The sequence below is a fragment of the Ixodes scapularis genome, unplaced genomic scaffold (assembly GCF_016920785.2).
Source record: "Ixodes scapularis isolate PalLabHiFi unplaced genomic scaffold, ASM1692078v2 PGA_scaffold8__174_contigs__length_109621045, whole genome shotgun sequence".
NCBI classification, from domain to species: Eukaryota; Metazoa; Arthropoda; class Arachnida; order Ixodida; family Ixodidae; genus Ixodes; species Ixodes scapularis.
This window is the reverse complement of record NW_024609883.1, coordinates 8,051,693-8,123,781: the sequence shown is the minus strand read 5'-3', so window position 1 is coordinate 8,123,781 and position 72,089 is coordinate 8,051,693. Positions and strand designations below refer to the sequence as shown.

General features: G+C 44.0%; 1 pseudogene; it reads right to left on the bottom strand.

Moving 5' to 3' along the window:
* Positions 1-27,053: 27,053 nt before the first annotated feature.
* LOC120840327 lies at positions 27,054-58,815 on the bottom strand (annotated as a pseudogene).
* Between the last annotated feature and the right edge of the window lie 13,274 nt (positions 58,816-72,089).

Genomic DNA, 72,089 nt, shown 5'->3' with positions numbered 1-72,089 from the left:
CGCACGTCACCGACAAGATGGTCGGAAGATCTTCTACTTGGACGAGACGTGGGTGACAGCAGGGCACACTGTCTCAAAGGTGAGGGTAGACACGACAGTGGCCTCGTCTCACGATGCCTTCATGCGTGGTCTCTCGACTGGCCTCAAGCAGCCATCGGGGAAGGGCCAGCGTCTTATTGTCACCCACATCGGCAGCGATGAAGGCTTCGTCGACGGCTGCCTGGACGTGTTCCGTGGACAAAAAACCGGTGATTACCACGAGGAGATGGATGGCGCCCGCTTCGAGAAGTGGTTCGACGGTGTCCTCGACAAACTGCCGACAGGAAGCGTTATCGTCATGGACAACGCTTCTTACCATTCACGGCGGTTGGAAGCAGTGCCGACGACGAGTTCCCGGAAGGACGACATCCGACAGTGGCTGACGTCTAAGAAAATTTCATGGGACCCCAAGATGGTGAAGAAGCAGCTGCTCGACATTGTGGCCTTGGTGAAGCCACAGCACCTAAAGTATCGTGTGGACACTGCTGCCGAGACAGCTGGCTGCACTGTGGTCAGGCTCCCACCGTATCACTGAGAGTTCAACCCCATTGAACTGATATGGGCGCAGATCAAGAACGGCGTTGCTGCCCGAAACACGACGTTCAAGATTGTCGACGTGGGGAGACTCCTCAACGAAGAAGTTGACAAGGTCACCACTGACAACTGGATTAATGCTGTCAGGCACGTTATTGACATTGAAGCAACGTTCCGACGAGGCGGTGCCACAAGTGCCCACATCCAGCCCATCGTCATCCAGCTGGATGGAGAGGACACCCCATCCGAGAGTGACCTGTCTGGTGTCGAGCCCCTTGACGAAGCTTAAGGCCACCATTATGGAGAAAGCGTGGAACATCTCGGAACACAAAACGGTCCTTTTAAGGACCACTTATTTGCTTTAAGATCGGATTGTTGTTCTTGACCACCACTAACCTCCCGTGTCTCATGTTGTCATGCTTCTCTGCTCGTTGCCGAATAGCATTTCGATATGCAGCCACCAGACAATCTTTTTATTTTTGTTGCGATAATGTCTAAGCTGGTCTATACATTGCACTGTGCCATAAATCACCAGTATAGATTTCAACTTCACGAAAACAAAAGTTTGCAGCCCATCTACGGCAAAGACATCAGATGCCATATTGACCCTTCCCGCTGTCTAAAGATCTTTGCTACGCAGCAAATGGAATTTTGATTGCAAATAAGCTCTTTTTTGTCTAAGAAAAACGACACAACATATCACTGCCAGTGCTCTGCTTTAAAGCATAAATGGGACGTCTGTGGCCACTTACATGACTGAGGCTTCTGGGAATAACAAAGCCGTGTGTTAGCACAGTGGAGAGCGAAATCGCAGTACCAGTACTCTGTTTCTAAGTCTGAAGGGAACGCCTATGGTCATTCACATGACCGAGGCCCCTCTGAAAACAACAATAATGTGAGCCAGCACTGTGGGAAGCTAACTCTTAATGCCAATGACCTGTTTCGAAGCATAAACTGGACGCCAGTGGCCATCCACACGACCGAGGCCACTCTGAGAATAACAATAACGTGCATCAGCGCTGCGGGCAGCTAACTCTAACTGCCAGTGACCTGTTTCGAAGCATAAACTGGACGTCAGTGGCCATCCACACGACCGAGGCCACTCTGAGAATAACAATAACGTGCATCAGCGCTGCGGGCAGCTAACTCTAACTGCCAGTGACCTGTTTCGAAGCATAAACTGGACGGCAGTGGCCATCCACACGTCCGAGGCCACTCTGAGAATAACAATAACGTGCATCAGCGCTGCGGGCAGCTAACTCTAACTGCCAGTGACCTGTTTCGAAGCATAAACTGGACGTCAGTGGCCATCCACACGTCCGAGGCCACTCTGAGAATAACAATAACGTGCATCAGCGCTGCGGGCAGCTAACTCTAACTGCCAGTGACCTGTTTCGAAGCATAAACTGGACGTTAGTGGCCATCCACACGTCCGCGGCCACTCTGAGAATAACAATAACGTGCATCAGCGCTGCGGGCAGCTAACTCTAACTGCCAGTGACCTGTTTCGAAGCATAAACTGGACGTTAGTGGCCACCCACACGTCCGAGGCCACTCTGAGAATAACAATAACGAGCATCGACATATCTTGCTATGTTTCGTCGACAAGATCTTGGTTTGGTTAGGGGTGCGCTGCTTAGTTGGTGAGCAAGGGTACGGGTACATGCATGGGGGCACGACCACCCTTACACGCTGCTGCGAAGCGGCATGTACGGGTGGGCTGGGTGGGTCCACATCTTTCTAATGAACTGCTGGAGACTGTCGCCGCAAAGCGTCGTGAACTGGGTCGGTCGGATAGTTTAATATGTGCTTCAGTGATAAACGCACAACAAAATGTTCCTACAGCGTGAAATTTTTGTGTCGATGAAACTTCACAGCACAGTGTGGCAGTATCAATGAAACGAGTCGTAAAAAGTTGATGAAACGTGTCGATGAAACAACAGGGACCCTTCTTTCCAATGGTTCCATGGAGGCTCTGACAATGAGGACTGCAAGGTTGCCTCCAAGAAGCTCAATGATTTTACACGAGTCTGTCTTTGCCAAGGTAGACCAGAAAGACGATGGCAGATTCTGAAGAGCTCGTTCGTGGCTACGGCCTGGTATGATCCAGAGATAAACATACATCAGAAATGCAATTAGGCGGTTTGAGCTGCTGCTTGATTCAAACATTGTTGATTTTATTGTTATATAAAGACAAATCATTCTGCCACCTGCATTCGGACCAAGATCAAGAGTATTCGGTATGTTTTCAATTCTTGATTTAAACAAATATTTCGCATATAAGAAAGCCACAATTCATGAAGCAGGAAGCTGCCCTTGAAATCAATTTTTATTGACCATACTTTTCATCTTTTACAAATTATTAAACCAACGCTGCTATCCAGTATTGTGGACACATTTTCCTTCTTAAATAAATTGGAAAAATTGGTGCGTGTTTACCGGTAATACCTCAGGCCGCGACGCAAAGCGAGTGGAGGTACGGGCGTCACGTACCCGGGTTTCGAAGCATAAACATACGACTGAGAGCGCCTCGAGAGCAAGCAGAATGTTCGGAAGCATTTGAGAGAACCGAATCTGCTTCCCTCAAATTCTCTGGTATTTCTTCCAAAAGAAGACATCAGCCTCTTAACGTCCAAAACAATATCAATTGAATGTTTGTAACATGCGCATCACTGGCTTTATCATTTGTGTGCCACCTGTATGTAACAGCTCATTATTGCGAACGAGGGTGTACCCGCGGGTACTATCGCAATCATAGATTACCGTGCAGCCGATTGCGACGCGGAAACTTGAAAAGGACGCCACGTTTCAAAGATGAATGCATACTGCTTCGAAAGCGTCATTTCAGTAGACAGACTATTTATTAACGCCAGCAAAGGTACGGTCGAAATTGGGTAAAGACACTTACTGTGTTCGCGGTTCACTTATGCCCCTCCCGCACAGCCCACTACACTTATAAAGAAGAGTTTGGTGACCGCTGCATTTTAACGTCGCTCCACGGAAACCACTGCGAAGAAAAGCCGATGCTTTCACGATGTTGAGGCGCAACCCGAGGCACAGAAGCAGACGGCGTTCGACGTATGTACGATGCTAGGCCTTACTCCCGCATCGAAATTTTCGATGGCAATGCTATCGCTGGATTCTCACGCTGTCGCGCAGAACCTATTGCGAATAAAAGTGGACGCGGTTACGACTTAGCGACGTATGCTCGGGTAAGTGAAAAACCGCATTAAAAACAGAATAATTGCTGCAAGATACTCGAGTCGTAGAAAATCTGCCCGGCAGCCATGTTGAAAATATTCATTTGCCAGAACAGGATTGGTTCGGGCAGGTCGTGACGTCACGGAAACAACGGGACGTGATTGGTGGCGGAGGAATACAAGATTCCCTTTGAGGGGCTTTTGCCGCTACCTTCTTGACTTGTAACCGACTATAGTTGTGTAAATTTTGACAAACAAAAAGTAAAAATTAAACGCTTTCACCACGCAGACGTGTACGAGTACACCAGTATGAAGGCAAACCTTAGGTGAACATTTGATCTAGAGTAAACTGTAAGAGCGAGATTTGTCATTCCAAACAAGTGGAGAAGGTTATGTGCGCCCCAGCCACTTCAACGCCGTGCGATTGTCCGTCTAGCGAAGCTGAGATTATTGTGAAGAGTCAAAGGCGTTCCCTATTGCTGGAAAATATTAGCGTACCTGTTTGCTTCATCGGCTGAAGTAATAATTTGTGAGTGTGGGCGTCTTTTCATTGATCTCAAATACATATCGAAGTTTACTTAAAATCTGAAATTGTACATTTTGCCGCTTATCACAAATTCAACAAAAACAAAAACAAATTATATTTTTGGATTTTTTTAAAACTATGACTCATGGGAATACACAAAAATTATTAATTAAATAATTATTGGATTAACTTTGAGGCCGCCTCGGGGGCTCCGAGGTACAGCGCCGGCCTACGGATCCCCAGGTGGAGGGTTCAAATCCCGGCCGAGGTGCCCACAATCTGACGGAGGCTTATTGCGGAGAAGGCGGGGCGTAACCGTGAGCTTTCAGTTGCACGTCAAAAAATCCCCAGGTGGTCGAAGTTAATCATCGGTCCTCCGCTGGGGCATGCCAAATGCACGTCGTTGGTTGGTCACGTGAAATCTCCAAATTCAACTTGATTAAAATTGACGCCCAGCCCTTTTTATAGCATAGTCGCCAGTACATTCGTGCTTTGGATCACCCGGACCACTTGGCAGTTCTCCTGTAAACATGTTGTAAAAATACAAATAAATATTACGACAAGAAGTGTGCGTGAGATAATAATCTTTATTTCCAGACATATATGTGTCTAAGAGGCTGCGGCAAACGAACACACACACAAAAAAAATTCGGCACAGACACTTAAGACTGCTTACGTGTGGGAATGCGAAATCATTGTAATCCCTTTGGTGAGATATTTTCGACATGCATTAAAGATGATTCTGCTAATTCCGTGTATGACGCTCTTATTGTATACACTTATGACGTGGCGCCACCTTTTCGCCATCGGCTGCGCCGTCACGTGCCCAATGACGCACACACTAGGCACACCTTTACTCATCCAGAAACGTGGAGGAGGCGGAGGAGGAGGAGGGGGAGGGGACGTTAGTAAGTTAACACATCTGGAGCATGAAACAGGTGCCTTTTATTGCTACGTAGCAGAAAAACATAAACAAAGGTGCCACACCACTTCATTCTGGTCAGTTCATCAATACGTGGCACACTCGCGCTTCAAACTACAAAAAGACATGCCTACTAAAAAAAAAAAAAAATTTGTTGAGGGTTTTGCGGATCCCTATTTGGGAACCACTGAACCAGAGGATTGTTCAAGATGGCCTCCGTGGGACCGCCGCCTTAACCACGGGAGATCTTAAATAAACCCGAATGTTTGCATCGCAATTTTATTAAAACAAAAGTGAATTCTTTCGTTGGTCAAACCGTCGTAGTCTTTATGGAAAAGTTGCATGCCTGCAACGCTGTCGGTGAGATCACCGCAGAAACGATGCAGCATATTTTGACATATATCCCTGGAAGCGATTGCTTCTTTGATTTTCCGAACCAGGCCGGCTTTGAATTATTGACGCAAAATATAGCATCGCCAGTACGACTGCCGATTCCTGCCTTAAGTTTAACGTGTAATTAAATTAAGTTGATCTTCTCTATCGTCCAATCGAAATGTAGCAGGCATTCGAAAATTGTGGGCCTATAGAATACAAGGAGCTGATATATATAGCTTCACAAGGTATGACTGCAAACGCACTTAAAATGCATTTGAACTGAGTTTGAGCATTTAATTTTACACTGGTTTATACTCTTATAATTCATGCCACTGCCAATTCGCTTATGCGTACCGTGGGCTAAAAAAGAATATTTATCTACGGGCTGTTAAGAAACGGCAGATTGTGCTCCGCAACGCTTAACGGGTTGAGGCGATGTATTCTTGAACATGACGTTCGCGGCCATAATCAAGAATGCCTCGCAGATCAAGGGCTACTCAAAGATCAGGCTTCATTTTGTTGTTAATACTGGGTAAGGTAGGTTTTATTGCAATATTCTAAATGTTTTTTCCAAGTAGCATCACAAAAATTAAAAAAAACTCGTTGCAAATATGTACCTTTATGTATGATATTAAAGGAATTCTGAAATAAGTATAATATTTGACGGAGGTTAGTGACCATTAGAACCGGAATATTAGCTGTTTCATTACACTATTTTTCATTGCGTAGCTAGGAATATTATTTATATTGGTCTAAAATGACTGAATTGAATAACAATAATATTTCCTGGGGAAGGGAAACAAGGGCGGCAAAGTACAAACACAAATATTCAAAAAGAGCTAGGTGAATGGTGCTCTACCGAAAAAATTCGCATGATCCTGGTATCGAACCAGGGATCTCTCCATTCCCGGTGGAGCGCTCTACTGTCATCTAACTTCTGGTTAGCTCAGCTGGTCGAGCACTCAACTGGGGATGGAGAGGTCCCTGGTTCAATACCAGGACAAGGCGGATTTTTTCGGCTGCCCACCGGTCACATATTTGTGTTCGTCCCTTATCCCCTTTGATCCCCTTCTCCAGGGATTATTTTGTCACCTTTTTTCAGCTAGCCTGCGCCTTTGCATTAATTGCATTATCATTGTGGCCTTAAAATGTGGATCGTTCACCCTTGTAGGTGCTACACTGACGTCTAGCTCCCCGCTAGCTCAGTTGGTAGAACGCTGCACTGGAAATGGAGAGCTCGCTGGTTCCAGTGTGTCGAACCGAAAAAAATACGGGTTCTGTTACGGTTCAGGTAAATTTATTTTGTTCCAGTTTAGTTCCGGTTCGATTAATTCGATCCGCGAACCGGTTCACGAACCGGTTCGGGGCGCTGAACCGGTTCGCGAACCGGTTATGAGATTATAAATGACAAATTGCAACATCAAAATAAATTACAAATAAAACATCTGAAATCAGCACATACGAAACGGCATACATCGTAGTGTAAGGCTCAGGGATTTCTACCAGGAATGGTTTCTTTATGTGCACTCAAAGGTTACCTCACCGACGTTTACGCATTCGGGCTTCATCTAATTGGGTCCGACGCAGTAGCTGTAAAATCCGCGACCTCCTTACAAACCCACTTTCTAGTAGAACTCGCTAACTATCCCGCCACCTCGGCGTGTAAGCAATTGAAGGAACAGTGGGGAAAAAATACGCCTTTCTTTATTTGAACTAGCCTTCGGTTACTCAAATTAAACCCTTAAAGAAGTTTTCATTAAACAAGATACGGAATATGAAAAACACTTCACCGAACGCAACGCCAGAAGGACGTAATAGGATAAATATTAAAATAGAAGAGTTCGCTGTCTCACAAATATGTTAGCTTCTAAGTGCCTATACGAAACCGGATGCATTATTATCAAACTCCACAGCCTTTTCTTTTCTCATTCCGATGGAAGCAACCTTCAAGAACTCGCGCGTTCTAGAAACGTGTTATGAAATGAGCACACAGCAGCATTTAGGATTTACGAGATTGTAGGAAAATGAAATCCCGTGACGCGATTTTTTTTTTTTGCGTAGTTTTTTAATTTTTTTTCTTCCGTGCGAGCCGCGACCAGCGCAATACTGGTTCCTATGTCAAGATTCATGGATGCAGCGTTTATATTCCTAAGACTGAGTGGAGAAGAAAAATATGTAAGCAAGGTGTGTATCAGTTAACGGCACTTAAAAATTGAATGGCATTGATAGCACATTCATTGCCAACAGCGCGTGGCCGAACCGTTTTGACATGAGCCGGTAACCGTTATTTTTTTTCCGGTTCAGTTCCGGTTCGGGTTCATCGCGATAACAATATAACGGTTCGGCTTCAGGTTCAGTTCCGGAAAAAATACCGGTTCGGTTCCGGTTTTCGGTTCGGTTAGGTTCCGGTTCGACACCCTGGCTGGTTCAATACCAGGGCTAGGCGGATCTTTCGGTCGCGCACGAGACATCTAGCTGTGTTTGGAGACTTGTGTTTGTCATTTGTCTCCCTTCTCCTCCTTCTCCCAAGGCTTATTATCGTCATTCTTGTCCAGGTTTCTTCCACTTTTGCAATAATTGCATTATCATTGAATTGATTGTTTCTCAAACTCGAGACGGTGATGCGGCAATCAACAAAAAAAAAGTAAGTGCCTATGTTGTAATACAGTGGGTGGTAATTCAACAAGGGACGCTATGGAGCTGGGTATTTAGAAGGTTCGGAATATTTTAGATCAATATTATATAGGAAGCGTTAGCGAGGCCCGCATGTCGAGCTACGCTCGGAGACAGGTTTGGTCTTGAATTCTGAGCTTGAATTTATGTCGGATTATAACATGACTTTTCGTCTTTTAAGTTATGTAGCTTGTGTATAAATATAATTTGTCCGGAACGAGATATACATTGTTTTCAGTGCCCTAAAGGTAATCCTTGCGGCTCAGGGAGTTTCTGAAAATACCCCGCAGAGAGGGATGATAGAGATAGAAGGTGTTGGGGCGAATTTCACGCCGAATGCTGTGGAGTGGAGCCTTATTATTGACTCGTAATCAAAACTTGTCAAACATGGTGGGATAAATAAAGATAAAATGAACACATTTCTGAAACTCACGGATTTCTGAAACTTCTCTTTTCCGTTTCTCACACAGACTTGAGGATCACACGGATTTTTTTTTCTCTAGCAGGATTATACAGTGGCGAGGAACATTTTTAATTGGTATTGTCCGGAATTCACACTCTGGACAGAGAACGTCTTCACGGCCATTTTGAGTCTTCATCGGACCCCCCCCTGGCGAATTGCTCTCCGGCCAGGAGCCTTTGTCAGCTTCCTGACGAGTCATTCCGCCGCTGCAAAAGGTTGCCGACCCCTGATCTACAGCATTACGAGGAATCTCACAGTAGAAGCAAAACCACCTTTGTTAAAGACGGTATGATATTGACAAGGGTTTCACAAAATCATGCCGACGGCAACAGGTGGCTTTAGCTCATTGCTTGTCAGTCTGACGACTCCTACCCTTTTGAAACCTGAAGGGCACTGGCCTGAAGCACTGCGATTTGAAATCTTAGAATCTTGATATGAAAGAAACAATGTTGAGTTTGAACCTCACGCCGTTTTGTTGTAACTGAGCAGTCGTTAGCCAACGTAGCCCATTAGTAGCCCATAGATAACCAATAGCATTCCGTTGCATGCTCCACGTGCCTTAAACTGTGATGTGCTACCGAACATTATTATTAGTAATTGGCCTCTCAATATTATAAAACCATTTGCATCGCATTGAAAAAAAGATTTAATCCGATAACTGTGAAAAGAAATAGGCGGACCACGAAGTATGAGCTTCAGAAGGTAAGGAAGTGAAGCTCACCAAACACACCAAATATGGCGGATTGCTAACTCTAAGAGGTTTAGAATAATCGATAGAACGCCACACCCCAACTTATTTCGCCCAAGGAATCCACTAAACAAATTGTAACTTATCAAAATTCTTACCAACTTTTGCGTCAAGTACTTAAAACAATGCAGTGGAATAAGAATCATTGACGTGTTCTTAGCCTTCCATGCCTATACATACTTTCATTTTTTCTCGCTGTTTTTATTTTCCCGCACAACACGTCATTCCATTCACCGCTAGGCTGACAGTACGGTAGAAGCTACGTGCTCGCCGGACCAATCGAAAGCCTTCCTCTCATCACGTGACCCTGCTCTCGCCGCTGGTGTTTGTGTGAAAACGTGACACGTGGCGAAGGACAGATGTATGATATGAAACAATGCTATTCTGAAATGCAAAAAGGGTGAGACGAAGGCATTCAGGGCGCGGCTTTCGACCAGCGGGGAATACGGGATTGCGCAATTGAACGCAGGGTTTTCGAAACGCGGGGCTTATGACGCAGGGTTTTTGCGACAAGGATTCTGCACGCGGGGCAATCGTGCAACACCCCTATATTACATCATTTACCACTCCGGTCCGACCGTTGCTAGATTGAGCTATTTATAGCCAAATTGGGCACTTCTTGTTGAAATTAGCGTCCAAATTCGGTGGTTGGCTTTGCAGCTACTTTTAGGCTAATTTAGTTTGTTGCTAAAATTCGTCCCAAAACAACCTAAATAAACTTCTTCAGGCAAATATTCCCTAAATTCTTACTTTCTGGAGAAACTTGAAGGAATTATTCCTATCACCGAATGTTAATAACACTTGCTAGAACCAACACACGGATAACAGCCTAATAGGCAGTTTGCACCCGGAACCCACACTGTGAACCTTCGTAAAGGAACTAAAGACCGCAAAGATGTGTTTTCTCTGGTAGAGCGTTCTGGTGGCAGTCAATAAATGAATCATCCGTCGACCACAAACAGCCTTGTATTTTTCATTTTATTTTTATCGCCATTTTTTGCGTTGTCCTGTCGTGTTCTCCGTTCCAAAAGGTGTTCCGAATCTTCGGCGCGTACTACATGGTATGAACTGTTGGTACGATAATATTTATTATTTCTCATGCTTCAGAGAAATTCGTCCTCAAAGGATTGATGAAAACGCAAATAAATGTTGTAATGACACAAATACCTTGAGACTTCCAATAATGTTTATGCTTTCTGAGTACCATCCGTGTGTTGACACTGCCCATGTTCACATTTGAACATGCCAGTCGATGACTGATATAAAATAGCCACGGCAGTGCCACTTTGAAAATCGAACGGCAATTTAGATTATGAATACACAAAGCATACTTTTCCTACGAGAAGGTCATACAAGAAATAAAAGTGCAATAAGCATCTATCGCAACGGGTGTCAGGAAATGCAACCGAAAAGAAAAAAAAATATTGCGTTGTTTTTGGCTATTTTCTATGGAACTGGCAACATTTGGGCTATGCCCGGTAGCTCTGTGATGTGTGTCTCTCCTACTCGTCCGTCGTTTTTAGCGCTTTTAACCCCTAAACATGTTCAACCAACTAGCCCAAATCCAAACCCTTCTGCCCGGTAGTCATTTACGGTTTGATAGCTCCGCCGTCTGGGAACAGTGTCCACCCCGCGCAGGAGCGGGTTAGGTTGATGGATAGGATGGGATGAATACGATCGTCCCTACGACTACATCCAGGAGTTCATAGTTTTTGACATATTTACATATAACGAATCACAACTTGATGACAACTTTTCTCCTCTGACATATATGCATTGCCAATGGCAATCAGGCCGACGCCAAATCCATCTGAAATTATATTAATTCATACAAGCGTGTTTTCTTGGATCTAGCATCCATACAGACGCACAAATATTACTTAATTTCATTTTGAAAAAAAGACCCTTGCAGAATTTTTTTTTTTTTTTTTTAATTTCAGAGAATACTTTTATAACTACATGCATAAGTGTATTGCTTATTAAGCGAGTACATGAATTCTCCAGGCCCGCGAAAGCACGTGTGGGATTGTGGGCGGGACAATATTTCAATATATAGGATGTTATTGCTCTGACACAAAACAAAGCAACAAATCGACATGCTTTGGCCTACAAAAATGTTGTTACATGCTAACAAGAACCACAAGTTACAAACCCTGTAATTTTAAGACTTAAAACCACAAGACGCCAGCACACAAAACAACGCACCAACTTCAAAGGGAAAAAACAACGTCTTGAGGTTGTAAATTTGGTTAAGCCAGCAAAATTATTGCACGACTCTCTCAGCTATCTCTTTACAACCCTGAATGACTGCAAATCTAAAAGTCAATCTGGGAACATTGCATATTAATGTGGAACATGAAAACACCATACCCCTTTAGCGTAGTTTCTGAAAACCCTTGGCAGAAATATGTTCTATTTTCCTTTGGACCCTTTCCCTTATAGTGGCTGCTTAAACATGTATTTGTAATTATTGTGTACTAATAGGGTATAGATTTACAATCTGTCAACTGGAAAGATCCGTGGCGACCGCTTGTTTAGGTCAGTTTTCAATTCAGCAAATTTAGTTGCATACGCAATATTTCTTGTTATGTTTCGCAGAATAATATCTAATACTCTATTTTTTATAATCCGAGCAGGAACCATAAACCGTTATTAAGCATTGTTATACAGGCTCCCCAGTGACAGATGTGTCCATATCAGGCACTAATAAATTTTTGAATGTTCGCCAAAAAATAAACTCAGAAAAATAATCTCCCAGTTTGACGGAAAAAACAACCCGAAGACGCGGAAACCTAATTGATAGTCTAATCAAGCAATGTAAGGATTACAATAACACCTTTGTTGGGTTACTTAATCAAATACTACATCACATTGAGAAGATGATAATGTTGAATGCTGGGAAACCGAAGTTTATCATTACAGATACAAATGCCCATACACATTACCCTTAAATAAGAAAAAAACACGATCAGCTTTATACGTCTGTTACAATAATTAATAACAAAATCAAACTTAGATGTTTTGCGTGACAAACCAATGAAAAGCATCTGACATGACCCAGCGGAAGACTCAGGATTAGTGTGGACCACCTGCGGATCCTTTGCCGAGCAACCGGAAACTCGGTTAAAAGGAGCCTTCTTAGCAATAAGCCTCCGTCAGAATACGGGTACCGCGGCCAGAATTCCAACTCTACACGTGGAGATGCGCAGGCCGCCACTTTATACGGGAATCACCCAGACGCCGCGATACCCATCCGGCTATGAAGTTTGATCTAAGAGGTGGTGCCATGTTATTGCGAATGTTTGCAACTCTGAGGCGGCCCGCGGCAACAATCAGTGCACCCGGCCTCGAGCTCACATGCCCGAGCTCCTTTCCAAACTGTGACGAAGTGTTCGTGTCCAAACGCTCGGTTCCTAGGCCTTTCCAGTGTTGCCCCCTTTGCCCGCAAGCTGTATGGACTAGTAGGCGACGGAGGCGCCTCCTATTCATTGCCTCGGGGCAATTTTTAATAACGGCATTTGTTTCTGAGTTAAGAAAAGGCGACAAGCGAAACTCAAGCAGTCCGCCTTGCCCTTAGATAAACCCGGCTCTTACTAATAATCATAGAGTGCGCATCATACACCACCCTCTTTACTGAGAAGATCGGCTGCACAAACTTATAAAACGCACACCAAAGCAGACGAAATTAATCATTCATGGGTATATATTTATAGAAAGACTGAAATCACTTTCGTCCCACTGTTTGGTTCTGATTAAGAAGTTAGGGCTTTGGCATAAAAAGAAAAGTTGTGATTTTTAAGTTGTTCGTGTGTGAAATTTACGTGCAAACAACCTATTCGCTTTTTTTTATTGTCACGTTATTTTTTTAAATTTCTGAATTATTAAGCAGAGCATGCCCCGCTTTCGGAGAAGTGCGTGGTGTGCGCCATCAATAAGACGCAATGTACGCGACCGCCGACTCCCAGAGTCTTTTGATTTCTGTTTGCGAGCACCGAGGTTTGTGGTGTTTAGAGACGAACACATACATCTGTGTTTGCTGGTAGATGTTGGAGGCATTCTTTTGTCTTGTTGCAGATTGTTTTGCCATCAGGCAGTTTTCTAGGAATTACACATCGAGCTACAAGCGCTGTATAGCGAACCCACTCTTCTACTGCTAAACCCTTTCTTGGAACGTTGGGTGTGCTATGGAGGACTGTTCGCACGTGGGTGTGTGTGTCTGTATGTGCGTGTGCGCCCGCGCGTGTGTGGGTGGTTAGGTGTGCGCGTGTGTGTGCGGGTGTGTACGTCTGCGTGTGCGCCTGCGGGTGTGTACGTCTGCGTGTGCGCCTGCGTGTGTATGTGCGCGTGTGTCCCTAGTAAAAAAAATCATTTATAAGAGAAATTTCTTGTGTCCAATAAACACATATGAATCATACAAGATATATAAGAACATATAAGAACATATAAGAACCATATAAGACCTATATAAGAATTATATAAGATATGTAAGAACCCCATAAGAAACTTATAAGAAACTTCCCAATAGTTTCTTATATGGTGCTTGTATGTTCTCATATATCTTATATAGTTCTTATATAGCTCTTATATGGTTCTTATTCGTTTCTTATATGTTCTTATATATCTTGTATTATTCATATGTGTTTATTGGACACAGAAATTTCTTATACAAATGAGAATTTTCAATAGCGGTGTCCGTGTGCGTGTTTTATCACCTTTGTTTTCTGATGCTGTGGAATTTCGATAGCACGTTTCGTTTGTACACTGTCTAGGCGAGTTAAGTCCGATTTGTTAAACGTTTACATACCATATTCTCCGTGTATGAGTCGCGTATTAAAAGAAGTTCATATATATATATATATATATATATATGTGTGTGTGTGTGTGTGCTCTCGTCGGGGGGTACCTCTTATACAGCTCTGCGACGTATATGTTTAAACAGAGATACGAAACTAACTTGCATAAATATGGAACGAGTGATATTTTGCGCTTTATCTGCTCACGGGAATAATGAAAGTTGCTTTCGCTTACGCATTTACAGGGTGTTTGATCTTAATTCGAAAATAATAATTTAATATTATGAGTGCAATGTACTGACACGCATCTGCATGAGTAATACGGAAAGGGGGTAATAATTTAGGGGCTAACCTTTACGACGAGGCGGATATAATGGTCTTAGAATCTTTAATATATATTTTTAATTTGTAAAAATTAAGCTATGGATTTAATTGGTTATTTACTGAGCGTAATCGACACTACCAGATCTGTCGAATATGGAAAGACTTGATGTATGTGGGAAACGTGCCGGTATTTATTTATTTATCTATTTATTTATTTATTACTTTTGCGGTGCCCCTCAACAGCCCAAGACCCTACAAGAGGGTGCACCGAAGTGCGTACATGCAAGAACACAAAACATAACACTACAAAATACAAGAACATGCCTAGAAAAAAAAAGGTTTACGTGTTTGATAATAGCACTGACGCAAAAACGTTCCTAGTTAAGTTTAAATGCCTAATAACAAAAGAAATGTTATCTACGACATTGCAAAAACTGATGTGTGGAAGGTTGTCTTCCTAGCTACATTGTTTCAAAAGTACGAACAAAGGAAACATTCCATCAAACAAGCCTGGTCAGTGCTCGCATGCTTAAATGTTTACGCTCAAAAATATCTGCCATCAGCGTGTTTACTGCATTCCACATGTTAAAAGCGTACTGAATACGTTCCAGGTTATGTCAAATCTATCTACCACTTGCGGCACCATGGTTAGCGGTGAGAAAAAGTATAGAGCTGGGCACTTGATCAATTAACCTACTGATTAATCGACTAATGCTTTATTCGCGATTTAACTATTTAAATTGTTAATCAATTCCATTTTAACAAATAAAAAAATAATACAAATTTAACACTTTCACCACGCTGACGTGGACGAGTAGACCTGTATGAAAGCAAACTTTAACTGAAAGTTTGACCTAAATCAAACTGTATCAGCCAGGTTTGTTACTCAAAGCAAGTGAAAAAGGTTAGACATGTTGCAGCCACTTCAACGCCTTGGGAGCGTCCGTTTAACGTAGCAGAGTACAGATATGGCAATATTAATTTCAAAAAGTAATTAAATGACATTTCTAATTACTTTTTGAAAACTGCAAAAATGAAATTCAATTACACTACAAATTACGACAGAGTCAAAGTAATGAAATAACTTTGACAATACTTTCAGTACCTTCAGAAAGTGAATTGTGCTTATATTATTTGGAGTATATGAAGCAGAACTTAGATTTTCTAGTCTACTACGCTCGATCCTTATGCGCCTCGAACTGAAGCATACTGAACAATCGCTCCGCTGACGCACACGACAGAAACGTTAAACATGATGTATAGCTCCTTCCGTAGATGTGACTCAAAGACAGTCGACTCACTGGCATTGCTGTTCATTCAAAGAGAAAGTTAAGGAGTGCTAATTTTCCGTCTTTCTGACTTTGAAAAAGTTATAGTACGTTTCAGTAACTTAAGTCGGGGCATAAGAGCTCGTTCTGACAAGAAGTCGTCATGTGAAACGTTTCCCTTCCTACTCGGACGCAGTTTAATTCTTTTCTCTCAAGAGCACTAGCTGACGCATTCCCGAGAATTCCTCTCGATTTGTATTATTTCCAAAACACCCGAAAGGCCAAGTTATTCCGCTTTGTGTCACAAGGGGGCTAGACATTTCCTGGACAAAAGTGTCGCAACTAGAGTTAAGGGATGGCGCGAGCTCCCTAAAATGTCTACTTTCCCCGAAACGGCCGGCGATATCTACCCGTTTGGTTCTTCCCAAATACACTCTTAAGGGAACTGCAGAAAGGCACACCGTGAGCGGTACCTGCCTTACTCGTTTCCTGTCTTTTCCGAGTGCAAAAAGCATCTTTATTACCAAAGACAACATTACGCAAAAAACTTTCTGGTTGTTTGACAAGGCATTTAGGATTTACAATTTATTTCGGTCGTTAGTCGTTCATTATTGCCGAAGCTTACGGTTTTACCTTGCTTGACCAAAGAGCAAGAAGGCTTGCGACCTGCGTGTTTTGTCATCTTAAGGTTTATAAATGTGTTGACCTCAATTGTGATGTATCGTTTGCGTTGTAGCCTATAAGCCGTTTACCCCGAGGCTGACAGTGCGGTGGAAGACGTGCTCGTTGAACCAGTCACACGTTTATCTTTATTTATTTATTTATTTATTTGAAAATACCGCAGGTCTTTCTCAGGCCCTGGCAGGTTACATGCAACAATACACAATAGTACCATATACAACAAAAAAAAAGTAATACATAAATACATATCGACGGAGAACATAGCACAATGAAAATCCGATCAAGCAATGACACAAAAATTAAACACTTGCAGTTTTCATAGAAATACATGCTTCATCAGATTACATTCAACGAATGCTGATACAAAAAATATGAATTTTTAGGATATCCTACATGTTAAAATCAATGACATTTTGGCTATAAGATTTCCTAAAAGTGCTTAGTCAAGCCATTTACGAACGACTGCGTTTCGCAAATTTTGATTAATTCCTCCGGCAACGAATTCCAATCTTCAATGCTATGAACAAAGAACGAATACTTAAAAGTGTCATTATGGCTGATGTACGGTTTGATCATTTTACTGTGGTTAGTTCGATTAGAGCGACTATGTGGTTTCTTCAAATAATTATCTGCTCTCACTTTAAGGTGTCCATGATAAAGTTGATGTAGGAACTTTAAGCGCGCAATGATCCGTCGAACACCAAGACTTTGCATTTACGATTGTTCAAGCAAATCGGACATGCTCTCTGCGCGCCTATATTTTGAAAAAATAAACCGTAAACCTCAGTTTTGAATTTTTTCGAGACCGTACGAGAGATATAGTTGGTGAGGGTCCCAAATGATGCTTGTGTATTCTAACGTAGGCCGAATTTATGTCTTATAGGCGCTTAATTTGCATTCTAGTGTTGTATTTTTAGAGCGCAGCTCTTAGGGGCCCGTTCCCGGCTTGAGCGGCGTCGCCGTCGGCGTCGGCGTCGGCGTCGGCGTAACCAAGGTCATCCCAAGGTCACGTGACCCTCCCAAGGTCATCTCAAGGTCACGTGACCCCCTGAAGGTCACGTGACCCCTTCCAAGGTCATCTCAAGGTCACGTGACCCCAAGATGACCCCACGTGACCCTTTGAAGGTCACGTGACCCCCAAGTCACGTGACCCCTCTGAGGTCACGTGGTCGCCTCCCCAAGGTCACGTGACCCCCGAGGTCACGTGACCCCTTCCAAGGTCATCTCAAGGTCACGTGACCCCTCTGAGGTCACGTGACCCCTCTGAGGTCACGTGGTCGCCTCCCCAAGGTCACGTGACCCCCGAGGTCACGTGACCCCTTCCAAGGTCATCTCAAGGTCACGTGACCCCTCTGAGGTCACGTGACCCCTCTGAGGTCACGTGACCCCCCGAGGTCACGTGACCCCAAGGTCACGTGGGGGTCACCTTTGGGGTCACGTGGCCTTGAGGTCACCCCCAGGTCACGCCTCCCCGAGGTCACGTGACCCCCTCCCCGAAGTCACGTGACACCCCCCGGAGCATATTAAAGAATGAGGGGAGGAGGAGGAGAAGGGGGAGGGGTCTACCCTCCCCTCAGTACCCTTCACTCCTCCTCCTCAAGAGCTGCGCTCCAATTCGGCATTACAGGGATTTGTAAACGGCTTTCACTTTTTTTTTGACTGTCTCATCAGAAAGCCCATTTTTCGGCGAGCAATATTGCACACATAATTAACATGCGCGTCCCATTGTAAGTCCCGTGTTATTTGAACTCCTAAGTATATAACTTGGTCTGTTTTAATTAGGGGGTGGAACAAATCTCATACTTAAATTCAAGAATTTCTTTTTTGTGGGTTATTGTAATTGCTACCGATTTCTAGTAATTACTATTGAGTCCCCATTCCAGACACCATTTTGATAAAGCATGTAATGACGAATTCAAATTTTCTTGATCGATTTGCTCAGTTACATTAGAGTATAAAACGCAGTCGTCCGCGAAAACTCTGACCTTTGTTGATGGCTGAACATTATTGCCCATGTCATTCACATAGATGAGGAACAAGAAGGGCCCAAGCACTGAGCCCTGTGGCACACCAGAATACACAATGAGAGAGGATGAACACTTTCCACCAATTTCCACAAACTGCTCGCGCGCACTCAGATAGGCACTTATCCAGGATACAAGTTTGTGATTATTACCAATAGCGTGAAGCTTATGAGTTAACTTACTGTGCGGCACTGTGTCGAAAGCTTTCGATAAATCAATAAAAATGCATCCGTTTGACCTCTATTGTTAATCACATCTGCAAAATCATGCACCATCTCACTCAGTTGCGGAACCGTAGAAACACCAGCTCTAAACGCATGTTGATTACAAAAAAAATAAGTTATTCTCTTCCATGTAAGTCCTGATGTGTTTACTTATATTCTGTTCCAATAGTTTACAGCATGTTGAGGTAAGCGAAATAGGTCGATAGTTATACAAAAGTGGCTTATTTTCAGTTTTAGGTATTGGAATGACCTTGGCACGTAGCCAGTCTGTTGGCACTTTACGTTGCAGAAGAAATAGGCTATATTAATGACTAAATATTTTGCAATCCATTCTGCATATCTTTTAGAAAGCAGTTACTTATCTTATCCGGCCCTGGTGCTTTTTTAGTGTAGAGATATATTAGGAAGGACAGAATACCTTGTTCATTCACACTAAGTTGGGACATATCTGATTCGACGTTCGAAGTTATTTCTTGAGAGGGTACCGTATTTGTTTTTACGGTAAAGTTCGACTGAAAATATGCATTAAAAGCATTTGCTATGTCAACTTCATCCGTAAGTTTAACGTCCCCGCAAGTGATCTGCATTATTGACTCTTTTTCCGGCGACAAATGACGCCAGAACTTTTGCGGTTCATTTTTCACAAAACCAGGAAGTGTTTCAAAATAATACTTTTCTCTTGCTTCTTTTAACTTCGTCTTTAAGTGTCGTGCAAGCCACAACAAGGACAACTAAAACGCGTAAAATCGACAGAAAATATAATATAAAAATAAAAACCACAAATAAGAGGATTATCAAATATGAAAATGTTCAAAGCACGGTTGCGCAACCGTGGTTGACAGATTCGACTATGAAGACGTTTCCATATTTTCATTTTTTTTTTTTTTCATTTAGCGGCTGGGGGTCCATGGTCCGAGTGCTTTACCGTCAGCGAGTGCAAATTGCTCCTCCAAATCCACATTCAGGGAAAGCATCGCTACCAGATGCGCGCGTCGAGGTATCGAATCTACCGATTGGTGAATGTTGATGCAGACGAACAAGGCGCTTCATCTTTTCGCTTGAATTTTCAAGATGTTATGACTGTTTGCAATTCCCATTCTTTCAAAATACCCGGAGGCATTATGATAATGCTGGACTGTATTCCTAAACTAAAAATATATATTGAGTATTCCTCGCAATGTCTCCTAAAAGTGGGAAATGCTTATACTTTTAGTGTATTATTTTTCACCATGGGAAGACACATCGAAGTGCGGTTACGTTGACTTCGGTTCACTCCGCCTTTATATTTCGCATGAGCAATTTATGCCTCGGAGCTTAGGTTTAGACTGCACGGAGTTATTAGAATCGCAGTGTTCATCGTATTTTTGCTTACCTTGTTCACGCCAGTATAATGTTGGAAAGCGTTTGTACCCTGCAAAACCTCTTTTCCGTCCATGCTTCTGCCTAACGTTAATAACATTTTTTTATGACCACTTTTAGAAGAATCAAGGGGGGTAATCTTTAATTTAGTGTTTGCAGTGTATTTGCCATAATACAAGATGTAGTTGAGGTTTTATTGTAGCCTGCCAAGAATACTCGTGCGTGCATGATGCTTGTGTTCGAGCATAGCCTTTTTTATTCTACGAAGCCTGCCAATTCATGAAAGACACCGGTGTGAGGCTTCCCGCTGTTGTTTATTTCTGTTTGTCGCTCTAGTGGGACTCGGACATTGGAATTAAGGAAACACGGTAGAATAAAATAATAAACAAAAAAATTACTTTTTTTTTTTGCATTTATAATCTCCATTTCTTTCTGACAGCTTTTTACTTGTATTGCCGTGACATCTTAAAGCTTAAAGTCGGTGATTCCTTAGAGAGGGCCGATTACGATGTATCCCATCATTTCTACTTTTCTTTTCATCTACTCTCTTTGTTCATCGCCACATCAAAGTTGTATGGTGATTCGATTGAAATAATTAGGCAAGAGTGCATTGGACAGCTGTTAAATTAATTAGTGCAAAATTCCGCAGATTAAAAAAGGACAGCAAGGGGGAAAAGCTGTCAGGCGGAAAAAAGCCTCTCAGGCGGATGGCGACTGACGAATGCGATGATAAACAAGCTTCATATATCCTATGGCCTGGTTATCAGGAGGAAAATATTCGTAAGGCTGTCTGGGCAGCCTACTTTCACGCCTCGTCCACAGACAGCAATCGAAGTAATGGACTTCGTACAAAGCATGCTGCCACCTGGTGAGCCTTCAAAAGAAATGAGGTGAATAGTAGAGCCTTCGTCTACAATGAATCTCTCCCAGCGAATGTCTTTGAGGCCGTAAAACAAGTTTATCAGCAGATTTCGAAGCCCAAACTGTTCAAAGAGTCTTTCATCGGCGAACCCAAAACCCAAACGAATCATTCAGCAATGTTGTCTGGGAGCGTGCACCAGGAAATATGTTTCTGCGTTTAGAGACGCTTAGGATTGCCACCTCAGATGCCGTCGTTATATTTAATGATGAGGCCATCACCCGAGTGAATGTGCACCAGTCATTTCGATTCTCTTTAGAGCGCTACAGTGTGCAATGACTAAGTGAGGTCGACCACCATCGAATTGACTTTGCGGACAGAGCCTGACGGCAGAGGACAAGAGAGGCTCGGAAAGTAAAACGGCACTCGGAAACAAAAGTGACTGGTGATGACTACCTGCCTGGTGACTATTGATAGAGTGGCTCTATTATCCTCGGCTTACGAATAAATTTGTAGTAGAAGCATTTTCTAACTTCGAAGCCAACTATATAAAAATGCAATTTTTTGTTAGATTTGCACACTTATCTAAAAAAACTACAATTACTATAAAAAATATTTCTGTCCAGTGTTAAGTGCATATGTTGAAAAGTCTCCTGTAATTGAAGTAAAAATAACGATAAGTGCATTTTTATTATACATTTAATATAATGCATAAAAACGGATAATATAATATACCTTAATGAAATCGCTAAAATATATAGCTTTCATAAGTGCACATACGCCGTTCATTGTGTTACCTTCCTGCCAAAGCAAGAAGGCACCACCATCTATGGTTATCAGGCTATGGTAAATACTTCCATAATTACACTTTGAGCATCCTAGGTGTTTGAAAATTGCATTAAAGTTGTACAAAGGTAACTCTTACCTCGCGTAGAGTCTCTAACCTACTGAAAATCTAACTTTTTGTCAAAAATTGCTGCGTCCAATAAACATGAGTAGAGTAGATTGTTGGGCTAATTGGTTTTTGAACTTGGAAAACATTTTAGAGCTCAAAAACAAAATCAGACACCACAGCGCACTGTGGTGTCTGATTCTCGTCTTCGTGTCCTTGTTTTAGAGCGCTAAAATGTTTTCCAGGTGCAATAAACACATATGAATCATATAAGATGTATAAGAACCATATAAGAAACTTGTGAGAAGTTTTTTACATCATTCGTATACGTTCTTATATATATAATATATAGTTATTATATAATTCTTATATGGTTATTATACGGTTCTTATATGTTCTTATATATTTTGTATGATTCATATGTGTTTGTCGCATACAGAGATTTCTAATACAAATGAGATTTTTTAATAGCGTAATGATTATTCCATAGCAAGTGAACCTACACAGTGTTTCTTGAAATCAGGGTGTGATGTTTCCAGTTGAATCCGGACAAAATTGTTGTTCCTGACGAAACTCCCAGTGGCAATTATCGCGGTCAATTTCATTCCGGACAAAATAGTTTCCAAAGGAAATGTCAAAATTGAATTTAACGTCGTTTCCTTGTAAATTAAATATTTATTATTAAAATCGGGTTAACGAGGCAGAATTTTTTTGAAATAACGGGTTAATACAAAGTAACCATTTTAAGGTTTAGCGGTTCAATTTACTATATAATGTTAGCCAGTTGATGAACCAAGCAGAAGAGTGAAACATTGACTGTATGTTTGGTTATACTGCCAAACCCGTTTAAATGCGGCCTTTATAGGGTGGGTGGTACACTTAGTCGGGACGATGCCTAAACCAAGGTGACCCTTACACCTTCAGCGCTTGGGGTGGGCGCTGTTCTTATTTTAGGCGGTGCGGACGACAGGGTTTTGTATGGAAACAGATCACGTCACACGATTTTATCTTTGCAATGTTACTTGATTTTCTCAGCTGTGGACATTTGGGGAAAGGGGGTATCCGCGCTTAATCCCATCAGGTTGCCTTCCGTCGTTTCAAGAGCAATATCGATTTTCGTTGCAAAACTGTCTTTTTTAGACTTCGGTGAAACAACACGTGGATAATGTGCTTTGAAATATACACGTATCCCCTATACCACGCGCAGTTACCATAAGAGCAGTCACTCCAAAACGGTGGGTCATCAGACGACGGGAGGCGAGCCTTAAAAGGAGGGGGGCGGGGGCGGGGGGGTGAGAGGGGGGGACACTGCTTGTTCAAGTAGTGCGTATGGACAGTTCCTGTACTGATATAATTTAGTAACATTGTCTCTTTGCGACGCTGCGCGCGCTTCCCTTCAGCGCCATCCGGATACAAAGCATTTGCGCTAAATTTTCTGGGTCACCGAGAAAGAGAGAACGCGCTTTCCTGCCCTTTCAACACCTCCTCGTTCCGGGCGCATCAAATGTTTCTGCTTCTCTCTTTCTTGTCCTTTCCTCCCCTCTACGCTCCCCGCGCTTTCTCATACCGCCTGAATTTGCTCCTCCCGTTTCTGCATGCTGGGTCCTTAGCTCAGTCAGCAGCGCACTCGGCTTCTGTGTTGGTAATCGGGTTTCGATCCCTCGCGCCGGTTACCCTTTGCTTTAAGTTTGTTTAGCGGTTACGGACTGACCGACCTACACATTTCATGCTTACACGGCTCCTGGTGTTTCTTGACTATATAAAGCTCCCGCTCTAATAAATGCACATCTGTCCGCACTTGTGGCACTATTAGTGCGAAAATATAAAATACTCTGTAGCGTGATTTCACTACACCTTATCAGAAACTTGTGCGTGCATAATTAAGGTGAAAGGCCACTTATGGTTTCTTTGAATCTGAACCAACCAATGGCAGTAGATCGCTTTCCAGACCTGTGCACGAACGCAATAAATCGTGTATGTTCATGCTTTGAAACAGTGTGGTGTTTTTCTTTCTCCTGAAATGGAAACATCCCTGACCGTTCACTTGTTCCTCTATCCGCGAGCTTTTTGTTGAACGCGGCCAGGCTGCACTAGTTCACGTGTAAAGGGATCAGTTGTCTACGCTATGAGCTCGCGTATCCAGCAAATGTGGTCGAAACAAAACGCGAAAATTGTCGTGAGCTAATTGCGAGGCGCAGGCTTAACAATAAAACCGACGCGTAAAAAAATTGAGATCTGTGGTGTGCATTTATCATCCCGGGGATCTTGAGCTCTATTGCAGTCATTTCAGCGTGTTGAGATAAGTATGAAGTTTATGATGTTTCGACGTGCACGTGTTTCGCGCTTTACAGTTTTCCACAAAAACGTGATGATGTAATATACGAGGGTTTCCGGAATTTTAGCTTGAAGAATTCAATACGTCTAGAAGTAAAAAATTGACAATTTTGTTTCGGTCAGGTGTATCATTTTAGGTAACTGCAATTTTGGATTTTCACCGCGAGTCTTGAAAACACAAAAAATGAGCTTCAACTGCTGTAAGTTATCAGTTTGACAAACACGATGACTCTCAAAAAATTCCTATGCTTATAGTATGACAAGAGCAATGCCAATGTTAAAGCGTTACTGACATCATTAAATGAGCAAACTTAATGTTAGCAATGAGTGCAGGGGCAGCTGAAATGACTGCAACCTATCAATTATTTATATTTCATGGATAGCTTTCACAGAGTTTAAGCAATGTAGCAATATTAGTTTGGTGATTTGTAAGGAACAAATTACTTGCGTGCAAAATATATGGAAAAATATTCAAGGGGTGGAGTGTGACGTTTGGTCTTATACTGTGTACAGTGCTAATCACACTTGTCTATAACGCGCGAGCGTGCGGCTTTCTCCGTGGAGCGCTAGACGGTGGCTAGACGGTGGCATTCGCGGAAACTAAGCTAGTCACGTGGCGTAACATGGAACGGCCCGCTCGAGGGGTGTCCTGCCCACTCTATCAGCTGGCGGCGAACGCGGAAGGCTGCTCGCACGCTTTTTACAAACATCATTGCTCGAACAATAAACAGACTAAAGCATGAAGGCGTATCAACGATCTCGTCATCAAAAAACTAAAATATATCATAAAGCACCTTACGTTTATTGCTTACGAAGCTGGTATAAGGCTTGCTACTATGCAAAAAGAAAAGTATATCAATTGAACGGATTCGACAGGACTGCGCATAGTATCGAGAGAACCCTAAAGGACAAAAACACTGATCGCCGACAATGACACCGCGTTCGCCACCAGCTGATAGAGTGGACAGGACACCCCTCGAGCGGGCCGTTCCATGTTGCGCCAAGTGACTAGTTTAGTTTCCACGAATGTCACCAATCTAGCGCTCCCCGGAGAAAGCCGCACGCTCGCGCGTTATAGACAAGTGTGATTAGCACTGTGCCTACGCATATCGCGCGTGCTGATGAAGACTGGTAAATAGCTACATTTCACACTCTTGAGCGCATCGAAAGCTGAAGCGTGGACCTGTGTTGCTCATGCCTTAATGTTGGCATTTTCATTGTATTTATTACATTTAGATGTAGTGTGAGCTGTTTTCCTGATTGCTTGAAATAGAGCAATCAGGGAAACAGCTTTGGTTGCTGAAAAAAAAGTTACGTTCTAACGGTTGCCAATATACTCGGTCAAGGGCTTACGATAAAACGCGCGCTGACAGCGAACGTTCGCCACGTTGCTATAAAGCGTCGCAATTGCTCTTGCCAGACAGCCACGTTCACCAACGCGAGCGGCCACATGTGGAAATTAAGTGTTTTTATTGTGGCACACGGGGCCACTGACGTAGGATTGTCTCTATTTGAGCTCAATCGCACTGTAAACTATAATCAAAACCAATATCGATAAACAAGCGTGTGAGGACGCTAAAAGTGGTTGGAATTTCGCATGTGCAGATGGCAAGCCCAGTTTCACCGTAAGTGCAAGAGAAGCGGAAACTAAACATGCGAGCATGCCGCCTAGAAATACTCGTTCATAGCACAAACGCTAGTGTTCGGCAGTTGTCCATATAATTTCGTCGAAACATGTTTAGTGGACAACATTTCATGGACACATGTTTCATTTACATATTTCATGGACACATGTTTCGTCCACTAGGATGTTTTGTGGAAAAGTGTTTCGTGAACACATGCAACAGCAATTTTTTTCAGCAACGTAATATTTTTTGTTAAGTCTATTGTATTGAAGCACTGGCCTTATTTGGTTCGCTGTAAGGATACAGTAGCACAGACGAATTCACTGAGGCGGATTCTATATGAAATATCAAATTCGCTAGTACTTGTCTTCCAAACACTCAACACTACTAACGAAAAGCTTTCACACCACTAGCGGAAACTCATTAATCTCAGGCCCGAGTTTGCAGAAGTCTTTATCGAAACCGCCAAGGGTTCGGCAACCTACGCCCACCCGGATGCCGGCGATGGAGACAATGTGTAACAACAAGCGCCTTCGACGAAACGCCGCAAGTTGTGCACATAAAACAATCGCGAGAACCTTTCGATAAAACGAGCATATCAAACTCTCGTTTGATATGAGACCACACTGAATGTCAAATTCGTTGCGATATCTGTGACCCTGCAAAGAATGTATCCAAACATATATCAACTTAGAAAAGAAAGCAGGCAAAATCTGCTGAGCGTTTCATCAACGTTTGCCTCCTGTACGGGTTCCCACGTAAGCCGGATCTGCGCCTACCATTAACAAGCGTAGCAGCTGCGCACAGCTTTCCACACCAAAGCGTTGCAAGGGCGTCCTATTCCTCTCTACGCACAAAATATTTTCAAACAAAATAACGGTGTTGATGCTGCGTTCTTTTTCAACGGCTTGGGTGTATACAAACTATACCAAAACCAATATACACGTTTATTGCGTAAAATGTATGCTACAATATCTAAAAAAATAAAGGATACAATGACTCCCTAAAAGGGAGGCAAATTTAAGTATAATAAAATTCGGTGTCTTGTGCCGTAAGAATTTCCTATTTTCCCAATTGGCAATCATGTCGACTTACGGCCCATTTCAGTGTCATCGCACGAACGACATAAAACGAAAAAAAAAACTGCTTGGTATCATGGGTGTGCGTCGCTCGGCTAGAAGGCAAGTATTCTAGTAGGTCAAAGCAGAAGCATCGCAGCGAGGGCGGGTTCCACACCATAATACACTGCAGAGGGGTCGAGCTCTATGCGGTTCTTTGTTTCTCCCATTCCGACACTCATCTGTAGTTATCACACTAATGTGACCCCAATATGATCCTCCCGCGCCGCCGAGGCCGTCCCGGAAACGATGGCCCCTGCTTTTGAGGGACTCGATCAACATAGGGTCCATGCCTTCTTCAGTAGTAAGTGGGTCACTGAAACAAAATATACGCAGGTTTCCTTTAAATGGCGTGACATGAGCAGTCTCTGCCTCTAAACAACGTATTCCGCGCTAAACATTTCATACACTAGTTACACGAGCACCTTTAATCGCAGTTAGGTCTAACCTGAGTCACATATAGCTGCGGTTAAGGTGCTCGCTTAACTCGGGTATCAGCGGTCGACAGACTACGCTCAGTTTAAACAGAACACAGCAGCTTCAGGCAAATAGGGTTTACATTATCCTTTAAAGCGCAGCTCTCAGGCACCCTTTCCGACTTGAGCGGCGTCGCCGTCGGCGTCGGCGTCGCCTTCGGCGTAAGTGCGCGCGTTGCATTATGGGACGTTTTCCCGCTAAATTTAACCGGAATTTTTTTCGCTAAACTTAGCGGGGAAAGTTTTCCACTAATTATAGCGGTAAATCGGCTCTGATAAACTTAGCGCTGAATTTTTTTCGCTAAATTTAGCAAAACATTTGTTGCGCTAAATTTAGCAGAATAATTTCCCTGGTAAATTTAGAAAGGAAAATTTCCCGCTAAATTTAGCAGGGATATTTTGGCTAACTTTAGCGAGAAATTGAGTCAAAATTTCCCGCTAAAATGGAGGGGAAGCGGGAGAAGAGGAGGGGAGGGTACGGAGGGGGAGGGGCATACCCTCCTCCTCCTTAAGAGCTGCGCTTTAATTCAGTAAACGTCTTTAATTTTTTGTCTTGGAACGGAAATAATATGTGCCAAGTGCACAGGTTAAAAACTGTGTATTATACTTCACTTTCTTTTCATTGTGATTGCAGTTTGGTAACAAATAGGTATTCAGTTTCGCAGGTCATAAATCTTCATATTGTTAGGAAAGACGCCGGAGTGGGGTTCGACTGATCTCGCTCGCCAAGCCCGCGCTCTTCGAATCTGTCACAGCCGCCGACCGGACCAGATGCTGGCCGAACATTAGTGCTACACCCTCATAATCATCAAATTAAGCAAATTTGACATCATCTCCCTCATCCACCCAACTGTAAGATGATATCAGGTCGGCGTAATGAGGTGATTTCAAGGATGAAGCACTGGTGGTTAGTCAGCAGCCAGTTCAGTCGGCGGGTGCACAAGATTCGAAGAGCGCTGGCTTGACGAGCGAGACGAGCCGAGCTCCACGTCGTCTTCTTTCCAAACAATATAATATACTGTAAACGACGGAATTTTCACGTAAACCTAATTTTCACAAACTCGCGAACCGCCTCCGATTCGCGCACAATAGGTCCCGCGAACAATTCGGGAAAAATTTCATCACCTTAAAAGCGCATTGAGACACCGGGGAAACACGCGTCCAAAAAGGATAACGATATCATTGTACGCGATATGTGAATATGATATGGAAGGTATCCTAAAGTAAATAACGCCATAAGTCGGAATTCAGCTCACCTCAAGAAGTTTATTTGGTACCTTCAGACAATTAATGCCAGAGTATAGCCGAATCGGATCGCCTCCCTGCGGTTCTCGAGATCCGCATACACTTCAATCAGTCGTGCTATGTGAACGGGCTTCATAACACTTGCTCGCAAGTTCATCTTAACGTCAGCTGCACTTTGTCCTTTCTCCACCACCTCTTGTACACATCCGGCATACCACTGGGTAAAGCAGTTCATCATGGCAGTCCTGAACACATTGTTAATGTTTAGGTCGTTCGGTTGCAGGAGTCCCGTGCAGCTTGCCGGGACGAAGACGTACTCAATGTTGTTTGCAGCTAGTTTCTGCAGAAGACTCTTCGTACAATGTGCAGCGAAGATGTCAAAAATGCAAAATGCATGTTGACTGGCACCACCCACACGACTCCTGCATGTCTCCACGTACGGAAGGAGAACAGTGTCGACAAATCGCAGCATTGTGGCTTCGTTGCTCCAGTGGTTATCACTGTGCCACACGTCCCAGTCATTTGGAAACATGACCTTGCATGGCACCTGTATGTTTTGCCTGCATATAACACTTGAGGAGGCAAGAGTTTGCCAGAAAGCGTCGTAGTCATCAAAACGGTAACTTCCCTTTTGTCGTCCAAGCCAACCACCCCCACTTGCTTGGAACATCAGGCTTCCATCGTCCACTTGCTGGCCGGAACCAGCTTGACACCTGTTTGGTCCCAGTTGAGCACCAAGTCGTCGGGAATATTGAAGTGGTTTCTCTTCTCGTCGATAGTCTGCAGGAACTTCTTCTTGGCGCCCTCAAAATTGTTCGGAAAATTGCGCGCAGTCTTCGTGGCCTTACGCTTGACGAATCCGATCCTGTTCAGCAAAAATCTTGCCCAGGGTCTGTCGAGAACGAGAGTCCCACCAAACTGTGGCAAGAGTGTGGGCTTGGTCGCCCGCACAATGCCCAGTGCAGCAGCGATGCCACTCCTGGAGTTTACAACCCCCCCCCCCCCTCCCCCTCCTCTGAGCTCCACAATATACGCCCGTACGTCATCATCCAAGTTTCCAAGCACAGGCTTGACACCTCGAAGTTTACCAGGCAAGGTAGCCAGCTCTTTTGAATGACAGGACTTGCAGGCTTGGATATAGGAGGTCTTCATCCCCCTGACGGTGCTCTCGTTGAGAAGCTTTTCTCTTCCATCGGAAAACTTCCTCACTCCAGCAATTGTCCCATTTTCCGCAGCATATTTTCCAATTTTACATCTAAGTTCGTCATTGTAAGCAGAGTAGGGCCCTCGTTTCCGCTTTTGGGAGTCCACGGGGGTAGAAGCGGCAATAATGCTTTGATTGGCCGACGTAAAAGAACGCTTATCACGTGTGGTCTTGCATACCTGTGGGTCAGGCTGTCCCGGCATATGATGATCTTCTGCATTCTCGACTACTGGCTTGACGTAGCGTAGTAAGGACATCGCGGGACAGCAGATTGACGGGCACAAGAAGACGTACCGCAATGACACAGAGCGTGCTGGCGTCGACGACCACAGTACACAGCCAAGTTTGATCGGCCCCTAAACCTACTTTGAGTCGGTTTATGTGCAATCGTTGGACCCCATCGCCCTTTGTCGCTGGCCTTCCATGCAGAGTGTGTGACCTCGAAAAGTGAACCCAAGAAAGGTTAAGGGTTATGTGACCCATTTAGTTTGGACCCTTAACTTATTTTAATCACACTGGTAAGACCCCATCACCCTTGGCGGTTGTCCTTTCATGCAGAGTGTGTGACCTCGATGTGAAAACTAACCCAGCCTTTGTCGGGGCCTCGAAGCTGAAGGGTAACGGCAGTGACTTCCGGACCATTATTTACACAACCTACCACCGTCGACCCTTTCCTAGATTTTGACTGATTGACTGAAGCCGCAGAATCCTAGAAAGATGGAAAGACAACCGGGCCGATAAGGGGGGGGGGGTCTGGTGTCAGTCTGAATTCGCGAAAATTCGAACCCGCGAATAATTTTAATTTTTCAACGTTGGCCCGATTCGCGAAAATTTGAGCCCGCAACGATTCCGTCGTTTGCAGCAATTAGCACAGCTCTGGCATCGCAACTCGTTCAGAAATACGATATATAACTAAGGTATTTTATTTTTGTTGCTATAAAAGGTTTTTTTTCAACGAAAGAGAAGATTTTAAAAATTAAATCTTGAAATAAACGAATAATTATTCGGGGGTTCGCGTTGCCGAGAAGGCCAGACATCAAGGTACGAATAAGAATGATAATTAGGAATGTAATGGTGTAATATTCACGCGTAAGCTTTTTATTTTTAAATATTCGCTTGATATGGCGCATTTAAAATTAAAAATATCGAAGCTCAAACTCCTGCTCCGTTATAGCCGCTGCTAAAAGAGAGGACACTAAATTTGTTTCTTATTTGGCGAAGTTAGTTTGAATAGATTCCACTAATCGTTAAACTAAGGGGAAAAGGCGCCGAACGCTGATCGTCCGAGAAACAGCCGCAGTATAGAGCGTCTTGACAATGATCACAAAGCCTTTAGATAATGCAAGGCTTTCAGATCGGCTTTCAACACATCTATGACCACGCCCACTGCGGAGCCATGCGTCATTACCGGGCGAGACTCCCGCCGCCCTTTGCTTTATTGCTACAACTACTAGTACTAATAATATTTTCCTTAGGTAAATTTTTGCAACACATTGTATAAGCCCTTCAAAGCCACAGGGTCTTCTGAGCCGAAACCCAGCAGTCGGTGTCTTTATAATATATTGTTTTCCTCTTTTTTATTTATTATCTATACCTCATCATGCGGTAAAACACAATATAGCATTGCGAACCAAAGACGAAAAATGCATATGTTCGAAGCCATGTAGGAATCCCTAATGATAATAATCTCTGGAGAAGAAGAACAAGGGGGACAGAAGACAAAGATACATTTCCAAACACAGCTAGGTGACTGTTTCGCGACTGGAAAGATCCGCCTAGTCCTGATATCAAACCAGGGACCCCACCAATTCCAGCGGAGCGCTGTACCAACTTAGTTAACCAGGAGTTAGACGCCAGTAGAGCAAACGTGTTTTAACAGCGACCACCGGACTAACACCAGCAAGGGTGAACGGCCTGTATATTAAGGTTATGATGACAATGCAATCAATGCGAAGCTGCAAGCTAACTGAACAAAATTTAAGGGCGCAAACGAGCTGGTGTGCATTGCACATGGTTGAAAAAAACCCGAGACTGCACGTAAACGACACAACACTAAAAAGTCTATAACACAGCTGAAAATTTTGTTTTTCGAAACCTGGTTATATAGGCACTTCGATACAAGAAAAAAGGGAGAGGGTGAGAACCCCAAAGATTCCACCAACCTAACCTCTGACTAAATAACAAGGACAACGGACTCTGCGTCATGCACTTGTCTTATCTTTGACTCCCCGCTTCCCGACAGCCAAACACACTCTGGTAACCCCAAGCCCAGTGACACACACACAAAAAGAAAAGAACGACTCCCCCCCCCCCCCCCCATTGTCCCCTCTACCCGGAAACCTACAGGTATAAACCTTGAAGGTCAGCACTTTTCACAGCCTAAGAAAACGCCGAAGTTCGTTGTCCCACCCAAACGACTGCTTATTAACTGCGTTCCCGTGACCTAATTTTGTTAATGACTCTTTTATCAACCGCTTATGGTCATCTTTTTCCCGCAACTGTACTGAAGTTAAATGCCATAGCGGTACACAGTTCCTACATTCGTTCAGATGTTTTGACACTTCGGAGTACGGATTTTTTCTTTATACAACGTTCGTGTATAAAGAGACTTTTTAGTGTTCTGTCGTTTAGGAGCAGTCGGATTTTTTTCAGACGCGCACCAACCACCTAGCTGAGTCTGGAGATGCATGTTGAATATTTCAAATGCTGTTAAAAGACGAAATACCTGAAAGTGAACATTCGAGAGAAGTTCGACCATGAACAAAGCACCGTAGTTGAGCACTGCGACGTCAAGGACCACAGGATTGACTTTGCCAACACCAGCATCCTGGCCGTTGAGACCAATCCCAGACATAGACTTTTTATTGAATCTTGCACTTACAAACGACGCCAGAAAACATACATAGATCCCTCTGCACTCTGGCGACCGTCTACGTGAACGGACTTCGCCACCTCACCGATGCAAAACAATAAACACTGCCGTAGAAAAAGAAGAAAACTGAATACTGCTACTCAACGGCCATCGCCGCAGTCGACCCCTGAAGAAGAGACCGAGTAGGTCTCGAAACGTAGGGTTCCGCATTTAAACGAGGATTTGATTGGTGTATATTTTACTCAGTATTAAGACAAAATAAGGATCGCACTTTCCAATTTTGCGTGCCTTCTCTTTATCTGTATCCTCTCCAATTTTACATTGCCCCAACTTTGTTGTCCACGTAGCTCACGAGAGGGGAGTACTAAGAGGATTATCTTCCGTGCAGAAAACGTAGGTGGTACGGCGGCCTTTAAATAGATTGCACTTAATTAATTTTCTGTGGTCGCTCTCTATACATACTCTTACGTCCGCTGATATGGAGCAGGTTACACCAAAGGATCCGTTTGTGTATTTTCAAAATTTCTGTTTATAAAAAGGGATCTCTTATTTGTGAAACACCTTGTATCAGCCTATAAGGACAGAGATAAGGCGACACTATATCGCCACGTGAGCGGGCCAGTAATTATATATATGTAGGTGTATCACTCGCTATACTACGACAACATGGGGGTATATTGCCAAACCACGACCATAGACGGGCCGTTATGGAGTCTTACATGAAGAGATTAGGCCGTGTAATCGAATAGTGCCGTATTTGGCCCTTCTGAGAACGACCTCATTTCATAGGTATGCCTGGATTTTTTTATAGTTTTCGACGCTGCCGCGACGGTTATTCGAACATTCGCGTCACGTGGGATTTGGTTTACCAGCCAACAGCTCGTGGGCATCTTCTTTTCGTTTTCGTTTAATTTTCCGCCACGGACATTGCCAAAAGCTGGTGACAACTATAGTTACATTGATTCCCCGCAATAGTATGGATGAAGTTCAGTTATTCTGAAGCTTGCTGATTGAGAGTCTAGTCCCGGTATGTTCGAAATAACTTTTATTTTTTTTTTGTACTTTTTGCAGGGCGGGTTCTTTCTTACTTCTTCAAAGTTTTTTCTTCAAATTCAGAAAATCACTCAACAAAAAAGTATTTACTAAGGTGCCATCCACTTCATTTCAAACGCTCAATGAGTATAACACAGGCAACTTATTTTATTTTTTTATATTTTTTTCTAACCGCACCTAACCTAGTCAATTTAATCTGTAATATTTTACTCTTAAGGAATGTAGAACCCAATGCAGCGATATGTTTTGAGACTAAACTTTTTGTTTGAAAATATAGATTTCTTCGAAAATCTCATTCACTCATATTGCCAAAAATGTATTTTCACGGAGCTAACAGTAAAAACAATAATTATCTGCACGCTTAAGTGGGTACCGAGGCAGGAAACGTGTAGAATATATGAGACGTCTAAGAACAACTGGACACGCATCATTTTCTCTTCATTTGGATTAGTGATTCGTCCAAACATAAAATATAATCGCCATATATCTAGATGAACTAAATTTATATGAATAACAAGGACATAAAATCAAAAGATATCCCAATTATAAGCTTGCGATACCCGTGTAAATAATTATTTACTTTTTTTAAACTGCCATACACAGGGAGGATGTACGTAATACGATAATTAAGAAAACATCCGTTAATTTAACATTTCACTTTTATTTTTAAACTTCACACGTCTTAAAACATTCAAAAACCGAAGGAAATAAAAAGTGGAGAGCAGTAAAAAGTGATATATATTTAAGTCATACACTTACTCAGGGTGCGTGGCAAGTTTCAAATATCTAATTTTTAGTCGTAGCTTGGAAACAGCTTCTTGAGGGTCCAGGCCAAGGTCGACAATGCTCAAGATTACCTTCGAAGAAAAAGAACAATGGGAAATATCAAGACTTGTGCTCGAATGCCGATTGAGAAGTTCCATGCATGTGTTTTACTGTATTAATTTATATGTGGTATCAAAATATTTAATTTAGTGTGAACATCGTTAAAACAATTTTGAAACTGAAAAAAAATAATAATAGCATGTGACCTTTCACATTACTTGCGGTGACATGCTACCCCCTTGTGATCCCATAACGGCCAGTAGTCTTCCCGAAGCGGAGTCCGTGACGACAACAGGCATCAGAGTGTGGTACGGCTTTTTGAGCGGACCTACGCAGTTGGGGTGCCCCGGCAAGGTGTTGAATGCCGCACCTCGTTCCTGGAATAAACCTCTACGTAACTTGTAGACAAACACAAAGACAAACTGAGCGGAATCATCGCTGGAAATAAATCTGCCTCATTGGGTTCAGAAGAGTGCATCCTAATATTGATTAAAAACACTGAAACTATGCGCTCGTCTAAATCGAGACATCAGCCTATATTCAGCGCGCTTCGCTGGAATCAAATGCCAAATTTAAACACCCTCATCGCATGGAATGCAAGGCTTCTCCTCCTGGCATGGTCACATAGTGTCCGCTGATGACCGCCCTCGTGTATAAGAGCTATTCTCTTTTAGGTATTTATTAGCTTGCAGTTACCCACGGTCAATTTCCGTGCATTTGCTGACCATGGCATCGTAGAGAGAACCAAACCGAATTATTCAGCCCCCAGGTCAAGACGTGAGCCTGTATGTGTAGGTGTCTATTACGTGGTTAAACATTCTCTCTTTTTGCGATCAGTTTCATCTCATTTGTTAATATTATAAAGTTGTTTCGTAAAACAAATTGCAAAAATTGCGTTTATTTGAAGAAATTTTAGTCTATAAACCCCTAGACTTTTTGTCTTTATTTTTAAACAAACACCCACTAACCCTCTACTATACTCTGCATTGGAGGTGCATGTGTTTGATAAAGTTCCTTTTGTAACCAATTCAGGGAGTAAATAAAACAAAGTTTTTGAATTATGTTACGCGGGTACATTAGAGAACATTATTCACCTTTGGAGGTCGATGAAAGCTCGCTTTTGTCGGGCATGCTCCTTGCTGATCATAATGTCTGTTGACCCATATTTCGGGTCCGCAACGTATGACAGTCCGTCGACAAAGGCCAATCTTAGTGCTTCAATCATCATTTGATTCTACCGAATATGGTGCGTCTATATTCACTCAAATCATTCGTAAGAGCCACTTGATTCGATACACAGAGAAAGCATGGCGAAGTGAGTGGCTTAAATTGTTTATACCTAAAGCACAACCTCCGCTGCAGCACCGAGCATGACGTAAGAACCTGAAGCGTTACTGCCAAACTCAATACTATCGCAGTATATCTTGTTTCTTAGGTCTAAATATATTTTCAGCCTTGCTACTTGTTAGGCTATCAGTAGATTTTGGTGACTCGGTGCCTGGCGGGAATACACACAATGGAATGTTTAGAGTGAAGTTTAGAGTGGAATAAAATATTCATGTTCAAGGTGTTTTCCTTGCCAATAAATTCAGCGATTCCTTCAAATAGTTCCCTTTCCGTTAATCCCACCCCAAAAAAGAATATTATTTCTCTTGAGTATTCTTACATCTAATATTTAATTATAAGGTAAAATAAATTGGACTCGTTTAATCCTCTCACCCCTCTCCCCCAAAACAAAGTAGCAAACCGGGACAAAATACGCCAGGTTTACTTCTTTGTCTTCCTTTCTGACCTTTCTTCCTTTCCCTCCTCAGCACTTCGTATAGTGTTTGTGTTAGGTGGGGGACAAAGCTTTTTTTTTTTTATTGTCTTTGGAACTCTTTTTGATTTGGAAGTAGCGGCACCTGTGTCCACAAGTGCATGCGCCGGTGTACTGTCAATATTAACGTGCACTCGGTTACGGGTGGTGCGAAAAGTGATGTGAAGAGAATCTTGGGGCGATCCTTTGAATCCAGCCCCACCTCCTGAGGCTGCAGTTTAGTTTTCCGAACGCCTTGAAATGAAAGACGTCGACGAAAGCCGACGGGTAAAAGGCGACAGGAATTGGCAGCGGGGTTGGAGACGGCGAGCGATGATTATGCCACAGGACATGGAATTTGTCGTCTTGAAGATTGCGGCGATTTGAAAAGGAAGGTTACTGACCATTGTATGGCCGATGGTCAGAAGCTGTAAACGGAAGTTGTGCGCTCTAGGTATTGCGGCAGCAGCGAGCGACACGGCCTGCCCTGCTGCAGTTGAAGCCGGTAAGACTGTCGTCAGGGGCGCGCCGCTCAGCAGGGTCTTGACGGCGGCTTGGAATAAACCCCGGTGTATGAGCTGGTAAACCGAAGCTGTAGCAGTCGGCCGCATGGGAATGTGCCTCAGACGGGTGCGTCACCGTGGGCTCTGGGCAGAGGCACAAAGCCTGTCCAACTCTTTCCTTACGACGCTTTGCACGGCAGTGATACACACAGCGGTCGTCGCCAAGTCGGAAGAAGTGGCAGCGGTGTTCGACGGTATCATAACTTGAAGTTCGCGGCAAAGAATTTTTTTCTATATTATAGTTTACATCTTGTCAGTATCCTCACGTTATGAATTCGAAGGGGTGTTAGGCAATCTCTCAAACGTGCGCGATTCCACAACTTCTTGCCGCCTCAAACCGACGGCATTCCTTGAGCACATTCTGAACAGTCCTAAAGTCCTTGATGATCAGAAGCTGAAAAGCACCGTCCGCTATTCCCTTGAGGATATTTTCAATCCGGTCAAGCTGGTGCATTTCAGGATTAACTTAGGGCAGAGGGGGAGGACGTCCTGGATGTAGGTGATATAGGATTTCGTGGATCTGAGCACTTTTGATGCCATTTTTTGCTTTTCAGTGAGCTGGCATCCAGTTGGATGACCACAAAGGTCTTCCAATTTTGATTTGAAGACATTCCACAATTTAAGCTCTTCTTTGTGGGCCTGGAACCATGTGAGAGCTGTATCTTTCATTTAGAATTGTACGTTTGCTAGCATGATTATGTTGCCGTAACGCTAGAGGGCCCTCTCTCTCGTAGAGATCTTTCCATTTTTCTACTTCTTACTCGCCGTTGCAGGTGAATGGCCCATGGTCGCTATACTTGGCGAGGACCAAAGGTTGCGTCTGTACTGGGGGTGGGATTGACCCAGAAGATACACCTTCATGTGGGGTGCCGGACGCATTGGTCATGAAGGGCGCAGACAAGAGACGTTGCTTTCGCAGATCCAGGTCGGCAATCACTGTACGCCGCACCTCCAGCAAAGAATCTTACGCTGAAAGTGGGGCTTATTTACAGGTGATTGAGACGGTAGAAAGTCGAGATTACATTTTCCGTTGCAAGCAAAGAACCAAGTAATCCTATTCTTCTTCTCTCAACCATTGGGTTCTCTCTGCCAGACCACCTCTTCTTTATCCTCGTAATAATATATTCATTAGAGGTTTCAATATCCTGATTACTGCAATAAACTTTTTTAGCAGCTTGAACACCTATTCATTCATATGGGAAAGGCTGAGATGGACTCGTGAGTACAGTATCCATTTCAGTTTTTTCTCATATATCTTCAAATCAGTCTCATAAATGCCACAATGTACCAAACATCTTTATATCAGGTAATTATAATACTGTTGTTGACTAATGACACAGATTGCCATAACAATGAACCATTACAAGAATTTAATTAGGGCGCAAACCGATCTTGCGAATGATTTCATGGATTGATTGACTTGTCTTTTAGAAACTATTTAGTTGAATGCGATAATGACAAGAGCAAAACTCAACGAGAGGCATGGTAACAAAAACAAAGCCTACAAAAGGCCTAAAGCAGATTTTACAAAAGATCAGTTATTTTTTTCATTTATTTCCGTGTCCAAGGACAGTAGAAGACAGGCACCTCGCCTACAGACGTTTCCTGCCTTGAACCCAATTCCGAAAACAGATGTTAATTTTATTCCGCGTCTAAGAATAAATGAATACGTACTTGAGATGTCGTAACCTTCCAGAATGTTAAGCGCTTCGAGTAGTATGGCTCCTTGGCTCGGTAGGGGCGTCGCGTAAACTGTAGTTTTACGGTACGAAGTTGACACGGGAGGTAACATTCCCGGCTCCACAGAATTCATGTGAGATTGAAGGTCATACAGTGACATTATGCCACCGGCACTCGTCACGGCGTTTACAATGCCAGAAGCCACGGGGCACTCATAAAATGCACCGATTCCGTCTGCTGCAATTTTCTGAAATGAAGAAGCATCTGTTACATAGGGGGAATATTTTTCTAATGCCATGTACATTAACAGTTCACGTAACAAAATATCTTGTTTTATTTATGTAAAAAATATATTCGCGAAATTTTAATTTTCGAACTGTGCTTATGTATATGCCAAGCTAAAAGAGAGTTGTAGTTGTGACGACTCAACAATAAAATATATATACAGGGTGTTTCTTTTTAAGCTTAACAGAATTTTTAAAAATAAACCATGAAAGCTAGATTAATGCGGTCTGTGCAGGTGAGTTATACGGCCAGGGGGACAGAATAGAGGAGGATAACGTCTATCGGCCGCCGAATGCTCCTGAAGATGTACTAGAAAGCCTATATGATTTTGTAAATATTCAAAGTCTTCGTTTTGAAAACATGATTATCGCAGGAGACTTTAATCTTCCCAACATCACCTGGGAAACCTTGACACATTTGAACCCTAACTGCCGGCATTCGGAGCTTCTGACAAGCATGGCCTTTGCAAACGACTTGTCACAAATAGTCACGTGTCCAACGAGAATCACAACATCAAGTAGCACCATGCTTGACTTAATTTTTATATCTAATGAGCTTTCTAACAAAACGTTTAATTGTTATGTTCGGGAAGGAATATCAGATCACCGCTCCATTTGGTGCGAATTCACTGGAGGGCTGAATACTAAGAAAGCAGCCCGGGTAGTCAAAGTTCCTAATTACACACGAGCGCTAGATGAAAGCATTTTAGACCACCTTGAACTGGCATTTGAAAATTTTTGTGAACTATGTACACACGAAATAACTATCAATGACTTATGGTTCTCGTTTAAAAGCACAGTGCATACTTGTATTGACCGGTTTGTACCAACACGTTGCAAACGTATACGAAAAAGGAACCCCTGGTTAACCCGAGATATCTTACATCTTAAGCGAAAAATTAATAGGATTCGAATTAAGAAGCGGAAAAGAGATAGGCTTAATATATCACATCTGCGTAGGCTACTAAGGGCAATGATCCATACGTCAAAACAATACTTCCATAACGTGACTTTGGAGAAATTTTTGGTATCGGATCCTCGGAAGTTTTGGCGATATATAACCCAATCAAAGCAACCAGTCTGTACTATAAAACAAAACGGAGTAGATATCAACGATCCTTTTGAGATTGCTAGCGCGTTCAATCAATACTTTTCCTCGGTATATACTTCTGACAATCATCAAACTCCAGAGAGTGGGTCGCCCCAACATCACATTCCGCACATTATGTTCACCAAGGAAGGCATCTTTGCGGCATTACTAAACCTTAACACAAAAAAATCAGTGGGGCCTGATATGATTCCAAACATATTTTTGAGAAGGTATGCTGAGTCATGTTCTAACTATTTATTAGTTCTTTTTAATAAATCAATTGAACTAGGGTAAATCCCCGATGACTGGAAAACTGCCAAAATTGTCCCTATTTTCAAAGCAGGTGATATTCGTTGCGTTACTAATTACCCACCTGTGTCTCTACTATGCAGTAGCGTAAAAGTAATTGAGCACGTTTTATACAAGCATATTGTTTCCTTTCTTGAAGAAAATGTTTTTTTTAATGCGGGGCAACATGGTTTTAGACGGGGTCTATCAACGATTACAAACTTGCGCATACGATCCACGACTTTGCAAAAACAATTGATTCAGGCCTTCAGACGGACGTAATTTTTTTAGATTTTGCGAAGGCATTCGACCGAGTATCGCACAAAAAGCTTCTTCTTAAGCTCAGAGCAATACTAAATAACGACCAGATCTTAAGATGGATAGAAGCATACTTAGGCAACAGAAAACAGTTCGTTCAAATACAAGACGCTCGTTCTTCGACAGCAGCAGTTGGATCCGGGGTACCCCAAGGATTCGTACTGGCACCACTGCTTTTCCTTATTTTTATTAATGACCTTAAAGTAGACCCCTCTGTTCAAATTCGTTTATTTGCTGACGATTGTATTATTTATAAAGAATTGAAATGTTCTAACGATCAAAATATTCTAAACAAGAGTCTCGAGATGGTTTCTACATGGTGCGACACCTGGCAAATGTCCCTTAATTGTAAGAAATGTGCTCATATGAAAATAACCAGGAAAAAAAATCCACTCCCCTCCAGCTACTGCCTCCAGGGGACCGCGCTCGACACAGTGCCCCAATACAAATACCTGGGACTAGTAATAACGTCTGATCTGCGTTGGAATTCACATATTGACTTCATTACTCACAAGGCAATGGGCATATTATGGACTTTAAAACGGCGACTAAAAGACTCTTCCAACAATACAAAAGTAATCGCGTATAAGACATTCGTCAGGTCTTTGATGGAATACGCTGATGTGGTATGGGATCCACACACAAAGTCAAATATTAATAAGTTGGAAAGAATTCAGAAAAAAGCGCTGTGATTTATTTTTAACACATACGGTAGAAACACATCAATCTCAGAACTTTATGTCCAGAGAGGTGTCCCTTCTTTACAAAAACGTGGAAAAATTAGCCGACTGAAGTTCATTTTCAACCTATTAAATAACAATTTCAACTTGGACTACAGCAATTACCTTCATTTCAATACTAGTAGCCCAACAGGAACAAGCACTGCAAATCTTCCACTGAAATAAGGTGTAGAACTGACTGCTTCAAATATTCCTGTTTTCCACGTACGATTCATGAATGGAACTTGCTCCCACAAGAAATCGCCTCCACAGATTGCGTATTATCATTCACAGCCAAGTTAAAGGAATCGGATGTTGTTTGATATTACATGCGTATGATTTGGTTTGATTGTCTGTGATTGTGCTTTTCTACTAGTCATGCTTTAGATATTTCTTTTTTTTTTAGGTTTGTACTGTGTTTTTCTGTTTACGTGTGTTTTTGTGACGTGTAGTTGTAAAAGATCCTTTTGTGTAGTCATTCTTTGCATGGGAAGAATCCTATCAAGGGCATTTGTTGGCCCTTTATTCCTCTACGAGTTGTAACGACACCACACCTATGTATTTTATTTTCAAGTGCATTTTATTGTGTATATCTCCTGCCTTGGCTGCGTATTAGCGGCCGGCAGTATCAATAAATAGGATAAAATAAATAAAAAAATAATCGTAACAATCAGTCGGCTAATTAGTAAAATTCGTTAATTAACTTTTTAAATATTGAAAATAGCCACATAGTTTTAATTAGAAACTTGCTTGGCGTCATTGAAAACCCACAAATCAGTCATTTTCATAAAGACTTTGAGCGCGTGAGAAGCGCAGTAGTGCACTAAAGTTAGCACTGGTGGAGCACGTACAAAGCTAGCGGTTGCGATAAGGCGCCCGCGATTTTTCCGTCTCTTATCTAGCCCCAGCCTTCTACCTGCTCCACGAGCGGTAACCTTAGTGCACAACTACGCTTCTCACGCGTTCAAAGCCTTTCTGAAAAATACTGATTTAGCGGTTTTTCGATGACGCTGAGCAAGTTTCTAATTGAAACTATGTCTATTTTCATTATTTAAAAAGTTAATTAACTAATTTTAACTAATTAGCCGACTGATCGTTACGATTATCCTCCTCTATTATGTCCCCCTGGCCGTATAACTCACCTGCGCAGACCGCATTAATCTAGCTTTCATGGTTTCTTTTTAAAAATTCTGTTACGCTTACAAGAAAACACCCTGTATATATATATATATATATATATATATATATTGCTTTCATTTCGCTGCAGTTTTAGACTTATACAACGACATGAAATTCAGTCAAACGTACTGAAGTTGCTGACCTTAACATCAAGGTTCATATCGCACAACTTTCATTTTAAAAAAAACCCGCAAAAATTTTGAAGGCCAAGGTACGGTAGAGACAAAAATATCAAAACAATCATGAACCAAATAAACACATACATTCATAAAAGAACAAGTAACTTATTCATTGACATAGAAAAAGTCACCAATTGCACTGGCAAATGGAGTGTCAGGAGCTGCGATTGTAACATTCTAACAGCGCAGTAGTTACATCCAAATATCGGGAACAAACTAAGCGGTACGGCGCAATCGGTAGTTCCGGAAGATTTCAGCTCGAGTACCCTAATTCTTAAGCGCTACACTCAGAATCCTGTTATCCATAGATTATAAGCAATTTAAGAAAGAAACTTTAAAGTTAACAACGTGAAGGGAAGGGCGTATACCCGAATAAAGTTTCCGAAATGAAATTGTTAGTTAGGAGTGACTTATCCATTAAATGGGCAAATTATTTCCATATACGCAAATTAATCACGTTTCCCCAAAATGTTTTTTTTAGTTATCAGGCAGTCCTTCGCTTGGTAACTCGTAGCACACGACTTGCAGTTATTAGAGCTCACCTAAGCAAGTGGAACATTTTTCCACACACCTCCGTGAGCGGGAACCAATCCGTCTCTATCGAGAAATGTACTTCCTCCGTGCATGCTCTGCAGCTTGGATTGACGAAGCGCCCATTCATTAGCGCATCATTTACCAACCGGAAAACCCTTCTCGCCGTAGAGAATTGCAGCTTCAAACAAGTTGGCCATATCAAGCTGAAAAAGAAAACAGATATTAAAAAAAAAACACACATCAAACTTTGGTTGAATATGGTGACATCAATTTCACAACAACGATAATTATTTTGAAAAATGTTTCAAATTTTTAGCATTAATAAAAACTTTGTATATTCAATGCCATGGGGTTATAAATAAATATTCCATACTTTCGTAAAATCGAACTCATGTATATTGGTTCGAAGTAGGCAGAATAATAATAAAAACGACATTCATTGCCCTTTTTTTAAGCCTAGGAACGTTCGATAGAGAATGTAGTCACATATTACTCATCTATACAGAAACATGGATAATACATGTGTATGGTATACACGCTTTTAGTTTGAAATAGACAGAGATTTTGGGGGTTAGTGGCGCAAAACCTACGAGGCCATCTGCGCCAAACTAATTGTAAGGATCATTGTACTAAAGGAAAGGTTTTACAAAAGGATGACCAAAAGGATAGAGTCGATGTGAAAGGCCAATACTACTAAGAAATTCAATTACTCGTTCAAAAGAGACTAGAAGATTCTCTCCTACAAGGAGAGCAGGATGAAATGGGATATGATATTGGAAAAATTCAGGGAAATGAATGCGGCGTTTGGTCTGAAGGCCGGGACACAGACACAAGATATGCAAAACAGTGAGCCTGTCATCACACTGATCACACACAGGTAAATCTTCTCCCGAAAGCAGATACTTATGAGTCATAAATGAGTGTCTGATTCTCAGGCGGCACAACAACGTTTCATGAAGTCGGCTCTTGCATGAAGAGCTTTCCCAAGCTCCCAATGCAGATTTGGTAACATGGAGCTTGTTATCGCACTGCATGTCCCATTCCAATTGCCAAGAATGAAGAATTGAGGACTTCACCAAGGGATTAATATCTTGATAGGGTAAACAGGCGTGCGATTGTGGAAGGTTCCCGGCAGACCCTGCAAGTTTTTCGGCTTCTTCATTTTCTTGAATGCTAATGTGACTGGGCACCCAACAAAATTTTATATTCTGACCCCCATGCAAAATAGAGTTAAGTTTATATCGAATTCTTTCTACAAGCATATTTTTAGTATCTTTAAGAAAGCAAACTGCAAGAATCACACTTTGAGAGTCAACAAACAGGACTGCCCTCAGTATTTTCCTATTGATAATATATTCGATCGCCATTGATACCGCATAGAGCTCCGCAGTAGAAATGCTGGCGATACAATCAAGTCGTTCAACCTTGGAGAACCTTTCAGAGTATACGGCACAACCGATGAAAAATGAAGTCTTGGCGCCATCTGTATAAACATGAAGGTAACCATCATACTTATTTTGCAGTTCTCCAAACTCTTGCTTAATTACAGCATGGGAAATTCCGTACTTGTTGAACTTTGCGAGAGACCAGTCGGATTCAATTCGCTGTGTTTTCCAAGGTGGAATACCGTTCACTTTCCGAACGAGGCCGACCTGGTCCAGAGAAAGATGCAGCGAGGAGCGAAGATATTCAATGCGGAAGCTCAACGGTGTTACGATGCTTGATTTATTTTCAAAAAAAGGCGAAAGAACCTTGGCCTTGTGAGTGAAGAGTAAGTCGGATGCTGAGGGTCGGCCAGCATTTTGTAAGCACATGTTAGACTAAGATATGTACGTCGTTTGTTCAGGGACAGCTCATTGGATTCTGCATACAAACTGAGAGCGGGGGATGTCGGGAAACCTCCTGTTGCCAGTCGCAAGCAGAGATGGTGAACCGAGTCCAACATCTTAAGGGCAGAGGGCCGAGCCGATCCATTCACTACTGCACCATAGTCAAGACGGGATCGTACAAGGGCATTGTATAGCTGCAAACCACATTTTCTATCAGACCCCCAAGACTTGTGAGATAAAACTTTCAGAAGGTTTGTCGACTGAAGGCACTTTCGCTTCAGCGCTTTAAGTTGGGAAATAAAATTAAGCTTTCCATTAAAATATTACACCAAGAAATTTATGCTCCTTCCTAACAGGTATCGGAGTTCCATTCAATTTCATGGATGGATCCAAAGACAGCCCGCGTCGCAGGGAAAAAGGGACACAGACCGTTTTTGAAGCAGAGAACTTGAACCCATTTTCGTCGGCCCACTTGGACAGTTTGTTTATAGCTAACTGCAACTGGCGCTCACAACTAGAAAGGTTACAAGACGATGATGAAATCTGTATATCATCAGCATAAAGAGAATATGAAACAGAGGGTGGCAGCATTTTTGCGAGTGAATTCATTGTCAGCAAAAACAAAGTCACACTTAAAACACCCCCTTGAGGGACTCTATTTTCTTGAACAAAGGAATCAGATAGGGCTAAGCCGAGACGAACTTGGAAAGTCCTGTCTGTCAGATATTCCTTTATGCTTCGCAGCATACGGCCACGGATATTACAGGCATAGAGGTTTCGGAGAATCCCATACCTCCATGCTGTGTCATATGCTCTTGCTAAGTCGAAAAAAACTGCAACGCAGTGGTGCCTGTTTACAAAGGCTTCACGTATCACAGTTTCCAGGCGAACTAAGTGGTCAAGGGTAGATCGACCTTGGCGGAATCCACATTGATTTTTATCAAAAACCTTCTGGCTTTCTAACATGTAGACCAGTCGCCTGTGTATAAGCCTTTCATATGTTTTCCCAAGGCAGGTTGTCAGTGTAATTGGGCGGTAGCTGATGGTTGTGAGGGGTCTTTGTTAGGCTTTAGGAGGGGGATGATGTGTGCATGTTTCCAAGCCTGAGGGAAACATGCCTTTTCCTACAAAAAAATTAAAACAAACAGGAGAAGAGTTTCAAGGGACTCCGGAGAAAGGCGGCGCAGCATTTCAAAATGAATTCCATCTGGACCAGGGGCAGAGAGCTTTGTCACATTGAGAACCATCTCAAGCTCGCATCGCGTAAATGGTTGGTTATAGGATGCAGAATTTTCTCGTGACATGAGAAGCTTTTGTCGTTCCGCACGAGCTTTTAACTGTCCGAAGGTAACACTGTAGTTGGCCGAACTAGATGAATTATAAAAATGTTCCCCGAGAATGTTACCAATATCTTTTAGTGATGAAGAAGGAGCATTAAAAGTTGGAATGGCAAAGCACCTGCAATCCCCATTTACTTTCCTGTATCTGTCCCAGGCCTCTTTAGCTAAGACAAAGATGGTTAAAGAAGAGAGATACTTCATCCAAGACTTCCGCTTTGCCTGCTTCCTAGTCCAACGAGCCTTGGCTTTTCGTCGCTTGAACTCAACAAGGTTGCTTGGAGTGGAGTATCTGCGAAATCGGCCCTACACCCTATTTTAGTCCTCCCGGGTTGTCGCAAACCCCTTATTCCACCAAGGTTTACATTTATTGCGTATATTACCAGATGTTTGTGGAATGGACTGCTGAGCAGCCTTTAGTACCTGCTCAGTAACATAAAGTGTAGCGTTCTCAGGGGACATAGACGAAAGAAGCGAAGAATCTAAAATGGAGTGAAGATTAAAAAGCGCCCAGTCTGCCTTGTCTAATTTCCACCTAGGGACCCTCTTTAAAAGATTAGGCAATGGAACGGTACTCTCTAAAACAACTGGATAGCGATCACTTCCACAAGGGTTATGAAGAACCTTCCAGGAAAAGCATGGAAGTAATGAAGGTGAAGCAATAGAAATATCGATAGATTTTAAATGAGTTGTGTGCCGCACTAAAAAACGTTGCACTCTCCCATTAAGAAGGCACAGCCCCGAAGACAATAAAAGACGTTCGATCACACCACCACGGGAGTCTTGACGGGTACTACCCCACATAGGATGATGAGCCTTAAAATCACCCAAAATTAAAAATGGTTGCGGAGCTGTCCTATAAGTCCCTGCAGCTCTTGAAGGTTTAAAGGAGCATTAGGTGACAAGTATAAGGAAACAATGCTTACAAGGCGGTCTAGAAGGAGACGTACTGCAACCGCTTCCAGCGGCGTGCAGAGGGGAACTTGAGAGCAAGCAACTCCACTCTGCACGACCACTGCAGCACCACCAGAAGGGGTGGAAGAGGGGCGATTTTTTCTAAAAACCTGATGACGTCTTAAATTTTTAAAATAATTAGTGGGAAGATGGGTTTCTTGCAAAGCGAGAGCGATGGGTCGAAGCTGATCCATGAAATAGTTGACATCATCAATATTTCTTAAAATACCACGACAGTTCCATTGCATAAAATGTAACTTAGTCATCTATAAAGGATATGTAAATATGCAACTGAAAAATAAACCTAGTAAAATAAGTAAGACCGCAGAGTCGACACGAACTAGGTGGAACAGATTGGGATCATCATTTGGGTGGGACTACAGGCTTTTTATTCTTTTTATGTTTACCGGAGGGCGTTTCCCACTCCACATTGTCCTGGTCGGACCCAGGCGTGGACAGATTGTCACCATCGGTCGACATCTCCTCCTCCTGAGAGGTATCTGATGTTTTTAGAGCAGCACATGTCCGGCAAGGTGTGCGGGGGGGGGGGGGGGTGCAAACCCCGACCACGACCGGCTGGAGGGGTTGCAGATGAACTGGGCGACGGGTCGTCCGAGTTCGTCCGGTCCCCTCCCTTCACAGGAGCTACATGGGCACCATGCTGCTCCTTTGGAAGGGGGTCCTCTCTACCGAGCAAGAGCGAGAAGTTCGCTCCGTCTCCCCAGGGGGGGAGGACCTAGGAGGGGGGAACGGCGCGGCTGCTGCCGACCTGTCCCTGGAAAGAGGGGCAGCACGCGTGCTACCACCAGGGACTGGAGGAAGCAGCTGCTGCCCTTGTCGGGTAGCTGTAGCTGGGACCCTGAAGTGGGCCGCCAAGATCTCGGGAGAGACTTGGGTGGCCCTCGACTCCGAGCGTGGTGCAGGGCCCCGGCGCACCACCTCGGCAAAACTCCCCTTTCATAAAAAGGAGAACCGCTTCTTAGCTTCTGGGTACGGTATATTTTCCTTTACTTTGATGGAAAGGATGTCCTTTTCTAGCTTCCATGAAGGACATGCACGATAATAAGCAGGATGGGGTCCACCACAATTAGCGCAGTGGGCCACAGCCGCCTCGCAGGTATCGGAAACATGACCTTGACTACCGCACTTCGCACACGTCTCCTTCCCTCTACAGCTGCGTGTTCCGTAACCAAAACGCTGACAACGGAAGCACCGCTGGGGGTTGGGGACGTACGGGCGGATGCGACAGTTTAAATAGCCTGCCTTGATTGTCTCAGGGAGAGTATGCCTTTCAAAAGTCAGAATAATATGTCTCGAAGGGATTTGTTCGCCGTCTTTCCTAAACATATTGCGTTTTACGGCGACGACACCGGCACCTTGGAGTCCCTGGAGGAGTTCTCCCTCACTAGTGTGCAGGAAGTCGTCCTCGGAGAGGGGGACTCCACGGACTGTATTTAGTGTGCGATGAGGGCTCACCGACACCTTCACGTCAACGATGGTAGTCAGTTTAAGGAGTGCGTCACTTTGTTTTTTTTTTTTCTGTTCGCTTCCACTAGAAGGTCTCGAGTGTGCTGTTTTTTAGCCTTGTAGGAAAACCCTACAAGGTTTTCTAGCACCTTCGCTGCAATAAAAGGTGAGAGCTTTGAAACAGGTTTTTGTTTATCCAGCGAATGAACGATAAGAAACTTAGTAAATGTTTCTACTTCACATTCTTTCTCGATGGCTTTTTGTTCGGGACAGCGCCTTTAAAGGGCGTGCCCTGAACGGGGTTTGGAGGGGTGGGGCGCCATAAAAGGGCAAAGAGTGTTCAGAATCCGCGGTGCACCGCCCACCACCGAGCCCAACAAGGGGTTAGGTGACGCACCATAACAAGAAGGCCTTGGCTAGAGACGTTACACTAAGAGTGCTGCCGGGAAACTATACCCAAGTGTGGACCAAGACAGAGGTCTATTGCAGCCCTTGCCGCCAAAGAGGGGTGAAAAAGGAGCAAAAGAAATGAGAAGGTTGTGAAAGAAACAGGAAAGGTAAACGCGAAAGATCGGAGGGGATAGTAGAAGAAAAGGCGACTAGAGTGAATCATCCTGGCCGGGCCTTACTAGGACTCCCGTCTACGAGAAGCGGAGGCCGAAGTGGTGTATTGCCTCACCCGGAGGGCCCCGAAGGGTCCAAACCTACCCCGGGCTCGGCGCAACCACCAGGATGCCCTTTTCCCCGGACACGAGAAAGCCACGCACAGCCAGACGTGGGCGGGCGAACCCGCATGGCTCGGGGTCCGTGGAGACGCCACTCTCCAAACACCTGCTTTCACAGGTGCCCCCTGCGGGGTAGTTTGAAATATATATTTTATGTAATGTTTAAAGACGCGCGTTGCTCTAGCGCCCCCAACACGTCCGGTCATCGCTTTTATGGAACGAAATAATCGTAAACGATATCGACAGACTAGAAAACAAACTGTGCCTATTGTAGGTAAATAGGGAACTACAATTGCTCCATGTCTCTTTATAACACTTCATTCAGCTGTCCTTAATTTCTTTGTTGCATTTCAAAATATTTCGAAGATTAGCACGAATATTGTAGCAAACGTTAGCATTACAGTATTACCGGCATTATGGTATAGTATTTGTTTTTACTGAGACTAATTAGTGCAGAAACTAAACACCTCTCTTGAAAAAAAAACACGTGTAATAGGTAGCACCTTTTCTTACGGACTCAGCGTCTTAAAGAAGAAGAATTCAAATTAAGTTTTCTTTAATCTCTTTTGTGGAGAGTAGTCACATATTTTAAGCTGGTGGTGACAGGAGTTCCAAAAGACTCTCGACTCGGACAGATCTTAATATCTGTGAAGCCGATATTTTTGGCTGGCTAATTTAAATGGGCACAAAAAATGTCTGTGACCTGAGGAAATTTCCAAAGTATATTTGAAATGTTGTGGAGTGGTTTTCAATTATTTTTGCTACTCATAACCCAAGTTTAGAAAGGCTTTCAGTACCTTTTAACTGGTTTTCAGCGATAGTAGCAGCATTCTATATATATATGTGTGTGCGTGTGTGTTTTTGTTATCATTTCATTTCATTTCATTTATTGAACCTTAAGGGCCCGTGAGGGCATTACATAAGGGGGGGATCATTCATATTATACATTGGGAAAACAGACAAAAAATAACACATTCAGGAAAAGGTTGGTAAACAGTTAACAAAATAAAAAGTGCGATTGAAGACTTGATTTAAAGGCGTTTGGTTCTACGATGGTGACGATGGAGGATGGGAGGCTGTTCCAGTCTTTGATAGCTTGTGGGAGAAAAGATCGGTTGAAAGCGTTTGTTGAGCCAGAGATCCTTTTGATGGTACAGTCATTGTTGAGGCGAGATGATGTTCGATCGGGAGGTGATAATAATGCTGTTTTAAGTTCAAGACAGTCATAATAAATTTTGTGAAGGAGGCAGAGCTGAGAGATGTTCCTACGAAGCTGCAGAGAAGAAAGGTTGAGTTGACTTTTTAGGGAAGAGACACTGATGGAGTTATCGTACGTGGAAAGGATGAAACGAGTGGCCCTGTTTTGAATTGCTTCCAGATGATTGATAAGGTAGCCTTGATGGGGGTTCCAGATGGAGGCAGCATATTCTAATTTAGGTCGGATAAGTGTGTCGTAGGCCAGTTTGCGGACAGTTGGTGGAGCAGGTCGAAGGTTACGTCGGAGTACTCCCAGGGTCCTGGAGGTGTCTTCGGAGATGGCTTCAATGTGATTATTCCATGAAAGGTCTGATGTTAATTTTACACCAAGATATTTGTACGAAGGAACGGTCTCAATTAAATCGGAGCCCAAGTAATATTGGTAGGACAAAACAGTTTTTTTTTCTAGTGAAACAGATTAGTTTACATTTAGATTTGTTTAATGGCATCAGCCACTGTTCGCACCATTTATTAATTTTTACTAAATCATCTTGAAGTTGAATGTTTTCATGCACACTTGTTACTTTGTTATATACGACACAGTCATCTGCAAACAGGCGAATATTTGATAAAATGGTGGCCGGAAGGTCATTTATGAATATTAAAAAAAGTAGGGGACCCAGTACGGACCCTTGAGGAACACCAGATGAAACGTTTGTTAGGGCAGACTCATGGTAATTAGTAACGGTGTATTGCACGCGGTAAGAAAGAAAGTCACGTATCCATGAGAAGATTAGCGGGTCAATACGTAGTGAAGCCAGTTTGGATAGTAGTCGTTGATGGGGAACATGATCAAAAGCTTTCGAAAAATCCAGAAAGATGGCGTCAGTCTGAGCCCGACACTCGAGATTAGTATGTAGGTCATGGATGAAGTCGCAAAGCTGCGTCTCACAGGAGAATCCCTTTCTAAATCCATGCTGCTTTTTGAAAAAAAATTTATTAGTTGTTAGGTGACTCATAATTTGCGAATATAGTATATGCTCAAGAAGTTTAGATGCGATTGAAGTTAAAGATATAGGACGATAGTTTGAAACCAAACAGCGACTTCCCAGTTTGAAAACTGGGACGATCCTGCCAACCTTCCAGTCAGAAGGGAGGGAGCTTTCAGATAGTGACTGGTCAAATATTAATTTTAAGAACTCACTTGAGATACTGGTAGTATTTTTTTGAATTTTTGAATTGATGTTGTCGGAACCGGCGGACGATGAGAGTTTTAATTTGGCAATGAGGTCTTGAATACCGGCTGCGCTTACACTGATTGGAGGCATGGTTTCGTAAGGTTGCTCGGGGAGGCTGGGAACAGTGTTCAAACACTCGTTAGTAAAAATGGAAGAAAAATATTCGTTAAACACTGTAGCAATGTCTCTCTCTGGAATGGGATCGCCGTTGTCGGTACGTAGTTGGATGGCAGAGTTGTTTTTCTTCGGTGAAACCAAATTCCAAAACTTTCTCGGGTTACTCCTCAAAATGGACAGTAAGTCATTAAAAAAGAATTTATTCTTGGCTTGTTTTATGCTCCTGGTGTAGTTTTTTAATGCAGAATTGTAGACATCCCAAGACTGGCTGGTATCTAACCGTTTGGCCTTTGCAAAAAGTCTTTTTTTCTTGTTTCGCAAAGAAAGCAAGGTTTTTGTAAACCATGGATTACCTAAATCGGTGCGTACACAAACTGTAGGAACAAACATCTTTACTAGATGATTCATTTTAGTTTTAAATAATGTCCAGTTTTCTTCTACAGACCTAAGATGAAAATGAACGACGTAATTGTCAAAGAAGATTGCCAACTCGCGGTTTATCGAGATATAATCAGCTTTGTTATAATCGTGAATAGTTTTGGAAATGGGATGCTTGGTGAGAGTGGGGAGTGACAAATCAACATGCAGCAGCCTGTGATCACTGAGCCCGTCACAGTACTGGATACACTTGACAAGATCCGGTGACGTAGTTAATATTAAATCGAGAATATTTCCCAAACGAGTTGGTTTATCAACAAGCTGTGTAAGGTTCAGAGTAAGACACATGTCTAGAAAGTGTGCGGATGCGGCCGAACCTACGGATGAAAGGTTTGACCAATCGATTTGTGGAAAATTAAAGTCACCAAATAACAACATATCAGCCTTTGGAAATCGATCTCGTATATCAAGTAAGACAGAGCATAGATCAGTATGAAATGATGAAGCACAATTTGGTGGCCTATAACATACGCCCACAATGATCTTATTTGATGGCGTACAAACACATATGCAAGTAAATTCCAAGTCATGGTTCGCTAAACAGATATCAAAAGAAGATATAAAACTCTTTATTGCGATAAGCACACCGCCGCCCCTCTGGCCATGCCGGTCGTGGCGGAAGACTTTGTAATCTAAGTTTCGCGGAAAAAGCTCCTTATCTTCGATTTCAGGGTTTAACCAAGTTTCTGTCAAAATGACTAAATCTGATGAGCTGTCCTCCAATACACTGTGAAACTCGTCGCGTTTTGGCATGAAGCTGCGAATATTAGTGAAAAGAACAGAAAGGCTTTTGTTTTTATCGCGCAAGGCGGTATAAGGGGATGACGGTAACGCTTTGTTTTTGCCAGAAGCATGTAGCTATGAAAATTCAACAACTGTTTGAGATTCCGAGTTAAAAATAAAACGCTTGTTGTCCGCATGCAGTTTGTTAAAACGCACTTTAAACGGTACGTTCATACTCCTACCATACTCAAAAAGTTTGGCACGGGCAACTCGCACAGACGCAGAAAAATCTTCGCGTACAGCGTAATGGGTGCCTTTCAGTTTGAACCCACTGGCCAGGATGCTCTCTTTGTCTTTAAATCGGGCAAACTTGACTATTATTGGCCTAGCTTTCTGGGGCTCGAATTTCCCTAGGCGGTGTGATCTTTCTAAATTTGCGGGATCAAGCTGGATTCCCAGCTTGCTCGAACAAAACTCGATAATTTTTTGTTCCGAGTGCCCCCATGTTTCGGTGCTGTTATCTGGGCAGCCAAAGAACAACAGATTTGACCTCCGAAGCCTATTTTCGTTGTCATCGCACTGCTTCTGAATATTCGCTAGGTCAACAGGAAGATTTTCATCATGGAGGGTTAGAGATGCAGAGTTCCTATCAGCCAACTTCGTTTCTACAGCACTCATCCTTGAAAACAATTGTTGGACAGATATCTCGGTAGCCTTTTGTCCGCTCTCCAATGACGAGACTGTTGCCAGCAAATTTGTCTGAGCAGCCTCGATTCTCTGGACAGCTGCAAGAATACTTGTGATTTGCTCACTATCGGTTAGTGGTCCTGGGTTTGCCTCCACGTCTCCGGACATTAACAAAAGGAGCCGAGAAACATAAAAAATGTACGAGTACTGCAAACAGTAAAAACACAGCCACTTTCGCCAGAAAAGGTCGTTGGGGCACGACATCGCAATAAAATTCGGATTTCTACTTCGAGAACAAACTGCATTCGGAAGGTAACCAACCTGAAGAAGGGAGAGGTTTTGCATCGCTGTTTGTCTGGCGACGCCGTGCCCCAACTGGCCATCCATGCCGGTCGGCTTATGTAGCCACCCGTCGGGGTAGGAACCATGTGATGTTACAGTGCTTGATTGTTGCCAGATGCTGATGTTGAACGCCTCCTGGTGGATCCAAGTTGGTGGCGAAAACGCTCGAGGAAATGCCGTGACACTCTCGATGACAACAGATGACGTGTCCCAAGCCAAGAGATGACGATGCAGCAGATTTCCTGGCGGGATCGCAGAAAGGGCCGCAGTCACCAACACCTGAAGAAGGGAGAGGTTTTGCATCGCTGTTTGTCTGGCGACGCCGTGCCCCAACTGGCCATCCATGCCGGTCGGCTTATGTAGCCACCCGTCGGGGTAGGAACCATGTGATGTTACAGTGCTTGATTGTTGCCAGATGCTGATGTTGAACGCCTCCTGGTGGATCCAAGTTGGTGGCGAAAACGCTCGAGGAAATGCCGTGACACTCTCGATGACAACAGATGACGTGTCCCAAGCCAGGAGATGACGATGCAGCAGATTTCCTGGCGGGATCGCAGAAAGGGCCGCAGTCACCAACACCTGAAGAAGGGAGAGGTTTTGCATCGCTGTTTGTCTGGCGACGCCGTGCCCCAACTGGCCATCCATGCCGGTCGGCTTATGTAGCCACCCGTCGGGGTAGGAACCATGTGATGTTACAGTGCTTGATTGTTGCCAGATGCTGATGTTGAACGCCTCCTGGTGGATCCAAGTTGGTGGCGAAAACGCTCGAGGAAATGCCGTGACACTCTCTAAGACAACAGATGACGTGTCCCAAGCCAGGAGATGACGATGCAGCAGATTTCCTGGCGGGATCGCAGAAAGGGCCGCAGTCACCAACACCTGAAGAAGGGAGAGGTTTTGCATCGCTGTTTGTCTGGCGACGCCGTGCCCCAACTGGCCATCCATGCCGGTCGGCTTATGTAGCCACCCGTCGGGGTAGGAACCATGTGATGTTACAGTGCTTGATTGTTGCCAGATGCTGATGTTGAACGCCTCCTGGTGGATCCAAGTTGGTGGCGAAAACGCTCGAGGAAATGCCGTGACACTCTCGATGACAACAGATGACGTGTCCCAAGCCAGGAGATGACGATGCAGCAGATTTCCTGGCGGGATCGCAGAAAGGGCCGCAGTCACCAACACCTGAAGAAGGGAGAGGTTTTGCATCGCTGTTTGTCTGGCGACGCCGTGTCATTCATTTAAACATTATAGGCCAATATCGCTTACTGCTCCATTAAGTAAGTTGCTGCAGAATATATTGTATCGAAAAGGTTGTACAGTGTTGGTTGCACTCTTAACCATTCAAGAGTGTTTTTTCAACTAAGAGGACTGGAGAATCACTATCTATTGTATCATCTTTTTAATGTTTCATGAGTAGAGGGGAAATTACTGCGATCTGTTTAGTTCTCTCAAAAGCTTTCGGCTGCGTGCCTCTTGCTCAGCGTGCCCAAATATTACCACCATTGGGGATAATTCTCTGGAATAATATAAATCAATTTTAAGAACTGTAAGCGTATGTTTGAGAGTTCGCCAGAAATTTGTTTTGTGGTTCCTTTTATTATTATGTTATATGAACTATATATAAGAAATATGGTCAAGTATTCTTGTTCGCTTGTCCGCACATGACTGCTTGCGCTACTCATATATGTCCTGCCATGAAGACCAGGTGCCGTCATTCTCCTTTTTTGAGTTAGTGCAGCAGCGGTAAAGGTAATTATTGAAATAAAATTAGCGCCGACATGACAGTGCTGTTTGTTAACACCCACGGAAAGAAACAAGTTACCCTATTAGTGTTTGCCTCCGGTAAAAGACGAGACAGCACAGCGCTCTGTACTGCCTCGCCTTTACTTAATCCGTGTGGCGTCGCGCTGTTTTACCCTAATCATTTACGAACCTTCTAGCCGCAACAAAGCTTCCAGCTATTGATTTAAAATATTGAACAAGTTCGTTAATATAAATACCTCGGCTTCCCCATATCCTCTTGGTTAAACTGGAGCATACATATCAAAAACCTTTGCTCCACTGCCAAGACAAAGATATTATAGTGAGTGCGCAGGCGAGCTGGTGGAAATTAACCATTCTGATGTTAGCCTGAGACTGAGGCAGGAAAAGAGGAAATTTCAAAGTAGAGGAAAAAGGAACTTGTCTTTAGCTGTGTTAGAGACGTATCCTTGACTGTTCCTTTTTCTTCTACTTTGAAATTTCCTCTTTTCCTGCCTCAGTCTCAGGCTAACATCAGAATGGCCAAGACAAAGTTGTTTTTTTAACATAACCATAGATAAGCTCCCCCCTCCCCCCCCCCCCCCCCCCCCCCGCGCTCAAAAAAAGAAAGTATTTGATGGCAATACGTTAAAACGAAGAAACCTGTGGGTATGCCGCCGTCGCATGAAATCGTTTGAGTGTGTGCTGGATAAAGAAACTTCTCAAACTATCGCAGAATTAAATCAGTACGGAATATGCTTACACCGCAGAATATACTGCTGTTTCTTGATCGCCGAAAAATACAGTGTTTAAGATTCATGCTTATGCTAAAAAATGTATGTTACATTTTTTTTAAAAGTATGTTACAGCTATAAACGGCTCGCTTACAAAGGCTTCTTAGAAATGGCCGTTAAAGCCAGAATCAAATAGATAAATAAAAAAATTATAGTTATATAAATATTAATTCTTCCTCAGATCGATTCCAGATTTAACGCTCTGACAACATAAATAATAGACAACGACGACATTAATGTTATCGAAAAGCGTTCTTAGCAGGTGTACAGTAAACGTTAGCTAACCCTCCGATTATGATTAATTTCGCTTACCTCTATTTCCGTTCGTCTTGTGAAACACTAAACTTTATACCTGCATTTCCACGCAAGCAAGGGATTTGCATATTCCGCGTGTTACCCTGACGACGTGTGCTGATGTTGGTCTTCCGTTACTACAGTTGCTTGTTATTTGCTGCTTGTGAGGTGCGCTTGAATGATACTGATTTTTGTTTTGTATATATGTGTACTTTAATTCAGTCCTGTAAGTCCCTCAAAAATACCAACACCATAAACAAATTAATAAAAGGATAGGTTTCGTGCCCTCTCAACTCCCACTTTACTATCAGATGAACGCTCACATCTTTGATGAAAACAACCCTACCGAAAATACCAGTATAAACTGGAACATGAAACAGAATATATAACTGGATTTTTTGCTGAAAACCTGAAATCTATTTTGCAGACAATTTAGGGAAGCAATAGAGTGACCTCTACTCGGCGATGGCAGATGTGATTAAGGCTGTAAGGTCAGGTAAATAGAGAAATATACAAAAACAAGCTACAACCAATAACCACTTGAAGTGTGAACCTGTTAAACGAGTGACCCTGCAACGTCTTAAGATATCAGCCTGAAGCAGAAAGGATCATGCGATTTCCAGCCATTTTTCCCATACATTTTTGTTCAATCTTTCCTTTAAGGTAAAATAACAAGGAATAATAAGCTGACTATATCCTCATGTCTTCAAAAGGAAATCTGGATCCGAGAGCTAATTTAATAACTGTGTTAATCAACAATCAGCATCTTTTAATAAAATTATGAAGAATTTGATTGATTTTAAGATCAAATTTGAAAACATTGAATAGAAAAGCTTCCGCATTCCTATTCAATGTTTGTTTTGTCTGCACGTCGGAAGCAGATCCTGAATTTCGCCTTGGGGTCAACCTGTCCCAATACTCCATTGGTATTCTAGTGTTCTCCCTCATACCGGAAAGAGTTTAGAGAATTGTGCAGCCCCAAAAAATTGAGTGCAGTGGCAAATAAAACTTACAGGACGACACTTAAGACCGCTTACGTGTAGGAATACGAAATCATTCGTATACGTAGCGTATTCCTACAAGCTGCGCGTCCCGCTACCATCCGCAGAGTCCGGCCGGGCAGCCTCTGTGGAGGCCCGCCGGCCTGGCTCTGAGAGCGGAGGGGTGCCGCTACGCGTGGGCCGAGCGCTAAGAGTGGCCTCCTCTTTGGGGTGGCGTTTCTCGGAACTATACGGTGCGTCGTAGTCAATCCGTCCCGTCGCCGCTTAAGAGCCATAGCGCGGAGGGAATTTTCCTGCCGTTTTCTCGCGGTTACAAACAACACCGGCTCCGCTCGATGCGGCAGTAAACGCTATCGCATTAAAATGACGGAGACAAACCTATCTGATCTCGCGAGTGTGATGCAGCGCCAGGCATTGAAAGTAAGAGTAGCAGGCCATGCTTGTGCCAACAAAACAATGCTTTTGAGATGGTATTCTTTACATCATCAGAGCCAGAACCACTCTGCCAAAAAAATATGCGCAAGCCCTTTAACTTTGCCCACCTTGCGGCTTCCAAAATGTTTGATGATTTCGAACCAGGCCTTTACAGCTCCTGGTACAGTGGCTTGAAGGCCTTTGCAATCTGGCTTCAGTTTTCCATCTTTCATCCCCGAAAGAAAACGATCCCGGGTCAACAGAGCCGAATTTCTTCCACTTAACAAAGGAATAGAAACAATGCAATGCATGTTTAACGAATGTAAGCATTTTCTAGGGCTGGGCGTCGTTTAAATATTTTAACCCGATTAATCACCGCCTTTTAATCGAATATATTTGTATCGTTCATTTTTATGCATAATAGTTCAGAAAGTGGAAATAAAATGTTTTCCCTTTGCTGAGTATGTGATAAACGGCGCAGTGTAACCAGTATCAGATTTTAAACCAAACTTCAAGCGTAGTCGATGGCAGTCAAAAGACACCCACACACAAAATTGTTAGTTCAGCCGTAGGAGCAGAGGGAAGTTGATGTTCTCCGGCAATGGGAATTCCCTTGATTGTTCACAACAGTCCTCCTGCTCTAAACGCACACTGGCGCGCCTTTGAAGTGGCTGGCACACGTATAACCTTATCCCCCGGTCTGGAGTAACAAACCACACATTTCCTCTTTTCTTTAGGTAAAAATTTCTCCTAAAAGATTGCCTTCATACCGGTGCATTCGTCCAGGTCTGCCTGGTGAAAGCATTGCATTTAAAATTTTTTTCTGTTAGTCAAAGTTCAACCTATTAACCGGTCACACTATGAATCGCGATTAAATCATTAATTGATTAAACGAATCGTTAATCGATTACATGCCCAAACCTAACCTTTATACAGCTAAATACCCAGAAATATTGTGCGCTAAAGAATAAATCTGGAAAGATTTGTGATTTTTTTTTTTTAACCGATACATTCAAACTATGGCGTTTTCTCGTTCAGTACACTAGCAATTAAGCTGCAGTTCTTAATCTTCAATATTGACCAATCTCGCCTAAGCTTGGTTAAAGGGACAATGAAGGCGATTTTATTTAATTTTTTTAAATGGTGTTTTTAGGCTTCTTGGGAACCTGGCATACTGCCCAATTTTTTATAGACATTTGTGACGCGTATTTCTGTACCTACGAAAGAACTGAAGAAACCGAAACTGAACTATCTGCGTTCCTCGTTTTTGGGTCTCCGAAAACGGAGGTGACGTGGGGAGTGACGTCACATGTGAATTGTCGGTACCGGTAGCATTTAGGGCGTCGAGACTCTGGTTACCGCGGTGGGTTATAGCAGCGCGGTGGCACGGTCGTTTCGTCGGACCCGTCGGACCAACATGGACGGCAATGCCGCTCTCGCGAGCGAATTCGGGCTCCCGTTCAGTGACCTGGCACCAACAGAACGGGAGATGCTCCTAAGGACACGTGTGATGATGTGACTCAATGTGGAAAAGAAGAAGTGCAAGTCAACCCATGGATCGGCCCAGAGGGAGAAAGGAAGATGACGAAGAAGGGAAGTTTTGGGAGTGCGTGCAGAGAGCGCGTGAAAGGAGACGGGCCGAAGGGAACGTGCAGAGAGAGCGGAACGACACCATCGGCCAGGGCAATCGGCGGCCTCCTACTGTCTGACCAGCAGCCTGCTCCAGCGAGGGCAGCGAATAGAGACCTACGCTGCCCCCGGCTTCCTACAGCGCGAGCGCTTGGTGCGGTAACTCTGGGGCCGCCGACGGAAGCCAACCGCTCCCGCTCCTGACTTCCAGCCACAACCGTCGGCCGACAACGACAGCTCCAGACGCAAGACCCGCTGCTGCGCATGGTGACTCAAAGACATGGTGACAGTTGCGTTTTCCTTGCTTCAATTTTTTTTTTCTACTAAGTTTTCCTTTTTTTTTTCTTGTAGTATAACCATATGAACTCTTTGATTTCTTTTGTAAATACATGTTTTAAGAAAAACGAAGGACATTGTATCTTGTCAATTATTAACCCCAAAGAACCTCGCAACAATTAACTATTGTTACGTAGAAAAACGAAGGAACAGAATATCTTGTCCTGTCGCGGACGCCAGTTAATTGTTGCGAGGTTCTTTGGGGTTAATAATTGACAAGATACAATGTCCTTCGTTTCTCTCTGGAATTCCTCTTTACGAGGACGCCCCGGAATTGCCGCCGACCCAGAGTAATTCGCCTCACACCTACGCCCGGACTCCGGCTAACCTGAAGGTTCTGTTCAGTCTCCTGACCGACAATGTAGCGAACAAATTCTGACGCCATCGCCGAGACCTCTGCGCAAGACAACGCTGTTCAACCAGAGACTTCGCAATACTTCATCGGTTGGGAGTAGGTGAAAACTAGCGTCGCCCGAACGATCACGGGTCTTCAGTCGACCGTTTGAACATCCTTCAACAGCGCACAAATTTGGCATGACTACCGCTTTGCAGAATCCCTCGAGTGCCGTGTTGCTAAAGTAAACACGGCACCGACATCTGAAACCAGAACCAAAAAACTTCCGCGAGCTCCGCGCTGTGTTCTTTATTTTATATATTTTGTTTGCCCATAGTTTCTCATTGCCCGTTTCGCGTGCAGTGTAGCAAAGAGAAAAATAATTATAATTTTTTATTTACGGTTTAGTTATCATTTTCGGTTCGATTTATAATTTTCATGGTTATTCAAGTGGAACTAGAACAGTGTTCATAAAAACCACGAACCAAAGCGTGACCGAGGGCACGTTTCTCGTTTCGACCAATCGCTGACACGTCTCTTGTGACATCACGCTTCCAGGCCCCGTAGGGTCACGTGACCTTCCGCCTCTGCTGGTTTCTCCCGCAACGCTCGGGGCGTCGCCTCGATCGATCCCGGTACGATTATTACCGTGACTGTTTAATTGATTTGCGCGGCACACAAGCGCCGGTTTGGGCTGAAGTTTGGGCAACGTGGGCTGAGGCGTGCCGGGAACCCAGCTCAATCGCCAAAAAAATATCCGAAATTGCCTTCATTGTCCCTTTAATGAACAAAAACGAAGTCTTGTAACACGTTTTAAACAAGGCATGCGGTGAAACGCTTCATTGTCATTAGTCCATTGCACAAACTACACCACGTAGCGCAATAAGTATATTGGAAACAAGCGCGTAATCCCAAATGTTAAAAGCGGTTTCTTGTGGCTTACCACATATATGAACTACGTGGCTAAAAATATTAATTCCTCCAAATTCTTCACCTTGCACGCCACCGGTAAATGGGAATATAGGAAATGCTTAGCGCATTAGCAGTAAGAACTTTGCAACTCCGTTCGATTAAATTTGAGTCACTTCATTGGCTCGCACCACGTGACAGGAAGAGTACAACATGACTCTTCAGAGGGGTGTGTAGCCTGATGTTGCATTACTACTAATTCTAAAATGCAAACATTTTCTAAGCATCTTTTTGAATTGTAAGGACTGGTTTTTTATGCTTGTGAAAGTAGTTCAGTTCTCATTAAGCAATGCAAAACGTCAGGCTTGCATTTCTTAATGTCACAGCTCAGACTGCGTTTTTTCGTCTAAACATATGTTTCGGCATCGTCATTCGCTGAGCTGCCTCTGTAAGTTACGGTGATTGGGTCTCCGAGTGCTGTGCTGGAAAGCAGACGCACGGGCATTTTTTAGAGTGTAGGGCCATTCATCAGTATTGCGTGGTCCAAGGCAAGGTAAATATTCTAGGCTAGCAGCTGTACTGTACTCAATAAATTTCTCATATGCGTAAACCAGTGTCGCCATACATCAAAGACAGGCCGATCTTAGTCTTTCGATGTAGAAACGTCTGCACTATAAAAAAGATCGTGCGTCTACCTTCCCGCACAAAACTCGGAGAGCCAATCACTGCGACTTACGGGGGCGGCTCAGCAAATGACGATGCCGAAACGTATATTTAGAACAAAGAACGCAACCTGGTTTGCGCCATTAAGCAATGCGAGCATGACGTTTTGCACTTCTTGGCGTCAAAGATAAGTGTGTGTTTTTACAGCGAAGCTGTTATGTGCTTAGGTCTGGAAAATATATTCATCCCTAAATGTTAACAAAAAAACTCCCGTCTAAACGACGCTGCTTGGTTTCCATTGGTCGTGGCAAGTATAAATAAAAGGAGGTGGCAAACTGCGTGAGTCAGCCTTCCCTGGCATTATTAGATAGTGAAGTCCTGTCTCTTGTTGTTACCTACGGTCGCCGACTAATCTCAACTAAAAGTGTGCTGTGACGGGGTTGAGGCCAGAACGCGCCGATCTAACCTTTTTTCTTTCGCTACCGCGATGCTGATCAAGAGACTTGGGCTCAATCAGAAAAAAAAAAAACTGCCCTCGAGGTGTTCCTTGAAAGAGCGTGTTTAGAACTTGCCCGTAAGTGACTCTAAGGCCATGATCGCTTTAGTCACTAAGAAATAAATAAAGACAAACAACGCAGCTGTGTACGTGCCTTCATTGCAAACATATGTAAATCGTATAGGTGTTGTATATTGTCGTAAAACCAGAACCAATAGACCGATCCGGCCAAGCGTCCCACGCATGCGTGACGCCGCCATAACTCTAGTTCGTAGGAGGCAGACGCCAGTTCACAAGACAGCTCATGCCGCCTCGTGCTCTGCTCATGCAGACCTCCAGCAGGGTTTTCGCGCGTGCAGAAAGACTACAGCTCCCACGATGCATGGCGGCAGCGGTGGCGTTCTCAAACTAGCTAGTGAGATTGGTCTATTACGGTACACAATTATTAACCTGGCGAATCCCTAACCTCCTGAACATTTACCTTGCCTTAGTCTAAACGATTAACAACAGTTCCTCATCCTTCAGAAAACCAGCAAAAATGTATTTCCCTCGCCACTTGTAGTTTGCTGTTTTTCTGCCCTTATTATACATATAGATATATATTGTAATTATGTTGCTGTTGTATAATTTTCTCTTGGTAAATTCTATCACCTCGTAGGCAGTATATGTATCTATTTTACTTTTCTTTCTTTTTGTTGTTTTTGGTGTATGTTTACCTGCCGCCTGTGTTGTGACTGTAGCATTGTACTAGGGGCCTAGTCAGGCGGCTTTATTGTCGCCTTTTTGAACCAGCTCCATGGCAGTCTTTGTGCAGTCAAAAAGTCCATATAAATAAAAAAATAAAAGTGGTCCTTAAGTTGTCGTAAATATAACAGCTTCACTGGTACTTAATCTTCACGTGAAGTGGATGGGCTGTACAAACTTTTTTACTAAACGTATGTTTCGGGGATAATGTTATAAGGCAGGCGAGCTAGTTAAATTTAAACATGTCTAAGCCCATATGTTTTATATGTTTCGGCATCGTCATTCGCTGAGCTACTTTCGTAAGTTGTGGCGTTTGGCTCTCCGAGTGTTGTGCTGAAAAGTAGACACCCTGGCTTTGTTTGAGCGTAATTTGCTTTTTGGCGAACAAGTACACGGCCTGTTGATTCTCTAAGTTCGTACCACGGTACATTTTAACACGGTTAATACCATGGGGTCCCGCATACCACGGTTGATACTACAAGGATCGGCTTTAAAGAGCGAGAAGATTCTTCCCATAAATACGGCAAAGACCGACGAAGCAGCGATAAATCAGCTCTAGTGCATGGGCACTTCAAAGTTACCTTCCGTCCATGCAGCGTACCTCCCGCTTAGTCGCGTCATAGAAAGTGGCGAAGCAGTCTCCCCCGACTCCACATGACATCGGCTGAACGATCTGGAGGGTCGCTGCGATGGTGAACGCAGCATCTGCGGCGTTACCCCCTCGTCTCAGCGTGTCTGAATAACAAAAGGCGATCTATCAGGAATAAGTTCAGCTCTCAGTACTTATATATAGTTTGACACTAAAGTCATCTTATGATTCATCTTCTAGGCATCAGCAAGAAGAGCAATAGAATGATTTTCTGAAATCAGTATCTTGTGTCTGGAACAAACACAGTCATACCTTCTTGAAGAGACGTACAAAAAAAACCTTCCGGGAACATCACCGTTGCCACCAACATTTTCCTAAGAAACTTACCTTCTTATCAGCCAAGACTTTGAAGAGGGTCCCCAGAGCTAGGTCACTGAAGGACGTTTACAAACTTGCGCTCACTTATATAGGACCGAGTTCTTGCAATATATTACGACTAAATAACACACTGACACGCTGGCATCACCTGCGCTGTTACAACAAAACGGCATTTCCCTAAAACTAAGATTTTGCGACATTTACAAGATCAAATGCAAGTACTATTTATAGAAAAAGATCCGTTGTAACATTTAAGAAAGTATTTTTAGCAAAATGAAAAAAAATGACTGCGAAACAAAAAAAAAAAACACAAAAAAACACACAGGTGGCCTCTAAACCGTGGCGACGCACCCAGACATAAAGAGACCACAAAAAAAAAACACATTTTTTTCCCCTTTCTTTTTTTTTTGGGAAAACACACCCAAGTGATCTCGAAATCGCGATCACAAGCACATTAAAAAAAAAAAAAAATTTAGATGTATATACACGTATACATTGTCTCTCTCCCCCCCCCCCCCCCCCCCCTCCCCCTTTTCTCGTAAATCGAATGCGTTCGTTCAAAGTCTGAGAAACTTTTTGGAGTTGTGTCCAAGTTGCATCGATGCTTGGCTTATGCAGTTTCCGATAGAACTTATTCTTATTGTTCCTTTAACGACCCTCTTAATGTCATTTCGCTCTTTATGCAGAACTTCTGTCTCTGACCAATGCGCATTACAATTATTGCATTCCTCTATGTGCTTTGCTATTTCGGAGTTCGGCGCATGCGTGCGTACATTTCTCTTGTGTTCTAGTAACCTGTCATTAAGGCATCTTGAAGATTGTCCCACGTACCTAAATCCACATGTTAACGGAATCTCATATACTACACTCTCTTTGCAAGGAACTGAAGGTTCCCGATGGGCCTTCTGACAGCCCTTGTGGTCCGACAGAAAGGGCGTCAACCTGCTCATTTTTAAATCTGAAGAAAACACTACGTCCACGCCGAACTTTTTTGCGAGAGCCTTTAGGTTGTGGGAAATCCCGTGGAAATACGGGATTACAACGAGTTTCCGAAGCGATCGCGTAGCTTAGAAGTTAGAGGTGATGCGTCTGCCTCATACTTAGAGGACTCCAGTTCAATCCACAGTGTTGAATAACTTTTTTTTTCTTTCGAACATTTTTGTTTGTCGCGGCATGTGGCGATATTTGCGACATCTCTTTTTTTTTTATTAATACTGAAAAAAAATGCTGTCGACAAAACTTCGTTGAATTCAAAGGTATGGTACTCCCTTTACGGAGGTGCAATGGAGAAGAGCAGGGCTTGGGTTCCCGGTGTGGGGGGGGGGGGGGGGGCCAAGTGGGTTCGTAGTTCTGTAATGAGCAGCCGCAGACTCCCGCGGCGAAGTGACTTGAAGACAGGCGGTGGGAGGGGGGGGGGGGGGGGGGGCGGGGGGGCTGGCTTAGGACGCACCCCAGTGATACACGGGCCGTCCGAATCCGAAATTGAACTTCCCGCGCGCCGGTATGTGTGACGACGACAGCGTTTATCTCCACGAGCAGCCAATCCGGCGTGAGTGCCGTTGCTAAGAAGTTTAACGCCTGCGCAGTAAACATATGCGGGCGGGGACCAGTTCCGGACCGTAGGGAGGCTTAGGCAGCGTTGCCACTTTGTGCTTTGCCAGAAACTCCCTTACGCATTGCAAGGCGATTGTCGGCTGATTTGGCCAGTTTGGCCCACATTTTCCTCGGCTGCAATTCATCTGAAAATAATCAAATGGGCGTTCACTTTGTGTATATTTTTTCCCGTAGTGATTCTTACAATCAAAGGTCAATCAAAATTCAAACGTTTTCTTTTAGTTTTACAACATTTTTTTTTTCATTTCGACTTAAGACCAACGTTCTGCGTTTTTCCCCTCCTCGACGTCCTACCTTTCTTCTTTAAACGTTTTGTGCCACTCGAAAACTCGTCTTTTTGACATGGAATCATTTTTGTAAGTTTCACGGATTGTGGTATGAGTCTCAGCAACGCAATTGTTCATTTTCACGCAAAACTTGATCCCATACCGCCGTTCTATAATACACCGCGTCCTTATTTCCCGACGACACAACGAAACACTTGCCCACTCAGGACGCCATACGTATTCCGCAAGGTCTGAGATGTAACTGAGCCGGATCACGTCGTGTGCCCAGAATCCACCACCAATGACCCTGCATAGAGAGTCCACCATGCAGCCAGTCCCCTTTGCTAGCGAAAAACAGTCCCGATACTTTTTGGGAAAACCTTAAATAACACCACATCAGTGCATTCTCAAGTTCGTCGTAAGAGGGAAGGATCACGCTCTGAAGCGGTGGCAAGAGTGTGGAACCGCCCCCCCTCCCCCCCCCCCCCCCCCTTTAGTCTTCTTCTATCCTTCTATACAATGACTGAGACGAATTTCCGGGTGGTTTATATTTAATATCAGCATGGACCTTCCCGTGCGGTTGATTCTTTTACACACTGACGATCCTGTGGCAGCACATGAGCCTGCGGAATGCAAAGCACTAAGGGTCTCTGCACAGACGCTAGTGAGATCTAATCAGTGTTATGGCGTGGACCCATAGGTACTTCTACACTGAAGAAGATCGCGAAATTTACAAAAGAGCTAAACGTTTAAAAAAGAAATAAGAGACGAACACAGACGGGAATTATAATTTAAATTACATTTGGCGGCAGCAATGTGAGCTTCAGAGACCAGCTCTCTCTCTTGCGAACACTTTTGTCTCTGTCCGCTGCTCTTTTCTCGGCTACAGGTCGTCTTCGAATAGGAAACGATACGGCTAATCATTTAGATAGTGATAAAACAGTCGCGCCTCTCGAAACTAAATTTTGACCCTATACATTCACCAAGACCAAGAACTGTGCAGCAACCTATTACTTTTGTCGCACAGAACATTCAAATAATTGAAATGAAACTTGCATACCCTCCTGCAAACAAGTTTGTTTCCTGCATTATGAGTATTTCCTGCACTTGAGCCGGATATGGAGGCATTATTTCACCCTGCACGCCTCCTATTTGGGCTGAGAATTTTTTATGTACAGTCGGGGACAAAAGTCTCCAGGACGTGCGAGCTGCGGCTGAAACGCATCGCTCTGCCATCTGCCGGCGGGTCGCCTGGTTTCGAGACCACACAAAAGCGCATGCGCGTCCTACTCTGCCTGCAAACATGTGCGTTTTCCCGCTCTTCTGCGGCACAGTGCCTAACTCGCAATCGGGCGCGTGGTACCGCCTCGGAGATAGCGCTGGCGGCTGACGAGCGTCTGCTACACACTCCAAAACTCAAGATACTGCCTGCGGCATTGCGCCGCATTTCGCCGTGTCAGCGCACCTTGCTTTATAACCAGTTGAGCTTATCGCTCAGTTGAGATGCCGTGACTTCTTGCTTTATCGGTGCCATGTGTCAGTATAGCGCTATCTCTGAGGCGGTACCACGCGCCCGATTCCGAGTTAGGCGCCGCGCCGCAGAAGAGCGGGAAAGCGCACATGTTTGCAGGCACAGTAGGACGCGCATGCGCTTTTGTGTGATCTCGAAACCAGGCGACCCACCGGCAGATGGCAGAGCAATGCGTTTCAGTCGCAGCTCGCGTGTCCTGGAGACTTTTGTCCCCGACTGTACGTGTTCTTCGTGAGCCTAATTTTTTTTTTAATTATACGCACCGTTCCTATGACTGGCCGTTACGCACTACACACAGCTCTTAGAGTTTTGTCGTAAGAGCAAAATATTTTACGCAAATTTTTTTATTATCAGAAGACCGGTTTTCTAATATGTACGCATTTATAAAAGGTTCCCTATCCTTCTCATATTAAACTGGACATCTGTAAAATATTTTATTTTTCAACTTGCCTGTAAATAATATTGTTCTAAATGTAATGAAGTTTACAATTAAGCCCCGTCTTAGGTGGCATATTGCTCTCTTGGATCTAACAAGCCTCTGTGGCAGGGCACGTCTGCTTGGAAAGAATATTTTGTTCGCCGCTGCAGAGGATTGACAACATTTTCCCCACACATTTGCATGCCAGCGCCTTACAAATAATGTTCGTTTCTACGAAAGCTTTTTTTTCTGACAGGGTGTTTCCTTCAGGCAATATTTAAAAATAAATATTAAGGTAACCTGATCTTCATTGTCTGTATTGAGATAGTTCACGTGCATACAACCTAGCAATGAGCCACGCAATTGTGAAAGCGCCTGTCTTGAGAGCGTGCCATTGGCGACAGGAGTTGCACAATCCGACACGTACCCAGTCCAGAAGCCGTGGCCAGTTGTTCTTCAGATACAGCAGCGCCGTTGATACCAAGAATCGGAAACGCGCAGGACTTCCGTCGGACGAAGTGCCACAACTTGTTTATAATCGGAGGAACTTTCGTTATAAGCTTAGAGCCTAAACTCGTAAAATTGGAGACGGTACTCAGCGTCAATCGATATCGGAGCATGACTTCTCTCCTGTAAAACGTGAACGATGTGATGAGAGTGATCCATGGGCTGAACCCACGTAGCAGCTGTGCAAGGCAATATCAAACACAGAGCGTGTACAGGTGTTTCTTTTCGGTCGCAATATATAGATTTTTTTTTTTGGTGCAAACTCGGCAGCTTGACAGCTGCAGCATCATGACTCGAAACGTGGTTAGATATCTCGCCCTGTCCTTCTACGCTTTGGTCACCCAAATTCAATGCATCGTTCTTCATGTAATACAAAATATGTAAATAAAAGTTTTATTGAAAAATTTCATCCTCGAGTCCTACACTTCGTTTCAACTTAAGATGGAGCGTATATGACGCTTCAAGCCGTCCAAGTCAATCTAAGACTGTTCGAGTGTCGCGCGAGCTTCGGCGTGGCGCTTCGACGCGCGCAGTACGTGTCGAGGAAGTCAGGTGGTAAGAGAACAAACAGCACCGTGTTGAATGGGATGCCTTCTACCGTTCGCTACGGTCAATGTATGACGGTGCATGCGATAACGGCGTTTTCACCTGAATTCATGCGCGGATTTCGTGTCGCAATTTGATTTTGAAGAAAAATGTTTTCAGGGAGCATCATTAAAATGAAAAAGAGCGCACACGGCAAGCTTGGCGGATATGCTTTTTTTTTTTTTTTTCAAGCTTTTGACTGTTGAAGTGGCCGGTCAAAATTTGACGTTTCTCCCACCCGTCCGTGTATTGAATGTTTCATAACTCTCTATTTTCTCACCTTACAAAATAAAGCACCGATACTTTTTAACGCAATGGCATGAAGGAGCTCGTGTCGCAAAAAATCTGGTGTTGGAATCGGGAGAACCAAAAATCCCATATTGCAACGCGCGCAGCCACACGTCACGCCTCAGGCGGATGTGACGTCATGACCCTATCGGCGCTCTAAATTTTCCCGGAAAGTGTATCGTAAAAGTTTCCCGCTATATTCAGCGACAACTTGACCCACAAAAAAGGCCGAAAAATTCCGAGAAAAACACCTGACGTCATGAGACGTCGCATAACACGTGACGCTACCGACTTGACCACGCACACACGCTTGTACGGCTCGTGAACGAGCCTGGGTTTCATAGATAGTTTTAGTATACGGTTTTTGGTTCTTAGGTACGGCAAGACGGAGCGTATGCTAAAAACGGCCTGCTCGGATCGATTTAAAGGCTCTGTTATACTCCGACGTAACGCGCGCGCAAGCGAACGCTGGCCGAAGTCAGCTACGTCACGTCAATCACGCCGCGCGCGTCAAAAATTCGACCTCTCTAGACTCCGGCGGCCCTGGCGACTACCGCGGCGCGCGTCGGTGGGTCGCCAGCGCGGCGCATGCGCAGAATCTGGCTACGAGGGCGCGCTTCTTGCGAGAGTGCGCCATTTCCGGTTCCTTTTCGTTTCGAATAGCAGACGAGAATTCTCGCGCTTCTTGAGCGCCAAGTTCGAGCGATGGCGTGGACGTACAGAGCGCGACACTGTTAGCGCGAACAAGCGATCGCCCGGTTTTTCCAGTTTTTCTCTTTGAAACCAAGGGATGCCATCCAAGTTATTATTGCTACGGGAAGAGCTCATTTAGTTCTATAACGTAAGCGATAACATTTCGTGCTCGCTAATACTATTTAGAAGTAAAATGCGAAAATGCGCCGACGTCGTGTTCGCGCTAACAGTGTCGCGATGTGTACCTTGCCTGACGAAAACTCGCGCTTGCATTGTTGGTGCCCCGCTTGCGCCGCAAGAGTAGGCGGTCAATGTGCATACGGTACATCTTTGACAAGCGCCCGGTCTACGGTACTCAAGCTTCCTCGTGTCGTAGACACGCGGGTGAGGACGAATTCCCTCGATCAGCTTCTCGACGACCGAGTCCGATTCTTCAAACCTGACGCCACACGGAGTGGTGCTCCTGACGTCTGCTATAGGCTCTGTTATACTCCGACGTAACGCGCGCGCAAGCGAACGCCGGCCGAAGTCGGCTACGTCACGTCAGTAACGCCGCTCGCGTCAAAAATTCGCCCTCTCTAGACTCCGGCGGCCTTGGCGACTTCCGTGGCGCGCGTCGGTGGCCCGCCAGCGCGGCGCATGCGCAGAATCTGGCTACGAGGGCGCGTTTCCTGCGAGAGTGCGCCATTTCCGGTTCCTTTTCGTTTCGTTAGCAGACGAGAATTCTCGCGCTTCTTGAGCGCCGAATTTGAGCGATGGCGTGGACGTACCTTGCCTGACGAAAACTCGGGCTTGCACTGTTGGTGCACCGCCTGCGCCGCAAGCGTAGGCGGTCAGTGTATACATGCGGTACGTCTTTGACAAGCGCACGGTCTACGGTACTCAAGCTTCCTCGAGTCGTAGGCACTCGGGTGAGGACGGATTACCTCGATCAGCTTCTCGACGACCCGAGGCGTCCGATTCTTCAAACATGACGCCACACGGAGTGGTGCTCCCGTCGTCTGCTATTGCTCGTATTCGCCGCGAGGGCTGCCGGGAGCCAGCGCGTGGTGCATCCTGGTCCAGCGTCGCTGGCGCGACCGGCGCGGAATACGGCATGCTCCATTTTGGCGTCGAGGCGGTCAGGCTGCGTCGAACGCCGCCGGTCGCGCCGGTTACGCCACGACGCCGGAGTCTAGAGCGTCGGGTTTTCGCCGACGTGACGTCGCTGTGACGCGCTCGCACGCGCGCACGCGTTACGTCGGAGTATAACAGAGCCTTTATTGCTCGCATTCGCCGCGCTTCCCGCGCGACGCCTGCCGGGAGCCAGCGCGTGATGCATCCTGGTCCGGCGTCGCCGGCGCGGCCGCCGCGGAATACCGCATGCTTCATTTTGGCGTCGAGACGGTCAGGCTGCGTCGAACGCCGCCGGTCGCGTCGGTTATGCCACGACGCCGGAGTATAGAGCGTCGGGTTTTCGCCGGCGTGACGTCGCTGTGACGCGCTCGCACGCGCGCACGCGTTACGTCGGAGTATAACAGAGCCTTA